This window comes from Mytilus galloprovincialis, chromosome 13, assembly GCF_965363235.1.
Source record: "Mytilus galloprovincialis chromosome 13, xbMytGall1.hap1.1, whole genome shotgun sequence".
Classification (NCBI taxonomy): domain Eukaryota; kingdom Metazoa; phylum Mollusca; class Bivalvia; order Mytilida; family Mytilidae; genus Mytilus; species Mytilus galloprovincialis.
In genome coordinates this window covers 8,768,199-8,840,287 of record NC_134850.1, presented here as the reverse complement: position 1 = coordinate 8,840,287, position 72,089 = coordinate 8,768,199, and the positions used below count along the sequence as shown (strand labels likewise).

At 33.7% G+C, this 72,089-nt stretch overlaps 1 protein-coding gene across 1 annotated transcript; it reads left to right on the top strand.

Annotated features, from left to right (window-relative positions):
- Positions 1–28,578: 28,578 nt before the first annotated feature.
- LOC143057390 (E3 ubiquitin-protein ligase MIB1-like) lies at positions 28,579–70,346 on the top strand. Its single transcript, XM_076230695.1, has 17 exons — positions 28,579–28,780; positions 43,387–43,561; positions 43,959–44,065; positions 45,389–45,586; positions 48,514–48,701; positions 49,969–50,073; positions 51,199–51,303; positions 51,658–51,835; positions 54,672–54,841; positions 59,298–59,446; positions 59,755–59,911; positions 60,543–60,697; positions 62,107–62,233; positions 63,415–63,517; positions 65,880–65,965; positions 68,854–68,979; positions 70,116–70,346. Exons 1-17 carry the CDS (start codon positions 28,579–28,581, stop codon positions 70,344–70,346), a joined length of 2,562 nt encoding a protein of 853 aa, XP_076086810.1.
- Positions 70,347–72,089: the final 1,743 nt, after the last annotated feature.

Sequence of the window (72,089 nt, the reverse complement as noted above, 5' to 3'; positions counted from 1 at the left end):
CGAAAAAAGCTTAGCAATTTTTGTTTCTTGTGTCATTTTTTTTCAGGTAAAATTCGAACACGTCTTATGCCAAAGGTGTGCTCAGCTTTCGAAATCTTTAAATGAATGCATGTAACATTGTTTGAGTTGAATGTTGTCTTTTTAGAGTCGACATATTTATCGTGTTTAACATAATGTTAATTTCTCATTTGACGTTGTACACTTAAAATATAGTATTCCAGAAAAGTTTCTGTAAATCACATCAGGCACTATACAAATTGCTACCACATACATAAAGAGTACACCGTATCCGAGCAAGATCCGCTTGATTATCATGAAAAATAAAATGGAACATTCCTGTGAAGCTTCTAACGTATCAAGCAGCCAATGAAATAACAGCTTCAGAAACGGAATGCTCCTCCAACGTATCCGATGCATCAATAACATTAACTGTTTACCACAAGTCAACCAATCAAAATGTGTGCATGGCACGTGGAGTAAAATTAAAATATTCCAAGAACGTAACTGACGTATAACTAAATCTTTAAAATGTGTGTTGCTGTATTATAAAATCAATCATTTCCGCTTTGCATAGGAATTCCACCTTTTGACGCTGAATTTAGATAATTTTTGTTACAGGGAAAAAATCACATTGATTTTTCACGTGAAGCATAAAAAAGAAGATTGAATGAAATTGAATTTCATTCAATGGATAGTTAAAATAAAGTATTCCAGAGAGATTACTGAAAACCAGTATACATTTATTGGTGAATCCAGAAATTGTCGTAAGGGGAGGGAAAACCGACTGCCAAAGATTGACCCGCTCCAGTCATGTTTCAGTTATTCCCTATATGATAAACAAGATGTTTTCCATAAAGGGTGGTCGGGCACCCTTGGGAATTGAACCGCCTCTGTACATATGAGTTAGATGAGTACACCGAAGCCGATTAAGGTCAATGATTAGCATGACAAAAAAATTGAACCTTCCAGTGAAGCTTCTGTACCTTTTGAACAGCCAATGAAATAACAGTATCATGAATGGAATGTTCCCCCAACGTATCCGATGTATCCAAAAGGTTTACTTTTGAGCTCAACCAATCGAATTTTGTACTGCCACGTCAACTTTTGTCGAAGTACCTATTGAAGGGAGCTGTTTAAATTTATATGGACCACTTTCATGGAAGGGCAATATTTTGAAAATATTTATAAAAAAAAAACGAAAAAAAAAACAATTCAATAGGTAGATCTTAAGAGGTAGGGAATGGGATACAAATATTGTTAAACTTTTGAATTGTAGAGCCCAAAATAAAATCTGTTGACGGTTTTGCCTTGTAGAATACACGTAAACAAGTCATGGGAAATGTATGTTTCATTCGAATAGCGGCTTACGTATTTCATCTACATTCATAAAATACTAGTATATGAAACAATGGTAGAGACTCTCAGATCTATACTTTGTGTCTTTTTTTAATTTTTATGTACCTAGCTACGTCTACTCTGTGCAGTGGCGGATACAGAAATTTGCATTTGAGGGGCCCCACTGACTACTTAAAGGGGCACTAGCTATCAAATTCATGTTCACCGATTTTAATCAAATTCTCATATTTGATTTATCACAATGTACAACATTTATCCAAACTATTAAAGTCTAAATTAAACAATTGACAGGGTACGTGAATAAGAATACGTAGCTTCGTTTCGTTTGTATTTGAGTCTAGACGCCATCTAATTAATTATCGAGCTGACCTCTGTAGTCATGCGATGTAAACATAAATATAGATATAAATAGGTTAAGCAATCTCGTGCTATTGAATTATTCTATGTCTATTTAATTTCATATTTTAGATGAAAAATAAGTGTTAATCATCGTTATTACTTGTATAAGAATGTTTTTTATGGATCGAATCAGTCAATCAAACGATTTACCTTTGTTTCACTTTCAATGTTGACATTCTTTTCCTTTAAATAACTTTACACATACAATTCACGTGTTATCCATCTCAAGCTAAGGGGTTAAATTGGAGTTCACATAAATACGGATTCAATGAGGTCGAATTATTCACTTGCAATGGTTTTTTGTTTGCTTTTTTTGGCAAAATTGAACCATATTGGCTTCTATAAGCGAATTATTATTTCACTATTTGCATTTCAGTAATGATTGAACCAAAACCAATCAACATTTTAGATTTTTCATATATCTCGTAGCTAGTGCCCCTTTAAGAGGGAGCCCACGCCAGTCATGCTTCAGTGAATCACTATATAATCATCCAAAATTTCCCCTCTTAAGGGGGTGTGTTTTGTTAAATCAAGTGTTTGTATAAAAATATACTATCATACAACTCCTGGAGCTACCATTTGAATTTTATGGAAAAAAGTGGGGAGGGGATAGGATAAAGATTTTGTCCTGCATTTTTTTTAATTGTAATCTCTGTTCTTTCTTTTTTAAATTTTCACTCTAATTGGTCTTGCCTTTTTTATTAGTTTATCCTGACTACTTTGACATGAATTTTCATCCTGTCTTTGGTGGTTTTTTTGGTTTTTTTACGCGAAAAGTGTCCTGTAGTGATTTTTTTCAATGTTCATCATAGCCCCCTACTGGTATACTCGTAGTTTAAAAAGAAATAAACTATCTGCATAAAAAACAGAAGAAGGAATGGACGTCCAACTTTTTTTAAGCAAATTTTCAGGAATAGTATGATAAAATGTCAAACTCTTTTTTTATTAAACAATTGGTCAAATAGATTAAATTCATTACGAGTGAGAAGTTCAAAAATTTAGCCAAAGGCTATTTCTAAAATCAAACACAGCTATCATATTATGATGACTCATTACAAAGGTATTTCACTTGACCCATATCTTTTGCTGTCTTTTAAGATGAAATTTGAATGTAAATATATAAACATCTAGCTTTAAAATATAACCAGAGGCTCAAAAGAGACTGTGTGGCTCACCTTGGTCTATGCGGATCTCATAAACGAAGACATAGATGGATTCATGACAAAATTGTGTTTTGGTGATGGTGATGTGTTTGTAGATACCTTACTGAACATTCTTGCTGCTTACAATTATCTCTATCTAATGAACCTATGAATCTAGCCCAGTAGTTAAAATCTTTTGTAAAAATTTACAAAATTTATAAAAATTGTTAAATATTGACTATAACGGGCAATAACTACTTATTTAAGAGGTCAATTGACCATTTTGATTATGTTGATTTATTTGTAGGTTTTACTTTGCTGTGCATTATTGTTGTTTACAGTTTATCTCTATTTATAATAATATTCAAGATAATAACCAAAAATGGCAAAATTTCCTTAAAATAACCAATTAAGGGGCAGCAACCCACCAATGGGGTCTCTGATTCATCTGAAAATTCAGGACAGATAGATCTTGACCTGATTAACAATTTTACCCCATGTCAGATTTGCTCTAAATGCTTTGGTTTCAAAGATATAAGCCAAAATCTACTTTTTACCCCTATGTTCTATTTTTAGCCATGGCGGCCATCTTGGTTGGTTGTCCGGGTCACTAGACACATTTTTTAAACTGAAAACCTCAATGATGATTGTGGCTAAGTTTGGTTTAATTTGGCCCAGTTGTTTTTAAGAGGAGAAGATTTTTGTAAAAGTTAACGACGACGGACGATGACGACGACGGACTACGGACGCAAAGTGATGAGGAAAGTTCACTTAGCCCTTTGAGCTAGAATTTGAAGCGAGATGATATCCTTTTAGTTTCTGCATTTAATATTTAAAGGACAAAAAAATCGCCCCAAACACGCTTTAAATATATGTGCCTGACTTTACACTCGAATCTCGAAGTTATATTTTGTTTTGAATAATGTCTTTAAAAATCATTCTTTGGTACTTTAATGGTCTGTACATTAATTAGGCATATAGAAAAAAAAACCAAGCATACATGACAGAATTCTCCTTTTTGATTTAATCAATACATAGATAGATTCGCCAGGTAAGAACAACAGATACTCATTTTAACTGTATCGCATGTATATGAATACTTTGATACGTATCTAAATACTTCAGTTCTGCAACACCTCTATTGTACGGTTCCTGACGATTTTATGATAATATATATACATATGTATTAATATACATATTTACAGATCATTATCACGCAGGAGTACTGTTATTTTATTATTTTTGTTTTCTCTTTTTAAATAAAATCGGTGCTGTAATTGTAAAATATTTTTACAAAAAGTCAAGGTTTGGGAATTTGTTTTTTGTGGAATTTCATAAGCGACTCGACTTTCAATTCACTTATATTGAGATGGATATTCACAAATAAGTGTCACTATATCACAGTAACTTTTTGTCGAGCAATACATAGGGCAAAGAAAAGAGATACATCATCTATGGCACATTTTGGTAACTTTTCCAACAATATTGTATATATCCTTCTTGACAAGCTGTGAAAATAGGGGAAGCGCCATTTTTGGTTCATTTAGTTATGTTTGCTATGTTGTCCACCAATAGCTTTTACCATAACCGTTAATCCATTGTGACATGCCATGTCCAATAGAGATGATTCATCATTCCTACATTTATCTATGTCTGCATTGTCTTCTAGGGACGACCCAGTATCAGTACACTTATTTCAATATAATTATTGAATAATAGATTATTTGTAAACTGCAATAATGTTCAGCAAAGTAATTATAAGATCTACAGATAAGTCTGCATGACCTTATTAGTCAATTGACCTCTTAAGGAGTTATTGCCCTTTAAAGTAAATTTTTAATAATTTTTTCTAATTTTTTGTTATCTTTTACAAAAATCTTCTCCTCTGCAACTACTGAAACAAATTCGACCAAGCTTGTCCACAATCAATATTAGAGTAGCTAGTTTTAAAAATGTGTCCGATAATTCCAACCGCGAACTAAGATAGCTGCCATGGCTAAACATAGAACATATGGTAAAATGCAGTTTTTGGCTCATACTCTAAAACCAAAGCATTTAGAGCAAATCTGACAGGATTAAATTGTTTATAAGGTCAATATTTATCTGCCCTGAAATTTTTCGACCAATTAGGCAACCATGAAGTGGTAATTTTTAGAACATTTTGCAGCTTTTGGTTATTATCTTAAATAATATTATAGATAGAGATAAACTGTAAACAGCATTAAACCATTGTGGTGACGTCTGCCTATTCATTTACCGTGGATTCTTTTTCTAGAATCAACGCTTCCTAAATCTGTCACTGAAATGGACTCACGATATAATATTGTTTTGTTTCCTTTGTGTGACTACTTTCATTAAGTTTGAATATACTAATATACTGATTTCTGTTCACTAACGGAATTGATTTAAAAACTTACCTTTTATTTTTTGTAATTTCTATATACCTTCACTAAGAGTCGAACCCGTCCATGAATTCTGTTACGTGTTACTGACATCAACATGTGATGTTATTTGTCTCTTTGGATTAAACGTGCCATGGCAATATATGTGTTTAGTTGCTCTTACGCAAATATAACTTTAGCGGCACGTATATGTCCCCCCATGTACGTTACATATATACAATTTCTCGATAAAGTCCAAATTAAGTAAATTATAAATATAATTGTATGCAAAATGAAAGCAACACCATACAAACTTTGTGCGTGCGAATCCTACCCCAGGACCTATCCGCAACAAGAACTTTCACAGTCAAAAATCCGAGAGCTGGGTGTACTCTAAAAGTCAGAAACGACCAAAAGGCACATTACTGTAAAAAAAAAATGGGAGAAAACTGTTTAAAATTAAATAAAATGATATCACCTTGAATATATAACCCAAGACTATCTTGAATTATTTGTGAAGTAGACAATGAAGATTTCTCTTAACGGAATTGAAAGAAAAAACAACGGTGTTTATATTTATAAAAATTAATAAAACTTATTCTAAAAGGTAACCAATTTAACATTGTAATTATATCATTGAATATTGTTTTTATTGGTATTATTATTGATTTTGCTATCAGTAAATCAAAAACAAACTAAATATTATAGTCATGTTTTTCTCTGACTGGTGGCTAGTATGACGGCTTTACACTAAATTAATTGGATGTCGGATGTGTACGGATTGATAATTTAGTCTAGAAGAGGGACGAAAGATACCAAAGGGACAGTCAAACTCATAAATCAAAAACAAACTGACAACGCCATGGCTAAAAATGAAAAAGACAAACAGAAAAACAATAGTACACATGACACAACATAGAAAACTAAAGAATAAACAACACGAACCCCACCAAAAACTAGGGGTGATCTCAGGTGCTCCGGAAGGGTAAGCAGATCCTGCTCCACATGTGGCACCCGTCGTGTTGCTTATGTGATTACAAATCCGGTAAATAGTCTAATTCGGTAAGTCACATTCATGAAAGGGAAGGGGATTGTAGTTACGACGTAAGGAACATATCCGATATCATTTGTGAAACGGTTATTCCATAACGGTCAAGATACATGTTTAATTATTTGTTAGTGGCTCTGAACTAGCCATTAGTTACTGTGAGTACTCTCAAATCTGTGCTTAGTGTCTTTTTGTTGTTGGAATATACAAGTACTCGGCCACGTTCACTCTGTGTAGTATTACTGTTTGTATCCATCTGAAGAGTTAAGCCTTTTAAACTGAATTTTATAGTTCGTTCTTATGTTGTACTGTTACACAACTGTCCCAGGTTAGCGGATCTCAGCCCCCGTTTACATGTTTAACCCCACCACATTCTGCATGTATGTGCCTCTCCCTAGTCAAGCGCCTGTAATTCAGTGGTTGTCGTTTGTTGATGTGCTACATATTAGTTTTTCGTTCATTTTTTTTCATATATTTGGCCGTTAATTTTCTCGTTAGAATTGTTTTACATTTGTCATTTCGTGGCCTTTTATAGCTGACTATGCGATATGGGATTTGCTCATTATTGAAACCCGTACAGTGACCTATAGTTGTTAATTTCTGTGTCATTTGGTATCTTGTGAAGCATTTTCTAATTGGAAATCATACCACATCTTCTTTTTTATAACCAGACGTTATAATGTTGGAATAATAACATGATAATATATATGGTATAAACATTGATAAAGTTTTATCTAAGAGCAGAATTATCAGCATTTTGAAAAATAAACAATACATGAAACTCATCACCTCTTCCCTCATTACAATCGTAGTCGACTTACAAGGTGATGTTTTAAGAACCGTATAAGACCGTTTGTCTGTTCGTCTGTCCAGATGGCGTTTTGATTTATTTGAATAAGACCTGGTTCAATTGCAAATTAATAACTTACAGCACATTTCAATGGTTGCTCCTTGAATTCTTTTCGACGACCATAAAAAGTATACGCCTTAGGACTTGAACATCGCTCTGTTTACAACACTATTGGAACCGAAGTTTTTCTTAATCTTTTGATATTGATTTAACTATGTGCATCACATTAAGATGAAAGATTTTGAATACAGTCTAGACTTTTGCAGTGATTTTTCTCTTCAGTCCGTAATACCTAAGGGCAGACTTATAATTTCTTACCTCTACATTTAGAAATATTCTTCCCTGAAATTTATATCTATAATTAGAGTAAATAATCATATCACCACAGTCATGGGTCTTTCTTTCAAATTTGAAACATTGTTTCACCAATTGTTGCGCAATTTTCACATTCCTTGATTGAAAGGTGTGAGAAAAATATTTCTCCTTACTAGTGAAATATGATTGGTGGAAATTTGATTATGACGGCGAATTTTCTTGGTTTCTGTTGAATGTTCCCATTGTGACGTCATGAAAAAAGGCGACAATGTCTGACAACGTCACATATAAAAAACACAACCTTCTATAAAACTATGAAAAGGAAGGATACAAATCATTAGAGAAACACGTTCGAACACCACAACTCGTGTTTTAAGATATGTCTCCACTTCGAAAGTTAAATTTTAATTATTGAAAAAGCTCGGCATTCCTCGCGCTTCAAATGTTTTTAAAAAATTTAACTGTCTCGAGTGGAAAAATATCGTGACACACTTGTTAAGTAGTGGAATCTATATATATATATATATATATATATATAACAGATTTCGTTTAACTTAACGGAGTTCTCCCTGATAAATTCATGCATCATGTTCAAACTAAGTCAAATGTTACAGTTTTGGTGTGTCGAGTCCTTTTTGAGGTTGCGATAACTGATAATTCGGTATTACCAAAATGGAATTCAACATCAAAATTAACGATTTCTTCGGATGGATTCGGTATTTTAATCTCGACAGTTCCAATGTACATACAACCTGGTTCATTAACATACTTTGGATCTTCTTTGTTAGATACATACACAGGAGATAGTAGACGTTGAAATTTTTCAATGGTGACAACTGGCTTTATTATTTTTGATCCAATTGGAGTTGCTTCGTTCAACTTTTTAGCAATATAGAAAAAATCTTTACATCTCTCTCTTCCTTCTGTTAATACTAATTTTGCCTCATCGTGACAATTGTGTTTAAAAATTGTTTGAATCGCTATGCCATATGTATATCGCGTGATCCTATCAAATCTGGATTTTGATAAAAAAAAAAAAAAAAAGGCTCCTTTTAATACGGACAATCCTGCTTCTTCCGGAATAATGATTCGTTTATCAGAAAATGCCTTCCGTATGGCATGCTGAAGCATTTCTTATCCCGAAAACCCTCCTACCAGAACAAGTATAGATACACTTTCACATTGTTCGATTATTATTTGAATACATGGCTTACAATATCTACGGCTGATTTTGAATATAAGGCTTTCAGCGTATCTGCTTCGATCCTCATTTTATCGCCACGAAGAGAAATTTTATCGCTCAGGGAACAAGACGATACTGTGCTAGGTTAATCTTCCCCAAAATTTGTCATGCACAAAGTATCTAAAGCAACGAACGGAATGGTAAAATTTATATTCCTGATTTTTTAGGGTTAATTGTTCTTTTCACTATTTCGAATTCTCTGAAAAGATCAAGATAGGCTGATGGATCTCTCTCTGACAAACAATTCAACGGGGCGCCAAAAATCTTCACCATCAACTGAAAAAACTCATTATCGATCAACGTTCCACTGCATGCATCACCGGTTGCTTTGCATAATTTAGTTTTCCATCTTGTTGTTTTTCATGAGTAGTGATGTCTACGGTACACCCTGAAATATTAGAGATTTGAAAATTTGAACACATTGCATTATAATTTAATTTTGAATGTAACACGTCTTCTGATTGGCTGACGTTGTTTTGTTTATCAGCTTATAGATATAATTTACATTTACATAAACATTTTTTTCATGGTTTACTCCGGTTTAAAATGGAATTAAAAACTAAGTTATACGAAATAACTGTAATATTTTGTTTCTGTCTATTCGAAATAACATACGCGGATACACTTTCCCAATTTATTTCTTGATATTTAATGCATGAAATATTAAGTAAGGGAATAAAACTACATGTTAAAAAAATTGGGGTGCTTAATCTTTATGTTAAGTAGTGATTTGGTCTTGTTAAAAAAGGTAAAAAATTAGTACGTCGGTAGTTGTTAAACTGAATTTTGGACCACCTTAGCACAGAATTGTCAGTATTTTGAGTTAGAGATTGTAGAAGTTTTTATACTTTTGATATTATGTGTCCAAGTAGTAACATACTACACTGTAAAAATCTTTTTGAGATAGAACAGGTTTGATTTTTTTTATTTTAATTTATAGTCTTGAAGAAATGTACTACGAAATAACTGAGATATGGTCAAGAATGGCATCCTTTTGTGTGAATTTATGTGTGTATCATGTCACGTGCGGACAAAATTTGATGTTAAATAAAGTGTCTTTGTAGAGATAGTGTCACATTTTCTCATTTTTAATGGACCTGCCCAATAGTTCTTTGTATGGTTAGTAAGGGGTCTGTTGAAGGTAAATACTTGATGTTCTCATTAAATTTATCCTTTTAGCTATTTATCCAGTAGTCAATCAACATTTGCCTAACTTCATCTCACACTATGCAGAGCCTATTTATTTGATTTAACCTCAAATGGTTCTTGTCCTGAATATGCATGAACTATATGACACTAGATTTTTAATAAACACCAATCAATCAATCCTATACAGTAAGTCGTCTTAAACTTTCGAATCTATTTATGAATATGAAAATTAGATGTAGTGATAGTGATCTACGTGTAAGTATTCAACTCCAACATCAATAATCATATATTGTGGACCAACTCCAGCCATTGTGAATCCTTCGTCTGCACCATTTAGTTTCTCAGTTGGAAGATATTGACAATATATAGAAGCAGCTTCAGGTTCCAAAGCAATCAGTAAATTTTCTCCCTGTATTCCAGCCTAAGAGGATAAAAGAATCATTATCAAAATACTTTAGAAAAAGCTATAAGTGTTTTACGTGTTTAGCCCCGCCTAAAATTTGCGCCTTTCCCAAGTCGGGAACCTCTAGTTTTGTTAAGTCTTGTTTTTTATATCTTGGTTCATTTCTATGTTTTCGCTGAAATAGTAAATATTATTGTTTAGGAGCCAGCTGATACCAGTCTGTGAGAGCAGGATTTTCTTTCTGCGTTGAAGAACCATTTGTGAATTTTCGTTTCTGCAATCGGTCTACGATTTATCTTATTCAAATTTTAAATCTCATGCACAATGCCAAAAACCACTACAAGCAGACACAATTTGAATTAACTTGGGCAGTGATTCGTATACCGTTTTAGTGTTATGCCCATTTTTTGTTAAACAACGGATATAATCACTGCTAATATTCAAATATATCAATTAAACAAATGATAGAAGTTACATAAACTTGAATAACAGAAGTTTTGTTTCCTTTTTACAGACGGCATTTTGAATAAAGTAGTGGCAACTACAAGAAATCCAATGACTGAAGTGATTTCAGGAATTGATCATGGTTCTCCAGTTACAATTACATGACTTCGTTCATTTTTTACCTCTCACTTTACAAAACAAGGTTAACAATGTACCAAAGCCATCATTACTCCAAACAAAGTCGCTTCTAGGTTATGATTTAAAGAAACAGATCAAGATAACTGTGCCGAATGGGACACCCTACGAGCAGTTTGATATTAGACAACAATTGATGTAACTGGTGACAAATGAAAGAAGAAGACTAGTTCAGATAAGAACTGAAAGAATTACTTGGACACTATTTGAAATGTATCAGGTACCCAAATATGACCCACCGAATTAGACTTATTACCGGGTTAACTTTGTACAAACATGAGCAACACGACGGATGTCACATATGTAGCAAGACCTGCTTACCTATCGGGAGCACCTGAGATCATCCCCAGTTTTTGGTGGGGTTCGTGTCTTTGGTTTTCTGTTGGTTTTTTCTTGTACTGTTATTTGTCTTTTTTTTTAAGCCATGGTGAAGTCAGTTTATTTTCAACTTATGAGTTTGAATGTCTCTTTAGTATCCTTCGACTCTTTTTGTACCAAGGGGTCGATCAAAAGTAAACAGTGAAAAAACCATACAACTCCATTGCACAAAGACAGACAGGAATAAACTAAACTTCATCACAGACGACTCAGTATTTAGAAAAATGAACCCTACAAAACCAGCTTCAAATCTGGCACTCTAGAAGGGTCAGTTGGAACTGTTTCTGTTCCACTTCTCTACATATGAGGGCATACTAATTTACATTTGTCCGTCCGTCCGAAACATAACTCGGGTGTTGTAGAAGGGTAGGTAGTATCTGTTTCTGTTCCACGGTTCTTAAGTAGAGGACCTACTAATTTCATATGTCTGTCCGTCCTTCCGTAACACAATTCAAGTGCTCGAGAAGGTAAAACAGAAACCGTTTCTGTTTAACATTTCTAAAGTAGAGGACACACTAATTTACACATATAAAGTAGAGTATACTTTTTGTTTAATCTGTCTGTCCGTCCGTCTGTAATATAACTCGATCTCTTTAGAAGGGTTAACAGTAATTATTCCTGTTTCATTGTTCTGTAGTATTGGTCATACTAATGTTTATCTGGCCGTCCGTTTGCCTAAAATTTCTGTTGTATGTATTCGGCAAAAAACAAAGAGAAAACGCTTGCCTTGCAACTGATCTACAGACCCCTCAAAAAGTTTTTGCCAGATGTATTAACCAACAGAGAGCATGCCAATCTGTTTATATCAGAGTTAACGTCCCCATTCTAACCGGACGCATCTGCTTGAACATTCCCAACAACCATGCAAACGGACACTCAAAGTTGGCAAGGGTTGCTCTGAAGAATCATTATGTTACTTTCGGACATACAAGAAAGGCAAAAGAGACCAAAGGGTCATTCAATCGTTGTAAATATAACGGAATTTGATGCGACTGTCATACAAGTGAGAGGTTTAGCGCTATAAAACCAGGTTCAATCCACAATTTTCTACATTTGAAAATGCCTGTACCAAGTCAGGAATATGACAGTTGTTGTCCATTCGTTTGATGTGTTTTATCATTTTATTTTGCCGTTTGGTTGGGGACTTTCCATTTTGAATTTTCCTCTGAGTGCAGTATTTTTGTGATTTTATTTTTTTCACTTTTTATAAGTATCAGAGAACACAACATAGTACATCTACACTAACAAACATGGAACGTATACGGAACTATTAATTTCTTCTTTATAAACCTGATTTTTCTTAAATTTCTAGAAAAGGATTTAAAGAGATGGATCTCTCCATTTTTATAAGTTGTTATGATTAATTACTTTATTAAGTACACATTTCACCCATAAGGGGGTCAAATGCATAATGTGAAGCACTATTAAAAAAAAAGAGATGTGGTATGATTGTCAATGAGCCAACTCTTCACCAAAGTTCAAAAAAAGTGGATATAAGCAGTTATAGACAACCGTTATGCCTTCAACAATAAGAAAAACTCATACCGTATAGTCGGCATTAAACGGCCTCGACATGAAAAATATGAAATAATTCAAATGAGAAATCTAACGGCATAATATACGAATGTCGTACAAGTGAGAGGTTAAGTTAGATATAAACAGGTACAATCCACCATTTTCTACATCAGGAAATGCCTGTACCAAGTCACGAATATTAGTTTGATGTTTTTTATCTTTTGATTATGCCATTTGATAGGGGACTTTCCTATTTTAAATACTCTTTGAGTTCGGTATTTTGTTGACTTTTGAGCTCACCTCCCTTTAACATGTTTTTTCTCCGCTGCTAGTCGAAAGACCCGCGGCCGATCGTTAGAACGTGAGCTTTTCTCATCACTTGGCGTCCGTCGTCCGTTAACTTTTACAACAATCTTCTCCTCTGAAACTACTAGGCCAAATAAAATCAAACTTGGCCTAAATCATCCGTAGGGTATCAAAAAATAGAACATGGGGGTAAAATGCAGTTTTTGACTTGTTTTTGGTACTAGCTGCATAAAGAGATCATGATTTGTCCGGCTATTTTCTCCTACAGTTTGTGAGATACAGCTTTAATAATTTGTATCTCTGAAACTAAAGCATTTAGGGCAAATATGACATGGAAAAAAATGTCTAAGATCTATCTGCCTTGAAATTTTCAGACGCATCAGACAACCCGTTGTTGGTTTGCTGCCCCTGAATTGGCAATTTTAAGGAAGTTTTGCAGTTGTTGGTTATTATCTTGAATATTATAATAGATAGAGATACACTGTAAACAGAAAAATTGTTCAGCTAAGTAAGATTTACAAATAAGTCAACATGACCAAAATTGTCAATTTATCCCATATGCCCTTTAAAGTAAATTTTTCACAATTTTACGTTAATTTTTGCTATCTTTTACAAAAATCCTCACCTCTGAAACAACCGGGCCAAATTGAACCAAACTTGGCCTAAATCATCCTTAGGGTATTTTGTTTGAAAGGCCAAGTGAGCTTTTCTCATCACTTGGCGTCCGTCGTCGTCGTCGTTAACTTTTACAAAAATCTTCTCCTCTGAAACTACTGGGCCAAATTAAATCAAACTTGGCCACCATCATCATTGGGTTATTTAGTTTTATAAAAAGGGGCGACGATCTCGCCTGCTAACATATAGCGGACATGGCTTTAAATAGAACACAGGGGTTAAATTGGCTAATATCTCTGAAAGTAAAGCACTTAGAGCAAATCTTACATGGGGTAAAAATAATAATCAAGTTGAGATCTGTCCTCTCTAACACTTTGCAGACGAATCGGACAACCCGGCGCGTCTGGCGTAAATACAAAATGTAATCCTGGTATCTATGATGAGTTTATTTGTAAGGTTGCTGCCCTGAATTGGTAATTTTAAGAATTTTCCAGTTTTTTGGTATTATTTTGAATATTGTTATAGATAAAAATGAACTGTAAACAGTAATAATTTTTAGCAAAGTAAGATCTACAAATAAGTCAGCATGCTCAAAATTGTCAATTGACCCCTTAAGGAGTTATTGCTCTTTATAGTCATTTTTTAACAAATTTTCGTAAACTTTTGTAACCTTTTACAAAAATTGCCTCTGAAACTACTGAGACAAATTTTACCAAACTTGGCCATAATCACCATTACATGTAGGGTATCTTGTTTACAAAATGTGTCGGATGACCACGCCTACCAACCAACATGGCCGACAAGGCTAAAAATAAAACATAGTGGTAAAATGCAGTTTTTGTCTTATATCTCTGACACTATAGCATTTAGAGCAAATCTGACGTGGGTAAACATGTTCATCAGGTTTAGATCTGCCTGCCCTGAACAGGTAATTTTAAGGAAATTTTGAAGCTTTTGATTATTGTCTTAAATATCATTATAGATAGAGATAAACAGTAAACAGCAATAATAGTCAGCAAAGTACTATCGACAAATAAGTCAATATGACCAAAATTGCCAATTGGCCCCAATTGTCGATTGACCCCATAAGGAGTTATTGCCCTTTATAGTCTTTTTTCTTAAATTTTTGTAATCTTTTACAAAAATCTTCTCCGCTTAATTTACTGGGCCAAATAAAATTAAAGTTAGCTACAATTTTAAATAGGGTATCTTGATTGAAAAATGTATCCGATGATCCTGTCATCCGAACAACATGGCCGCCATGGCTAAAAATAGAACATTGGGGTTTACTATAGAAGTCGAAGGGAAAATTGTCAAGAAACAATTTCAAATGGTCACAAGTTAAAAACTAATTTAAATAATGATAAGGGGTCTTCAGTAATTATTGTAGTACTTAAATAGGATGACCTGCTTTTAATTTAACTACTTGGCCAAATTAAACCAAGTTTGGCCTCAATCATTATTAGGGTATCTAATACTATTTGTTATGATTTTAACCTTATTTTACATGACTTCCAAAAAAAACAAACAGTAGATACAGGTGAGCCACACAGGCTCTTAAGAGCCTCTAGTTTTTATATAACACAATAATTTAAGAACAAGTATGACATACATGAACCAACTACATCCACTTACTTCAGGCAACTGACTTGGGACTGTGGTGACGTTCAACCTGTTTGAAGGCGCCGAACATAAAACTATAAATTTAAAATGAGGTTAATATTGATACAGGATGAAGAGTGTCAAAAGAGAATAGTAGAAATAAATCGGCAGCAATAGTGGAAATACCCATCGATATATCAATTGATCAAAATGTTAACAAGTAAGGTTTGCACAATGGAATGTCAAAAATGTGCATATAATTATCGTGTCAATAGGTTGTTTTCTCATTGAGATTTACCTCAATATTCTTTATATTTAATTACAAAAACAATATAATTGATATTTAAAATATGTGAAAACCGTTACAAACCCGTCCCACCGCTTTCAAATTAAAATTGTAGACAAACGTCTGTATTCCATACAAATCTATCAAAACAAACAATGTATCTATTAAAACGCGTAGTCATAACAAAGCGATAATTTTTGGCTCAAGGGTAATAAACAGATAAACTTCCTCAATAGTTTTGGTTTTCCAAATTGTGCCTACGTTTTTGAATGATAAATTAATGCTGGATTAAGTTTATTGAAACTTTTTAAAGAAAGGTAAATAAAAATTGAATTTAAATATATCAATTGTATTTTTATAAATTATGAAAAAAATAATTAGCGTATTTTACATAAAATCAAACAATATCATACTTTTCATATTTTTGCCTCTGTAACATATTGAACAAGAATGTTTCCATAGTACACTGACGCCTCACATGCACTATAATTTGTTATGTTCAGTGGTCCGTGAAATTGGGGTCAAAACTCTAATTTGACATACAAATTAGAAAGATCATATCATAGGGTATTCAAGTTGATTGAACTTCATTAAAAACTACCGTGACCAAAAAGCTTAAACTGAAACGGGACAGACGAACGGATGCACATACCGGAAAACATAATGCCCCCAGGTGGGGCATCAAAAAGGCAAATGTTAAGTAAATACTATGGGATAGTAATGCATATACGTAACATACAATAAACGTGTATACAGCAAACAAAGTTAGCAGCTATTGTCTAACATGTTTATACGTTATGTTTTGGAAGGTGCTTTATTGTCATTTACATTGCACGTTACTGAGCTAATTTTTGGCGCATATGTTATATGTTATGACCAGTATTTAAAAAGTGATCTTTGAGCTGCAGGTATTGAGTGTGGGGAGGGGGGTACATTTACTATATAACGAGTGGTAGGGTGTATTAAGACACTGTTTCAAGCTTCACGATATATGATAAGGTAAAAGAAAATTAAGAACAATGTATGATAAAGTTGCTCATTGAAGCATTTTTACAAGACATAGCGTAATTATGATAACTATAGGTATTATTTTTTGCATTCCAAATAAATAATAAAGGTGGGTACTGGATATATCAGCTGCTCACTCCTACCACAAATGATTGAAATGCCATTCCCTCCCTTCCCCCCCCAGTGGTCGAGTCTTTACGAAGTTAATCCTACCCTTTTTAATATAGACCTTATTTGTACTTGTGAATCTGTGATACTTGACCTGAGAATTTTCGACCATCAAACAGCATCTCCTTTTTTTTTTTTTTACTATAAAGTACTCTGTTAAAGATATTCACAATTCATCAGTGTATAGAGCTGAATATGGCATTAAGTACAAACAATCAATCAATAACTCACTACAAAATATATACTGTCTTGTTAGCAATATAATAACTGTTAGTCAATATCAAAAGTGTAAGTCTCCCGAATTAAAATCAATGTCTGTTGTACGACTAAAACTTACCTGTTAAAATTTGACAGGGAAATTTGTGGAAGAAAATTAATTTCAGTTTGTTTGTATTGTCCTGATCATTAAATTTAAGACGTACTTGACTTGTATTTTATCATGTAGTTTAAATTGTTCTATAGATTATTTTGTGTAATTTTAAAATGTTATTTTACAGAAAATTAACTGAATCTTTACTTAATTATCTTCCGTAAAAAATGTTTCCACCACCATGACGTTTCCATACGTGATCATTAAATTACATCCTTTTATATTAGCAGTTTAGACAACAACTACTAGAACGATATATTTTCTAACATAACATGTATCGGTTAAATAAAATGTCGAAAGACAAAATTAACAATATGAAAATAACTACAATGTTTTTTAACTTAGAATTAGTGTGTAAGTACTACACGTATTTATAGTAAGATAATCAGTCTTGCATTGGTAATAAGAGTATGAATACTTTATCGGCACTAGGTCATGGTATTAGTCTAAGAGCCGAAAAACAAAAAAGCCACTTATTCTACAATCATTACTTCAATAAATAAGGCTTGGAGAAAATTGAGATAAAAGGTGTCATCATTATCAGTATGTTTCCAATCAAAGAAGTTCGATCAAATGTTATACACGCAGGCGCGGATCCAGCCATTCTGAAAGGGGAGGGGATAGTTTCAACACATGCAAGTCATATAGAAGTAAGGTTTAGACCCCTCCCCCCTTTTTGATACACCACTGTCCATGTACAGATTTAGATAATGAAATGGAGAGGGACAATTCTAAAACGGCATGTCCAGGCAATAAACTATTTGCCAGTAACGTATTTAACGATGCAATAAGAAAGCCAGGTTTGATTTGGGTGGAGGAGGAAAAGGGGGGGGTTCCAGAGAATGGACAAACATTATTTTTACCTGATAAACTATTAAAAGAGGAAAATTGATGTGTGCGTAATGTGTCAATTTTTTTTTCAAATCACTTATCTACTTTTGTTAAGCATGGTTTTTTATATCAATAAATATTTGTAATTGATAAAATTGATAAAAGCCTATATTACACTATCAAATTGTCATGTTTTGCATGGGTAGCAGTCCATTTTGTCCGGTTTAGTACAAGCTTATCTTAAAACATTGTAATACATAGATCATATCGGTTGCTAATACCCCAGTCCCACTAGGCCACGATCGCAGTACGATCGTGTAGATCGCAGTAAGGTCGTATCACGGTCGTGGTGAGGTCTTCAAGATCGTGATGAGCGTGGCCAACTTTGAACATGTTCAAAACAATCGTGGTGCGGTCGTGGCCAAATCAGGTCGTAGTAGAAGCGTAGTGAGAGCGCACTAAGATCGTAGTAAGATCGCAAAGGTCGCTGTACCATCGAAGTGAGAGCGTAGCAAAAGCGTGATTCTATTCGGAGAAACTGCGCTACGATATCATTGCGACGTCATTACGACCTCACTACGATCATCACGTTCTCACCGCGACCAAACTACGCTTCCACTACGACTATACCACGCTGTTCACGACCATAGTACGATTCTAGCACGCCCTTGCCGTCCTCACCACGCTCTTACGACCTGACTACGTTCATACTACGACCATTATTCTCGTTGTCATTTTCCCATAATATATATTAATTCTCTCCAGGTTTTGTTTGTCTATATGTAATTGGGACTTCTTGTCCATTTTATCTAACGGCTCAACCATGCTTCTTATTTTCATATAGACTAGACCGTTGGTTTTCCCGTTTGAATGGTTTTACACTAGTAATTTTTGGGGCCTTTTATATCTTGCTGTTCGGTGTAAGCCAAGGCTCCGTGTTGAAGGCCGTATCTTGGCCTATAATTGTTACTTTTAAAAATTGTTACTTGGATTGAGAGTTGTCTCATTGGCACTCATACCACATCTTCCTATATCTATTGACACATCTGTTTCATATCTGCTATCGTTCACTTAAATATCGTCATTTCAGCTTTATGGACCACCAATAGGTTGTAATTTAGGTCGGATTAATCGGTCCGACATCTCTACTTGATCAAGATTCGTTACTATCAGAGCTCTATCTGCCTCGACATCAACCATAACACCACGACCACGTGTTCTAGTAGATTTTGGTGGCTTGATTGTATTTTTTTTTCGAGAAATCTACGTATTAATTAGAAATAGAACTGAAGGAATGATACTGTATTGATATGGAACACGATGTTGACGTTATTGCTGAGAGCGTAGTAAGATCGCTTTGAGCGTAGTGTAATCGTGGTAAGAACGTGCTATAATCGCAGTAGAAGCGTGGTAAGATCGTGTTGCAATCGGATAACTCGTGGTATGGTCGTAGTGAGAACGTGACGAGCGTAGAAAGATCTTGATAAGCGTATTAAGGTCGCAGAATAAGCGCGGTGAGAACGTGTTATAGTCGTAGCGGGATCGTTGTAGAAGCGTAATGAGGACGTAGCATCGTGAAAGCAACGAAAATAAATTTACATTTTCATGCCGCTCATACCGCGACCTCACCACGATCTGAATTTAATTTAGATCGCGGTGAGCGTGGTGCGATCGTGGTCTAGTGGGACTGGGGCTTTACACATTATAATTGAACTATTAAAATTCCTCGCCGATAAATTATTTTGGATACGTCTTAAAATTCCAGCCTATGTAAATTTGACCAAATTCCACGAAAATATGTCTGTGTAGTTGTGGTATAATTATTTACAGTACTTTATCAAACGGTGTGACAGACGTAAATGAAGCTATTATTTACGTTCACCGAGTACAGGAAACGATCTCGCAAAGCAACTGTTCGCTTTTTACCAACATAACTGCCCTATTTTTTCGCGTTAGCTAGAAAGAGTCTGCCAAAAATTTTGTAATTCCTTTTTGTCACAGACTCGAATTTTGAATAACCATTTATCGTGTTAGAATATTTTCAAGCTTTTTAAATGCTTATGTTTGGTACATGTACTTAAACATATTCGTTCATTCAAACTGGACTATATTTTGTAACGGTTTTTGATATTAATAATATTACAACATAATATGTCTGATTTAAATTATCAATACGGTAAAAGATTTACAGATACTTCAAAAGATAGATGGTCAATTATAAATAATTTTAATTTTAAAAATATTTCGGCTTCGAGGTCACTGAACAGACATTATTTAAATGTCAAAAAAAAGCATCTGATTCAGTAAAGTTGGCATCGTTTATGTAAATCTGCACGCCATTTGTAAACAGTCAGATTCATATCATGTGTTATGGTTACTAGATCACACCCGCGAAATCGCGGGCATTTAGAGCGTGGTCGAAACAATATTAATGTAAACTGTTGTAGAATGAATTTTTGTAAAAGATTTTATGACTGGAGAATTTCCGGATAGGTATCAAAAGTTATAGGTACTTGGAGACATGACATTTTTTTAGCCCTCCCCCTTTTTTCCAAAGTTTGTTATTTTTTGTTTTCTGTTAATTTTAAATTATTTTCTTTATACTATGAACATACATATATACTATAAATAAAGTGTGTTTGCTATTTACTATCATTGTATCAATTCAAAGTTTACTATCCACGGCGTAGTCCAAATATTAAATAATGACGTCTTGAAATGCTATTTTAATTTTTTTTTTCTGTGATGCGTAGGAAGGCGTCACAGGAAAAAATAATTAAAACATCCTTTCAAAACGTCATAATTATTTGAACTTTACACGGCGGTCACTGATGATATTATATAGAGACTCTCTATATAATATATCAGAGACCGCTGTGGATAGTAACCTTGAAATTGATAGTAAATAGCAAATACACTTTACTTATAGTATATGAATGATCATAGTAAAACACAGAAAAACGCGAAAATAATTGTCCTGTCACCAAGTATTTTAAAAACAGTCCTAAACGGAAGTCTTGTCTATGACTTAAAAGTTCGTCCGCTGACGGAAACAATATCCGGACGCCTTTATTTTTGTTTGTCTCCCAAAATTACCCAAACTGAATAATCATAAGCGAGGATGACAAATGCGACTATGCATGGTACCTATAGGACACAGAGGCATAATGATTAATTTATTGAGGAAGGAAGAGAATCGACACATAAAATGAGATCTTCTCATTTAAAAAATAGTATAGAATAAGTTTCCTTTGTTTTGATTTTTGCTGGAAATAAAGAATCTATGTATTTGCCCTATTGTTTATAACTTGTCTACAAATTGCAGCACCGATTCACATATAATTATTTAATGCTTGTAAATAAAAGATTGTTTAAAAATCATTACGTAAGTAGTGTAGACTGACTATGCGGTATGGGCTTTGCTCATTGTTGAAGGCCGTACAGTGACCTATAGTTATTAATGTCTGTGTCATTTTGGTCTTTTGTGGATAGTTGTCTCATTGGCAATCATACCATATCTTCTTTTTTATGGATACTTGCATATTAAAATTCCAGTAGGTTTCGTAAATTTTAGAATTTTGAAATCCAGATTAAAGTAACCATACCTTATATTCAAGAGAATTTAGAACTAAAAGAGCCCTCATTATACAATGGATAACTTATCTCCTGTAAAAAAAAATTCAAAACACAAGTTAGCAAAATACACGCAAATATGTAGCTGGTCACAAAGACGAAAGTCATAACCTATTTAAAGGGGCACTCATAAATAGCTCGCGAAAACGTGTAATTGGATTTTCTTGGTCTGTTTGATTTCATATAATAGGTTTAAAATATATGTTAATCATCGAGATCCTTGTGTATGAGGGCTGTAGCCAGACTCCTTACTGTTAGAAAAAATTTCCGAACGGACGAGACTATAGTTCAATACGCTGCTTTGGCTCCAATATCACTTAAACGTGAGGTAGTGTCGACCCGGTACGATCAATCGTCTGGCCCTTTTGTCAATTCCTAACAATAAACTTTGTAACAATGTTTATTCTATACACATGTATTTAAATTAAGCTATTCATATTTAGGATAACTGAAAAAGATGATGGCTCATAGGTCAATCAAGTGGTACGCTTTCTATTGAGCTTGATGGACGCTTGTAATCAAGCCATAGATGACCGCAAAAAATCAACATCCTATGACGGAAAATTTAAGTAAGGTCCGTATTTTTTGCGGAAAGACAGACGTCTTGGAAAAACAATTGTCTCAGGGATAACATCTCGCACTCCGATGACAAAAGCATGGAACATGATACAAAACATAAAACTAAGGTAAACTATATTCCTGAGGTAAAAAAGCCTTGAATTATAATAAACTCTTTTCTCTTGAAGAATTTAGAGGAAAAATCGTGGTCAAATGATACAGCCTGTGGGCCTGATAATATCCACTACCAACTTTTTAAAGACTTGCCACATACTTCGCTGGAAGCTCTTTTGCAGTTCATGAATAACATCTGGGAATCTGAAGATTTGCAATCAATCTGGAAGCTTGCGAGCGTCGTGCCTATTTCAAAACCAAGTAAAGATTACATGAATCCTTTAAACTATCGACCAACTGCTCTTACCAGTTTTGTCTGTAAAACACTAGAACGGATGGTCAGTGATCGCTTTGTTTGGTTCCTGGAATCAAAATGACTGGTGTGGATTCCGACAAGGCCGCAGTACTCTTGATCATCTTGTTCGATTTGAATCATTTGTCCGTAATGGTTTTGGGAAAAATGAACACGTGGAGTCAGTTTTTTTTTCGATATTGAAAAGGCATATGACACTACGTGGAAGTATGGTATTAAAAAGATAATTTTAATATGGGGTTGAAAGGCAATATGCCAAATTTTATTTCGAATTTTCTGTCTAATAGACAATTCAATGTTAGAGTAAATTCAACCATGTCTGATTTGTATGATCAAGAGATCGGTATGCCTCAGGGGAGTATTTTATCTGTTACATTATTTAGTCTTAAAATCAACAGCCTTGTTGAAGTTTTGAAAAGTAATATTGAAGGTTCATTGTACGTTGATGCTTTTTATGTCCCACTTAGGGGCGTTATGTTTTTCGGTCTGTGCGTCGGTTTTTCCGTTCGTCCGCTCGTCCGGTCATTTATCCGTCTGTCCCGCTTCAGGTATACGATGATTTGTTTGAAACTGGAAGATCATTCGAAAGCTATCTGTTTAGCTTCTGGGTAACTGATGTTTGTTTCTGTTTAGATTTTAATTATTTTTTTGGTTTAAGGTAAACCTAGATGAAAAATGGGATTCACCAAAGTTTACACATTTAGAAGATTCAGAATTCTGGCAACTCTGATTCCGAAACATCACAATTTAATAGTTGTAGGAGGAGTTGGAGTTCTTAGGGTTACAAGATAAGTGTTTAGTTCGATTATATTTCCATTCTTTTTGGTTTGAATTATCACATCAGTTACACCCTGGTTTGAAAGTTCTTCACAAATTTCTTCTACTGTAAGGTCAGCCAGATATTGACTTCTGTCTGGAATGATTCCTTTACAACTGTTCAAACTATTGTTGAGAGAAGCAGAAAAGGTAAAATTGGTAATGAATTTTATTGTCAGCAGATTTCTTGATTGGCTTTTGTTTGAATATGCAACCAACACATTTTCAGTGCCAGCGATGCTTTGGATTTGTTTGTGAATCACAAAAGAAGATATCTTTTGAAATAGGTTTTTGTCTGTACCTGTAATTACTATAAATTGGGGCCAACTATCATCTTCCGGACAGGGTGCTAAGTCATCACATTTCCTTTTTCATTTATTATAGCTGTTTTAGAGGGTTGGTTTGGGTGTGCAATAGGAAACGAGAGAGGTTCACCATTCTTGTCATCCATCAACCTCAGAGTGCCTACAAGGGCGATGCAAAGTTTCCGTGGCGAGCCAGGATCAAGTGCTAGTGCCGAAATCGAGTTTCAAGTATAATGTAGCTCGTCCCAAAAATTAGCACACAAGATCCACTGCAGAAAGCACCAGATGTTTCAATGATAGTATACTCAAGCAGGCGTATCCATCGAGCGAAATAGAAAGCGTACCACTTGATTGACCCATGAGCCATCATCTTCTTCAGTTAATTTATCCTAAATATAAATAGCTTAATTTAAATATATGTGTATAAAATGAACATTGTTACAAAGTTTATTGTTAAGAATTGACAAAAGGGCCAGACGATTGATCGGACCGGGTCGACACTACCTCACGTTTAAGTGATATTGGAGCCAAAGCAGCGTATTGAACTATAGTCTCGTCCGTTCGGAATTTTTTTATGACAGTAAGTCTGGCTTCAGCCCTCATACACAAGGATCTCGTCAACCACCGACACGGGTAGCAACCAACGGCTTAATGGTTGGAATGCCTATTTTATTCAAAACATCGGACAACTCGTACGATGTTCGGATCATTTGAGTCTGGCCTCTACTCTTCGAACTGTCCAGCATGGGTGACCGTATCAGGAGACAATGCTACAGCTGGAATAGCTCTTGAAGTCACTCAGAGACGCGTGCCCCCGACCACGGCAATGATAACGATCCAAAAGTTTAAAATAAACAATTTACAATGCATGGGGTCGATAATATGTAGCACCATTTCGTGTGTGTTTTAGTCTAGACGCTATCTTATTACCCATCGAGGTGACCTCCGAAGACTGCCGGTCGGAAAAAGACTATATTTATTTTTTTACAAGCATTAAATAATATGTGAATCGGTGCTGCATTTTGCTGTCGTAGACAAGTTTTAAACAATAGGGCAAATACAGATATTCTTTATATTAGCAAAAATCAAAATAAAAGGACACTTATAACTATAAAACTTGATATGAATCTGAAAAAAAAAAACAATATATAGCATGACTGTTTACAAATGGCGTGTAGATTTACATTAACGATGCAAACTTTACCTAATCAGATGCTCTTTTTGACATTTAAATTATGTCTGTTCAGTGATCTCGAAGCCGAAATATTCTTCAAATTAAAAATATTTATAATCAACCATCTATCTTTTGATTTGAAATACCTAAAGATCTTTTACCGTATTGATAATTTAAATCAGACGTATTATGTTGTACTGTTAATTATATCAATAACCGTTACACAATATAATCCAGTTTGAATGAACAAAAGATATGCATTGTTAAGTACATGTACCAAACATAAGCATTTTAAAGGCTTGAAAATAATCTGACAAAATGAATGGTTATTAAAATTCGAGTCTGTGACGAAAAGGAATTACAAGATTATTGGCAGACTCTTTCTAGCTAACGCGAAAAAATAGGACAATTATGTTGGTAAAAAGCGAACAGTTGATTTGCGTGATCGTTTTTTGTACTCGGTGAACGTAAATAATAGCTTCATTTCTGTAAGACCGTTTGATAAAGTACTGTAAATATTTTTACCACAAATGTACAGACATATTTTCGTGAGATTTGGTCCAATTTACATAGGCTGGAATTTTGAGACGTATCCAGAATACTTTATCTGCGAGGAGTTTTAATAGTTCAATTAGAATGTATTAGCAAATTGCCGATATGATCTATGTATTACACTGTTTTAAAACAGGCTGGTACTAAACCGGACGAAATGGAATGCTACCCATGCAAAACATGACAATTTGATAGTGTAATATAGGCTTTTAACCATATTTCAATCACAAATATTTATTGATATAAAAAACCATGCTTAACAAGAGTAGATAAAAGTGATTTGAAAAAAAACCTTAACGTTACACACACATACATTTTCCTCTTTTAATAGTTTTTCAGGTAAAGATAATGCATGTCCCTTCTCTTGAAAACCCACATAAAACTTGGCTTTTTAATTGCATCGTCAATTACGTTACTGGCAAATAGTCTATTGCATGGACATGTCGTTTTATCATTGTCCCTCTCCATTTCATTATCTAAATCTGTACATTGACAGTGGTGTATCAAAAGGGGGGGGGGGGGGCTTCTACACCTTACTTCTATATGACTTGCATGTGTTGAAACTATCCCCCCCCTTTCAGAATGGCTGGATCCGCGCCTGCGTGTATAACATTTGATCTAACTTCTTTGGTTGGAAACATACTGATAATGATGACACCTTTTATCTCAATTTTCTCCAAGCCTTATTTATAGAAGTAATGATTGTAGAATAAGTAGCTTTTTTGTTTTTCGGCTCTTAAACTAATACCATGACCTAGTGCCGATAAAGTATTCATACTCTTATTACCAATGCAAGACTGATTATCTTACTATAAATACGTGTAGTACTTACACACTAATTCTAAGTTAAAACACATTGTAGTTATTTTCATATTGTTAATTTTGTCTTTCGACATTTTATTTAATCGATACATGTTATGTTAGAAAATATATCGTTCTAGTAGTTGTTGTCTAAACTGCTAATATAAAAGGATGTAATTTAATGATCACGTATGGAAACGTCATGGTTGGAAGACAATTTAGTAAAGATTCAGTTAATTACCTGTAAAACAACATTTTTAAATTACACACAATAATCTATAGAACAATTTAAACGACATGATAAAATACACAAGTACTTCTTAAATTTTAATGATCAGGACAATACAAACAAACTGAAATTAATTTTCTTCCACAAATTTCCCTGTCAAATTTTAACAAGTAAGTTTTAGTCGTACAACAGACATTGGTTTTAATTCGGGAGACTTACACTTTTGATATTGACTAACAGTTATTATATTGCTAACAAGACAGTATATATTTTGTAGTGAGTTATTGATTGATTGTTTGTGCTTAATGCCATATTCAGCTCTATACACTGATGAATTGTGAATATCTTTAACAGAGTACTTTATAATAAAAAAAATAAGGAGATGCTGTTTGATTGTCGAAAATTCTCAGGTCAAGTATCACAGATTCACAAATACAAATAAGGTCTATATTAAAAAGGGAAGGATTAACTTCGTAAAGACTCGACCACTTGGGGGGAGGGGGTGGCATTTCAATCATTTGTGGTAGGAGTGAGCAGCTGATATATCAAGTACCCACCTTTATTATTTATTTGGAATGCAAAAAATAATACCAATAGTTATCATAATTACTCTATGTCTTGTAAAAATGCTTCAATGAGCAACTTTATCATACATTGTTCTTAATTTTAGTTTTACCTTATCATATATCGTGAAGCTTAAAACAGTGCCTTAAAACAACCTACCACTCGTTATATAGTAAATGTGCCCCCCCCCCCCCCCAACTCAATGCCTGCAGCTCGATGATCACCTTTTAAATATTGGTCATTACATTACATATGCGCCGAAAATTAGCTCAGTAACGTGCAATGTAAATGACAATAAAGCACCTTCCAAAACATAACGTATAAACATGTTAGACAATAGCTACTAGCTTTATTTTCTGTTACACGTATATTGTATGTTACGTATATGCATTGCTATCCCATAGTATTTACTTAACATTTGCCTTTTTGATGCCCCACCTGGGGGCATTATGTCTTCCGGTATGTGCGTCCGTTCTTCCGTCAATTCGTTCGTCGTCTCGTTCAGTTTAAAGTTTTGGTCAAGGTTGTTTTTTATGAAGTTCAAGTCCAATCAACTTGAAACTTAGAACACATACTCCCTATGATATGATCTTTCTAATTTTTATGTCAAATTAGAGTTTTCACCCTAATTTCACGGTCCACTGAACATAAAAAAATATAGTGCGTGTGGGGCATCCGTGTACTGTTTAATATGTTACAGAGTAAAAAATATGAACAACATAGAACGACCATTACAACTGTGTCTTAGAAAGAATTCAAAAATGGGACTTTGAAAATAGTTTCTAATTTTCTACATCAAAAACGGTTGGGATGCATTTTTGTAACAAAAGGAAATTCAATCTTGATCCAGAACTCACCTTATACGGAAACCCAATTAAAATGGCTGATGAAAATAAATTCCTGAGTTAGATTTTTATAAAAAAAAGTTAACCTTTCTACCTCATATCAAAATATTAAAATCAAGATGTTTAAAATCATTAAATATTTGAAAAGTTGTCGGCAGCACTGACTGGGGTACTGATCTCGACATTTTACTTAATTTATACAGATCTTTGGTTAGATCTCAACTAGATTATGGCTCAATAGTGTATGGCTCTGCAAAAAAGTCCTACAATCAGATTATCGATGCTTTTCATCACCAGGGATTGCGTCTCTCTAATGGCGCCTTTTAAACCTCGCCAGTTAAAAGTCTGTATGATAAAGCTGATGAGCAGACCATTAGATTTCCTTTAGGAATTCGTTTAAAACCACTTTTAACCGCTTTTGATTAAATCTGTTGCGTTTTAGTACGTTATAAATCAAATATGTGAATTTGAGTCAAATCAGCGAACATGACATTGACAGCTTATGCCTCTTTAAGTTTAATGGTTAGAATAGCGTGGGAATTAGTGAACATGTCGAAATGATTTTCCGTATTATAAGTATATCTATTAACAGGTTTTTAAATTAGATTTTTCAAATCGATAATTCCGTTTATACTGCTATTGATAATCAACAGGTCTGTCTATGTGAACTATGTCGGTCGGCATTAGAGTTGTTCGTGGTCCAGACTGGAATTATGGAGACAAAGATGGAGGAGAAGGTCACGTGGGCTCAATCATCGCTGTCAGTCAAGATGATTCCTGCGATGTAGTATGGGACAATGGCCGTGAAATGAAATGTAACATCGGAAAAGCAGGAAAACGTGATCTGAGAGTCGTGGACAACGCACCAGCAGGTAATATAAAAGAGTATATTAAGTATACAAAATGAGACAGCAACAACCCAAGAGCAAGAACAAAAACAAGTAACTTGGTATTACAATTCTAATTATTAACGCTTTTTTTCCTCTATGCTAAGAGGATACATATGTACACGAGCAAACAAAACAGTTAAAGGCTTTCTCAGAACTATTTAAAAGCAAACAAGTGATTAAAGGAATTAAACGGTGTCAGGTTTTGGTAACATCTATTGTTTTAATTCAATGCGAATAATGTAAACGATTTTAAAAAAAATGTGATGACCAGATAAATTAAGTTACACAATTATGCTATTTATTTTATTAATTAAGGAGGAGGTGCTGCAAGTGGTGATGACAATCATGATGCATTGCTATTTTACGTGCAGTGGCAAATATAACATGTAATCAAGTCAAAAATTTGTTAATGTGATATGAATATGAAACAAACCTGATTATGATATAATAGTTAACAGAAAGACTTGGCCCCCTTTACCGATATAATGTTCTCACCCCCAGGCGATCTCTTACAATGTACTTCGAAATGTTACTTGCGTAGCGGAGAAGCAACAACTACACAAAATTGCAAGTCTTAGAGTCTTCTGCTATTGCGTATAGCCATCTTTGTGACCAAGACCAGAGACTCTGCCCAGATAAAGCCAAAGTTTTTTTAAGCAGATTCCTGGTCTTTCATTCTAAAACTTCTATATATGTTTTCTACTGCAAAACATTAATTGAAACAGCTGAAAAACATTAGTGGGGTTGAGAGATGTTTCGACATAAGGGGAAGACCGTTGACTATCAAAGAACATAGAAGTCCGAGTGAAAAAGTGCATTTTTACACCTGCGATTTTAATCTTGAGATGTTTCAACAAAATATCACCCCTAAAATATTGAATCATATCAGTTGATTTAATATTGAAAATTTGACTGAATTATCTCTGATTTTCGAGCCTGCGACTTTGTGACTTTTGTCGCAGAAAGCTCGACATAGGAATAGTGATCCGGTGGCGGCGGCGTTAGCTAACTTCTTAAAAGCTTTATATTTTAGAAGGTGGTAGACCTGGATGCTTCATACTTTGTATATATATATATATACCTTGTCTGTCATATGTTCATTGTCCTTGACCTCATTTTCATGGTTCAGTGACTACTTAAAAAGTTAAGGTTTTTTTGTAATGTTTATTTCTGTCTTATTATGAGAAATAGGATAACTATATTTAGTACTAGAACACACCCGTGATATCGCAGGTCCGTGACTGAATTAAAGTATATAACTATGCGCAAGCATTATTTTAGTATTAGTATTTTCCTCTGATAAAGTCATGCCGATTATAAAAGAGGGACGAAAGATACCAAATGGACAGTCAAACTCATAAATCTAAAACAAACTGACAACGCCATGGCTAAAAATGAAAAAGACAAACAGAAAAACAATAGTACACATGACACAACATAGAAAACTAAAGAATAAACAACACGAACCCCACCAAAAACTAGGGGTGATCTCAGGTGCTCCGGAAGGGTAGGCAGATCCTGCTCCACATGTGGCACCCGTCGTGTTGCTTATGTGATTACAAATCCGGTAAATAGTCTAATTCGGTAGGTCACATTCATGAAAGGGAAGGGGATTGTAGTTACGACGTAAGGAACATATCCGATATCATTTGTGAAACGGTTATTCCATAACGGTCAACCAACTCGTGATGGCGTCCGTAAAATTTACGAAGGGATGATTTCAACTTCACCATTTGGAACTCTTGGTTTAATAGCTTCCTTGTGAGCAGTAACCCTCTATCAAGAAAATCATGATAGGAAATGCAAGCACGGGAATATCGTATCAATTGGGAGATATATACACCCTATAAGATACAGAGTTTTCTCTGCTTTCAAATCGTTCTGTTTGAACCTGTCGAACTGGAACTTATCAATTATTGGTAATATTAATTATTTGGAAACAAAAGGTTCTGGAATGGAGTATTTTTTAATCAACAGCATTGCCCTATATTAGTTATAAATAAAGTTGAATTCTTTGATTCGCTGTTTTACGTCATGCCCGCTAACAAATTGAAAACGGTACCTATACGCCTTATTTTTAGTCCAGATTTTTAGTATTCGTATTGTTATCTTAGAAAGTCTTACTAAATAAAATACAACAATGGGTTACAATTTGACAATGATTGAATTTAGTAGTGTCAACCCTGTGATTCTGACCCGTGTATATAGCATAATCCTAAATACACCGTTTGGTGGTGCGACTGTCAGATGCGGAACGTACATATAAGGTAATAGGTAACAGGTGATATACTATTGGTATCGGTAACGGACTCGACCCGGAACTTTTTAATCATTGGCAATATTAGTTAAGTGGAAAACAAAAGGGCCTGGAGTGGTGTAATTTTTAATCTACACCTTTGTACTATATTAGTTATATATAAAGTTGTATTCTTTGATTCGTCGTTTTTACGTGATGACGGCTGACAAATTGGACCTCGTTATTTTAGTATTATAGATGTGCGTACCTTGCAAGGTCATCATGCCCGTCAGAGAGTTTTCATCTGACCTCCACCTCATTTCATGCATCAGTGAAAAAGGTTAAGTGTTCGTGGTCAAGTCTATATATCAGATACTACAAGCGTTAGCCTTTCAAAATGGGCTATAGTCAACTCTTAGCTGATAAAAATGGAAAGTGCTCTCGCTTTGTAGATTAATTTATTTACTAGAATAGCCACGTGCATCAATCAACAAATTTTACCACACACGTGAGGTCACACGTTATGAAGTAGTATCGTTTAACGTTGTTGTTTACTCCAGAAGATTCGACTATTTATAGATAAAAGTTACCTGTGTAAAATCTAATTGCTAAAATGGAGAGGACAAATCCGATACTCTACGGGATTGAAGGACATTTTCTAGGTTTGGATTGTCCTAACCAATCAATAAATTTTGATTATTCACGTCTTGTAATATCTTCCAATCAGGTAGCAAGAAAAATTCACGCACTAACTGTCCATCGTTCAATTCTTAATATCGACTCCTAGGAGTCGATAATAATCAATAGGTCTAAAATATTTGGTGTATGGAATGATTTTAAGGTGTACATGTCCAACTGGTAGGTGTCATCTGACCTTGACCTCATTTTCATGGTTCAGTGGTCAATGTGAAGTTTTTGAGTTTTGGTCTTGTTTTCTAATACTTTATGCAATAGGTCAACTATATTTGGTGTATGGAAACATTTTATGATGTACATTTTGTACATGTCAGTCTCGCAGGTTTTATTTGACCTTGACCTCATTTTTACGGTTCATTGCTCAGTGTTAAGTTTTTGTGTTTTGGTCTGTTTTTCTTAAACTATAAACAATAGGTCAACTATATTTGTTGTATGGAAGGATTGTAAAGTGTATGTCTGTCTGGCAGGTATCATCTGACTTTGACCTCATTTTCATGATTAATTGGTCAATGTTAAGTTTGCATGGTTAAGTTTGTTTCTTAGGTACTATAAGCAATAGGTCAACTATATTTAATGCATAGATTGATTGTAAGGTGTACATGTCTGTATGGCATTGTTCATCTGACCTTGACTACATTTTCATGGTTCAATAGTCAATGTTTAGTTGTCTTGGTTAAGTCTGTTTCTTAGAATCTATTAAGCAATAGGTCAACTATATTTGGTTTATTGAATGATTGTAATGTAATGTGTACATGTATTTCTTGTTTGGTTTATCTGACCTTGACCACATTTTCTTGGATCATGTTCAGTTTATGTGATACTTGTAGTAAAGCTATATATTCAGGACTAGCAACATAAAATCAATGATAAGTAAAGAAGGCGAGACATTTCAGCGTGTGCACTCTTGTATGGTTTTATGTTGTTTAATTCTCGTTGCTCTTGTTCATTCATAAAATTATCGTAAAATCACTACACACGTTATAGTAATGTAATCCTATCTCGCATTATAATATAAATAGCACAGTTTACGCGTTCTAATTATTTTACCATGTTTTAATACTGCCACGAAATAACGGGCCCTGTTATTTATCAAAGCTTTCCTGAATTGCTTTTGATACTGATAGACTCCACTCTGTAAACAAATGATATAATGACATTGTCAAATATCATAATAACCCTAATAATTACCTGCTTGTTAACGTATCTGAAAATAGACAAACATAACTGACCTTGTAATTTTGTTTGATAATTTTGGGGAACGAAACCTGTTAGTACGGTGACCGAGTAAGGAAAAGTCGCTTATTTAAGGAGTTTAATTGCCATTCGGACTATACGGCTATAAATCACAGTATTGGTAGTTCAAAGGTTAAACTTAACATTTTGACTTGTCGTCAAAAAATCGTACGGTGCAATTTTCGTAAAATGGGCTTTGAAGTACGTTAATTAACTTGAACGAAAAATCGAATAAGAAAAGTTTTGAGGTCAACATTGTAAAATAACATCCGTGATATGATTTCTGTTATTATTTACATTGTTGTTACACCTTATTCATATTATTTTAACGATTTTAAAGAAAGTTTAGCAAAATTAATTCGTTATTAAAGAGTTTTTGTAAAAGTTTAACACAACGAATACTTTGCATTTAATGGAGTACGTTCCAATGTAATTTCATGATTTTTTAAAGGCAAAATGTAAAATAATTAACATTTATATGTTATTTCATACATTTGTACCTTTATTAATCAATAATATCAAATTCACTTGTCTCAGAAGCACTATTTCAGCAATTCAAGCCAGACAAAATTCATAACGCTCATATGACGGAGCTATTCGAAGCTCATATACAGCCTCTTATAGATACATATATGCTATTGGGATGTGATGTATTACTTATATTTACATACTGAGATATGTTCCCTGAAGCAGTAGACATTTAGCTGTCAAATGTTAGAGCAGAACGAGAGGGAAATTGGTCTCTTCCTTGAGATCGTCATCTCAAATGTAAAATTATATTTTTGTAACCAACCGTACTCCACGAAGGTGGATGCCATTTTACATACTCGATATGCTTCAATTTTCTGTGAACATTTGATCACCTTTTATAGATGGCTACTTTGCTTTTTAGACAGATTCCTGGACATTTCAAAAGTACTATGACATGGCAACAGAAAAGACCGTTATAAAAGCCTCAAGGGGATTAGGTGGCACTGTAGGCATTACAATTCGAAAGTCTGCGCTTGTTAGATGGGCCCTTAATAGACATTTCATAGAATGCATTAGTCGTGTAATACTGAAAAGGGATGGAAATGCTGAAAATTATGCAAATTCACAGTAAGAAACAAAGCTAACAGCAATGAACAGAGATGAAGAACATATTATTGCCATTGTGAACCATCTAAATGATCCATGACTGATCCCTTTGGTGTGGAATCCCATCCTCAATGTCTTATCAATATCTCTTCTTAAATGCATGCTTCAAGACATATTCGAGGTTCTTTGCTCACAGTTGTCGAGGAAGGCTTGAAAATGTCTAAACATTTTATCATTAGTGCTCTTTCTTAAGATCACAAGGAGTTTTTATAGTCCAATATCAAAGTCAAACACAAACCTGAAAAATAAATCGGGGGAAATACTTTCAGGTCGCATAAATCCATAACTTGTAATTAGACGTGCACTAATTTTGGCAAAATGTAGAGATTATGTTATCATAGAACATGTGTTGTCGCACCCATTCCATTATCCCCTTTTTCAAAATGACGGCACCATGAGAAAATCATGCAAGTCGGATTTTGTGAAGCAATTCGAATCTTAAGTCTCTGGTGCACTTTCCCTACCTTCCTTTATACCATCACTCACAACTTACATAAGAGATGGTATGGCATTGGTTCAATTTATTAATGCTAAGAAAGGTAAAACATGCGGCGACCTTGCAGCTTACTATTAAAAAAATATGTCCCAATGAATTTCTATGGCGCACATAGTAGCACATGTTTTTGACCGCTACAACACGAACAACTCTATAAAGTCTGCCGAAAGGGAACGCCGCACAGAGACTACAGCTTCCATCTAAGTGTATCAGATTATAGAGCGGAGAAGTATTCCTGACTGGAAAACCTTGACAAATTCGATAAGATTCCACCTTAAGTGAGCTTTACATAGTCAGAACGTTTGAAACTTAGTTATTTATACCAACACTGTTCATGGCGGTCGTAACTTGTTCAGCACTTAAGAGAAGGCCTATACCCCATGCCTTAAAATTTGACACGGAGTTAAGGGAAATGTGAAAGAGTGGAGGAACAATCATACAGACCTCTTATACAATTGTAATTGTTTTGTGTGTTCGCTACTATAAAAATAGGACACATACAAGCGAGTTGTGGTTGCAGATGTGGAACATTAGCAGTGTAAATGATGGGCGGAGATTTTCACCAATTCAATAACTATGTGTCTGTAATTCCCCAACAATTTGTAAACTATTGCCTGCTGCACATGTACTTACCGGATGCGACGCAACTTCGTCTCTGTTTGGAGTAGGTATGCAAACTGTCTACAAGACTTCGAAGGACACGCACGACTATTTCAGTTGTGTTTAGAGTTTCGGTAATATTGACAATGATGAAGCTCTTGTTTTGGCATGAACGATAATTTCAAAGGTTTATGATCAGAATTATCTCTTTACAACCACTCCATCATAATAATTATTCAAGTTTACCACAAGTAAGATGTAAGTTTAGTCAGGTTACCTTCCTGCGAGACGGCACTGAAACAGTATGTTTTACGTACTTCGTTTCAAACTAAAAATTTGAAACGCATTACACATTGCTAAACCCCTATCCGGTCACCTTTAGAATACGGTTGGCGAGAGTAAAATGATTTATTACACTCCGTGTATTTTAAAAGGCATATTTCAGCAGAATTCTTGCAGGATCTTGTGTCTTCATTGAAGGAAAATATGCATGTGAAAGAGTCATGTTTTTGTTCACTACAAAACCTTACATGTCCGGGGCTTTGGTCCTGTAAACATGGTAAAGGGTCAGAATTATGTAGAAATTTCAAATCATGTTCCTTGACAATTAACCAGAAGATATAATTCTGTTGTGTGGATCTCTTTGATTGGAATGTTGAATTGTAACTATTTTCGAATAATTGAGTGCTTTTTAGTTTTAATGAATTTCATGAATGGTCTTATGCAAAATATGCCTTCATGACAGAAGGATGCAGGTAAAAATAATATTCATCATTTATTGATGAGGTTGGATGTTAGCCGGCAAGGTAACTACAGTAAATTTAACAGAATATGTGTTGATCTTGTGTAAAAGAACAAATATTTGAAAAACGCCAATTTTCAGAATAAATCGATTTCTTTTTCATTTTTTTTTTAACATTTTCGAGATGATTCATTGAAAATTGATACAAGAAAATGTATTTATCTAGAATTTAACCTAAATTGTTGTATATTTCTTCAAATTTTGAAAGTATAGAAGAAGAAGAAATAAAAACAGAATTTGATCTTTGACCTCATTTTAGGCAAAACTGTTACCACATTTTTTTTTGACGACATCGATATTTCAATAGTACTAATTTTTCCGAATCCAATGATATATAATATAGCCATATAGTATGTTTGACGATTAAATCTAAAGAATATTGGGTCTGGTCACCGTACTATGTGTTAAAACACATAACAAAACAGGGCCGTAAATTACATAGAGGTATAAAGGCAGTTGCCTCCTATTGCGGGCTGACAAAAAAAAAAGAAAAAAAACACTGAAAAGAAAAAAATGGTTAAAATCATGCATTATTTTGATAGCACTGGTTGTAAGTTAAAACAAACAAGGTGGTTAATCATAATGGCATGCAGGTGTGTTCAATATTTGGATCTGAACGGTCGTTACCCAACTCAACTCCTTTGCACACATAACATTTTCCCACCAAATACTATTGCATCTTCATACAATAGAAGTGACAATGTTGGCAATATTGAATGCATAACAGTGCTAAAAAGATGGGATCCGTCCAGTCAGAAAAAATCACCTTAGCATTTGACAAAGCCAGAATAAAACTTTTTGGTGTATACAAACATTGTTACGTTTTAATAATTTGAACTTGATAGATAAAATTATGAGTTATTGAGTATGCATTTTCATTTTAAGGTTTAAGAATTGTGTCTTTGAAACGAAGTCAAAATTAGTTCGATTTGGACAGCCAAATAATCCGGATAAACCACAAAAAAATGACCAACTTCATGGGGCTTTCATTTTAAGTCTTTGCAAAATTTTCCATAAACTTAAGTAAAAATAGCTTGTAAAGAGTCATGAAGCTGGATAAAGCGAAACAAATCTTACTCTACTGGGACACGTAATCTAACTCTGATGTATAACTATTTTTAATATATTCCAGGCCCGTATTTATTGAAATGTAACAAAAAATTAACAAGTCGTGTATTCTTGGGACGTACATTGCATACAAGGAAAAGGCCCGAAAAAATATCCTTTTCTGCATGGAATGGGTCCAAACATTTTTTGCCTCGCTCCACTCGGCGATAATAAACTGCCTCCCCTTTCAGGGCAGGCAATTTACGGCCCTGCAAAAGTTGTTTTCTTTTTTGTCATATACCGTAATATTTATCGATAGATAGATGTAATGGACCCGTCCAAACGTGAAAGACGCCAAGTTAATAGTATGAGATATATTCCCAAACAGTTTGGAATTTTCTTGTTTCATAGATTAAAAAAAAAGTTCGTCCGTTTTGGATATCAAAATTTGGAATGCGTGACAAATGATGAACCGATATCCTCGTCTTTCCAGTGGACGAGTCTACTTCGTTTTTGACACGGATCTGGTAAAGTCGACGTGTTTGCAAATTTATGTCACATTTTTTCGAGCATGAAGATCATTATTGACCACGTTTCCTGAAAGTTGATAAAAAGCTATGTCGAGCTGTTTTTTTTCTAGTTCGTGAAATGACGATTTAATTTCATGTTTGTCCGTGATACATCTCTTTCGACATTATATGTCGATTGCACATTTTGTATGTATAAAACAACTTAGCAATAATGTCTGGGACTAAGATTAAAGAAATGATGACAAAGAAGCTTTACAAAAATAGTGTTAGTAAGCTGAACTATAAATTTAGTTTTACATGATTATGAATTGTAAGATATAATTTTTTTCTTTTTTTTTCCGGCCGACCGATCGGACTTTTTCATGTGAAAAATCCGTAAACCAAAAAAAAAAAAGAGACACTGGCCTTAGTGTGAAAGGGGTAAAGCGTAAGCCAGTTCCCAGATTAATCCACAGTTAACGTGCATTTCATGAAAATTTCAGAAGCTGGTCCCATCTTCAAACTCTTTAATAAATATGTTTAATTGAATGATTCTTATTATTAAAAAAACTCAGTTTCGGTAGAACATTCGCGTCACGAAAGTTGATAACATCAACTGAATCATTGGCGGATCCAGGGAGTCTAGGAAATGCCCCCTCCCCTTTTGACGATCAATGCATTTGAATGGGGACATATAGTTGTAAAATGGTTGGATCCGCCCTTGTGAATGGTTAAATTTAACCCAATCATGATACAATTGAAACTAAGGCAATGAAGACAATGAAGCCTGAATGTTGCGTGGATTGTCATGTCAATTATTGATCAGTAATAAACACTCTACAAGGAGATAAAATTGAGAATGGAAATGGGGAATGTGTCAAAGAGACAACAACCCGACCATATAACAGACAACAGTAGAAGGTCACAAAAAAGTCTTTAATGTAACGAGAAATTCCCGCACCCGGAGGCTTCCTTCAGCTGGCCCCTAAATAAATATATATACTTGTTCAGTGATAATAAACACCAAACTAAACTCCAAATTATACACAAGAAACTAAAGTTAAATTAATGCAAGACTAACAAAAGCCAGAGGCTCCTGACTTGGGACAGGCGCAAAACTGGCGGGGTTAAACATGTTTAAGAGATCTCAACCCTCCCCCTTCTACCTCTAGCCAATGTAGGAAAGTAAATGCATAACAATACGCACATTAAAATTCAGTTCAAGAGACATCCGAGACTGATGTCAGAAGATGTAACAAAAGAAACTAAACAAAATGACAATAATACATAAATAAAAACAGACTACTAGCAGTTAACTCATGACATGCCAGCTCCAGACTTCAATTACACTGATTGAAAGATTATGTCTTCATCATATGAATATCAGGCACAATCCCTCCCATTAGGGGTTTGGTATCATACTATCATAACATATTTGAGAAGAACACAGCTCGTGTCATGCCAACAACTGGTTTATAAATAAATGTGTTTAGTTCCAATGCAAAGACCCTATAAATGAATCAATATTAAAGCATAAATATGTAATCTTTAATGACCTGACAACAGTATCGTAACTATATCCATATCCCTTCTTAATATGTCTTTTGTTTTGTTAGCTTCTGAGGTGAATACTGACATTTTTGTGCTTTATAAAGAATATTACCATAAAAGATTGGATGTGAAATACCTGAACGTATAAGAAGTCTGCATGTAGAGTTATATTTACGAATGATGTCCTTGTACCGATGATAAAATTTAGTAAATGTTTTGACTAGTTTGTGATATCGAAAACCCTGGTGTAATATTTTTTCAGTAATACATAAATTTCTCTCATTAAAATCTAAAACGTTGTTACATACACGAGCGAATCGTACACGTTGGGATATATAAGCACCGTAAGATGGTGACAAGGGAACGTCACCATCTAAAAATGGATAATTTACGATAGGAAATGAAAAAATAATCTCTTTTATCATAATTTTTAGTATTAAGCTTCCCGTTAATGATATAGATATCAAGATCGAGGAAAGGGCAGTGGTCATTGTTAGTATTAGCTTTATTTAAAGTAAGTTCAACAGGATAAATTTCTTTTGTATACATACTGAAGTCGTCTTTATTGAGATCAAATATATCATCCAAATATCTAAAAGTATTATTAATTTTTTGTATCAGATGTTGTTTCGATGGGTCTTTGCTGGTTTTTGTCATAAATTGTAACTCATAGCAATACAAAAACAGGTCCGCAATAAGTGGTGCATAGTTAGTCCACATTGGAATTCCGATAACCTGACGATATACGGAATCTCCAAAGCGAACAAAAATGTTATCTAGTAAAAATTCAAGGGCAGATATAGTATAAAAGCATGTCCAATTGACATAGTTCTTTTGTTTATTGCTACTAAAAAATGACCTAAAAGAGTTTGAACATATATATTTACATTCTGACATTTTAAATGCCCATTTAATTTGGTGTGTGAATTTTTTTCTTAATAAGAATGTGAGACAATTTGATATATAGGGTAGAAAAATCAAAACTTTGAACAGATTAAAAATACCAATATAAGCATGCAATTTATCAAGTGCTTCCAACGAGTTTTTGACACTCCAAAAGTAATTAATTCCACTATTTTCAAAGGCCTTATTTGAACAATTTATTATCAGGTTTTTGATTGTACCAAGTGTAATGATAGTAGTCGAACAATGGCTTGGAGGCGAAATAAATCTATATTTGTAAGGTGCTTTGTGTATCTTCGGAAGCCAATACATAGTTGGGACTTTCATTGTACATTTGTATTTGGTTCTGCTTGTAAAGAGGTAGCTAAAAGTTTATGTTTGTTACAGATGTCGTTTTCTGAAAATGGAATCAGTTTGAATGTTGGTGAATTGGTGATTTCTTTTTTCAGAACCTCAATGTAAAATTTACGTCAAACAATAATAATATTATTAGCAGCTTTATCGGTCGGGACAAAAACAAATTCCTTGGCTAGTTTTTTTAGTTTATGTTTGATACGAGATATAGGTTTATTGTGGTTGTTGTTAAGAGTAAAATGTTCCTTAAAATGTTGAATACGTATATAAACTATGTTCATTACTGAATTAAAAAAAAAGAGTTCAAAAAGTTTTTGTCAGCTTTTTCCCGTTTTATCCATTTCAAACAGTAAGTACGGAGTGAGTCGTGGATGATATTACGACACTCATTCCAATTAATAATTGACGGGGGACGATATTTATGTCCTTTACTGAGGAATGATTTTAACTCTCGGTCTTGAATGATGTTAAGATCTCCTGTTATAACATGGGAAATTGGTCCATACATGTATTCGGAATTACTGCAATTACATGAAGTATGTATATTTTCACTGATATTAACATCTGTACACAATTGGCTATAATTAAACACATATTTCCGGGTAGATTTCTTGTAAATATAACAAATAAGAGGGAGCTCAGTATTATCAAAATATTCCGGAATTTGTTCTTTAACAGAATGGTCGTTAAAAATACCAGCAAAATTTACAAAATCAAAACCTTTATTGACATATTTTATTTTAATTAAATGATTTTTGTGATCTTCAGGGCGATCAATTTTGGGAAATAGTTTAGAATAACAATATGCCATTATAATTTGAGCGATTTCATACTAAGGACTGCTATATGAAATTGTGTTGCAATAGTTCTCAAAAATACCAGGATTATAATTTTATACGCCAGACGCGCGTTTCGTCTACATAAGACTCATCAGTGACGCTCAGATCAAAATAGTTAAAAAGCCAAATAAATGCAAAGTTGAAGAGCATTGAGGATCAAAAATTCCTAAAAGTTGTGCCAAATACGGCTAAGGTAATCTACTCCTGGGGTAAGAAAATCCTTAGTTTTTCGAAAAATTCAAAGTTTTGTAAACAGAAAATTTATAAAATGACCATACAATTGATATTCATGTCAACACCGAAGTGCTGACTACTGGGCTGGTGATACCCTCGGGGACGAAACGTCCACCAGCAGTGGCATCGACCCAGTGGTGTAAATAGTTCTAAGGACTGCTATATGAAATTGTGTTGCAATAGTTCTCAAAAATACCAGGATTATAATTTTATACGCCAGACGCGCGTTTCGTACCCTCTAATATTTTATTTTACTTATTAATCGGTAATGAACAGAGCTTTGTTGACAGATAATGTCTGCCGTTGTTTTTTTTTTGAAATAGAAATTAAGTCCGAAACATTGGTATGATTGGTCCGAAATTTTCTTAGATTGAGATTTTTTCTACGACCATAAGAACGGATTTTACGAACAGTTTTAGAAACTATATCCAAAATGTTAACAGAATCGGTTCTTGATATATTACCAATTCCCATGATATTATCATTAAGACCGAGAGGGTAGACTGTCTGTAATTTTTTAATCCAATTTAATTCAATTTTTTTCCGTGATCGTACAAACTTTGAATGAGATACGCCAGGCTGCTTATTTACTACTTCTAAAGGTTGAACTGTTAAATATTTAAGATAATCTTTTATGGTTTCTTCGTGAGTTATATGTTTCCACACACATTTACCTCCACCGTTAGCCTGGTAAACGTGTCGTTGTAAATGTAAAATAATGTAAAAATGACTTTCTACTGGATACGTATTATTAAATAAAAATATAATAACTCATGTCAGGTTTAATTCTTTTACATTTGTATGTGTATGAAAAGTCACAAAAACATTGACCTGCCACAAATTGCTTTAACAGCATTTAAGTTAAGACCATTATCTTAATGGATAGGGGCTCACATTGTATCTAATGAAAGGTCACCCACAGATCTTTCTTATAGCTAATGCTAGGGTTCAGTAATGTGTAGACACCGTGGGAATTCCTCTTTGCATGGAATAAATGTCCTCATTTCGTCCCGATTTTTTTTATCTATCCTGCATAGTGAAACGGACAATCATGATAATCTTTACCAAAGACCCTACTGCCGAATGAAAACCGTCAAAGTGATGACAATAGTTGTATACCACAGTCAACTCTGGGAATGCCTGCCTCGGGCATTGCTCTCATGAAGTCCAAGAAGAAATATTCAGGATCCATGGGGTTGGTTCCGGGTTTTTGACCCCCTTTTCAAATTAAAATGGCTTGATCCGCACCTGAGAATATTTAGATGTATAATTAATATATTTGTATCAGGTATTCTTATAGGTATCGGACTTATTTCAAATACGTAAAATGTGTTATTAATGAGTTATAGGCATCTGAGTTATTTATTCAGGTTAAGGGCGTATCCACCATACGTTTCTTGTAAGTATTTTTAGTGATGGAATATTTATAGTGATCGATCAAAGATAGCTCATTGGTATCACAAAAATTAGGAATACTATGAGTTGGTATATTTTCTTCTTGAGATTATGAGAGCACCGAGAGTGGCGCATAATTGAAAGGTTCAGAAACTGTGAAAGTTTCCTGGCATACTTTAACGTTTGTCTTTTTCATTTTTGGCCATGGCGTTGTCAGTTTGTTTTAGATTTATGAGTTTGACTGTCCCTTTGGTATCTTTCGTCCCTCTTTTTAACTCTGAGACCTTTCGAAAAAACGAGCATTTTTCCGCAATTACACTGTCAAATTAAATTTATAACATTCTTCATCACAAAATGTGTTTGTGTTATAGATCGCAAAAAAGATTTTTTTAATTACTGCTATGTTGGATATTTATGGTTATGTCCACTCATCAACGTTTGTTTAAGGTTTTCGATTTTAGATATTTACTGAGGAGACATAACTTGTCATAATGCGCATCTGGTGCATTTATTCACAGTTAATGTTATTATAAGATCAATATATGTAACATTTCAGGTGTAAAGCACTTAGGTGTACGATGTCACGAATGTAAACAGAGCAATGTCATTATAGGAACGCGTTGGAAGTGTTCCGAATGTCATGATTGTGATTTGTGTACTATTTGTTATTATGGTGACAAACACAATCTGAGTCATCAGTTTCTGAGAATTAATAAGCAGTCGAGTAAACCGTAAGCATTAAACATATATTCCATATTCTAGTAGTCATTGTGTAGACATAATCGGTCATGTTCATCGAAGATTGTATGATATGGTAATCGTATTGGTTTCATGAATATTAAAAATCAAAATCAAAAAGTATTTTTTCAAATAGTCTTTCAAAAAATATGTTGATATCCATAAGGCATGATTTTAGACATCTTTACAACTATAGTTAGTTTCTGTCTAGCATATTTGCTTTATGCTTTCACAATTTACACAAAAAAAACTTGCAGGAGGATATTCTCACGGTTAGATTTGACGAGAAATTGTTTTTTGGGTTTTATTCTATTGTACTTTGTTTGCCTCTGGTTTTTCACCTGTAACATTATATCTCGACATATTCTACATGTTTATTTTGATATTTAGAATAAAGCTCCCAAAGAGAGCAACATCACAGAGGATGAGAGCCTTGGGGATATTTCCGGGAGCTGTAGTTTTGCGGGGTAAAGATTGGTCATACGGAACACAAGATGGTTAGTTTTTTCAACTCTTTATTAACCAGTGCGACAACTGTGCATCGGTGACCAAATGACATATTATGTCCCAGATCTTGTATATTAACATCTTTTTGAATTATCATGTATTGCATATATGTCAGTTGTACTCACTAGAATATTCGACATCTCACATGTTGCGCTAATAAGACACGCTGACCACTGTACAAAGTAGACGACAGAATAACCTCTCCGCCCTAAACATATACAAAGTATTTTTGTGCGTTGATTATATGGAAAGATACTGTTTTCACTTAAATCTGCATACAATATTCGTAAGGTGTTGTTATTTGGTTTGTGTGGACATTGATTGCAGTCGTTCTTGTAAACGATATTTAAGTAATTCGCCTAAATGAGCTTTAAAGAATTTGCATTTGCCTATAATACAACGCTTGGTTGCTCTAATGCTTTTTCTGAAAAAAAGTTAACTCTCACAAAATATCTATGATTTAAAAGAAGTATGGGCAAAAAATGTACAGCACATGAGGCATCAGTAAAATGACATAAAATCCAAAACGTCCGAAGGTTATATATTTCTAACATCAGGAATATGATGAATAGAACTGACAGGAGATATTGTTTCAAAATATAGAAGCAATCAAACTCGTTACATATTGTACCTCTCATAATTCTATTGGAGAACATGTTTGTATGACTAGAACACAAAGTAAAGGAAATAACCATACATAACAGCATATCAAAATATTCACAATGTGTAGTTAGTCAGTAAATATAGAATACTTTGCATAAAGACTATTCTTATTGTAAAGTAAACTACACGCCTGTAATACGCATGCGTTGAACGCACAAAATATACTTTCTACTCACATGTTGTCCTTTGTGCCAAACATGCGTGGCACTTTTTCCTGTGTAGTACAGGGTCAACATGTCAAAATCTAAATAGCCCTTATGTAAAAACGTTATGTACAAATACTACCATTCCCCCATAGTTCCCCACTTGTTTAAAAAACCGCTAAGACGCTAATGATGACTTACCTGTCATTGGACAGGTACATTGTACATACAAAATAAAAGGATTCCAAAGGCAAAAGACAACACAAAATTCCACTCAAATACTAACTAACAATCTGCTCAAACCGGTGCTAGGGGCTGTCTTAAACTTGCAATAGTGTGAAAATATTTACTCCGTGTTGACGGCATGACTGTGACTTTGAGATGAAGAACGCATAGCGCTGTTCCTTAACTGTTTTTTTTTATTTTGCTGTGTATGTACTGGTTTTTCTGTCATGGATGGATACCCCATATTTTTGTTCTATTATAACATGTACATTTTTACCCTAGGCGGTCAAGGTTCGGAAGGCAAAGTAACTGAAATAAGAACATATGGTGGCGACACTGGTGCAAGGAATGCCGTCAAGGTCACATGGGAAAATGGAGAAGGCAATGTTTATAAATTGGGAGCTGGTGGAAAAATGGATCTTAAGTTTATGGTACCAGCAGTGGGAACAGAATATTACAGGGATCATTTGGATATCCCTGGTAAGTTCTCCATAAAAAATAATGATTTTCCTATTTTCCAAACCAAGTTGTTTTTAATTTTTATTAATATTGTAGACACAATTTTCTATTCATCTTTTTTTTGTTTAAATATTTTTATCCTCTGATATTATCTGAAGTTTTTGAAAAAGATAACTCATAACTTTTTGCTGCGTTTCATTTTCAGTAAAGATGTCAACCCGAATCTGGCATCTGTCTTAAGAAATTTAGAAATGGTCACTGTAACCACGGAAAGACCAACGGAAAGACAAGAAATGTCCAAACACTTTTAAATGCTCCAAACCTAATTGAACTCTAACGAAATGTTTACTGTAATATGAAGATGAGCCATATGACTTTGACATTTCAAAATGGGTACTGCTCCCATGGAATTGCAAAAACGTGTTTTTCCCTCAAAATTCTTAATATGTTTGATAAACAAAGACAACAGTAGAAATACCGCTGTTCAAACGTCACAAATCGATTGAAAGAAAACAAATCCGGGGCACAAACCAAAACCGAGGAACACATCAACCGCAAAGGGGAAAACAACGGAACAACAGAAACACTGAAATGCAACAAAAGCAAACGACAACATACATAGACACTGACGATATGATAACAACTGCGATATTCCTGACTTGGTACAGGACATTATGCGAAGATGTAAAGACAGTTTTTATAAATTCCAAAATTGAGGCCAATGCCGAGGAAACAGGGGAGAAGTTTACCATTTTACCAAAAGGAAAATTCTTTAAGTAGAATTTTCTTACATTCCATCGTAGGTAAAACCCAGTGAAACTTTAGTGTATGTTGCCTGTCATGTCCCACTTTGGTATATGTTTTTCGAAGTTTGGAAATGGTCACCGTTACAATTGAAACATGAAACCTTTTAAAAGTTCTAAATGCTCCAAACTAGTTTAAACTTTACAGAAATGGTAACTAACATGTATAAAGTTAATATTCGACTTTTTAATTTTGAAAATGACCGCCGTAAGCATGGAATCAGCAAAATGCTTCAAACTGACTCAAAATTGCTAGAAATACATGTCATACATAATTAGGTCTTTCCACTTTTCGTGGAAAGACCTTTTGTTTTTCTTCTGATTATTATTTTTTTTCTTCTGCCGTCTGAGATGCTTTTTTGTCTGACAACATATCGAATGAATTTTTAGCCAATGACAGTAATGGGGGTTTCAATACTCACCCTGGGTGACCGAACACTTATTCTTGTAGGAGTTATCCCCCTGCATCCCCTTTTTCTTGTTATCGCTATATCTCTAAAACCGTAAAAGATTTTAACAAATTGTTTTCGCCAAATTGTTCGTCTACTCTTAAGAATGATTTGGTTAATTTTTGACTGGAGTGATCGGAAGACATCTTATGGGAGTTATTTCCCTTTAAAAATTTAAGATAGGCGATATGTTGGATCAATTCATACGTTATAAGTCGGAGAGGTCTACAGCCTTTTGATATGCTTGTTATCGTTATTCAAAAGAAACTGTTACAGTAAATGATATAATGTGTTTGCCAAATAACTGTTTACAATAAAGCGCAACTTCAACTTATTTAAGTCGAAGAGTTTTGGTTAACCCTTATAGGAGTTTTCTCCCCTTATGTATTTGAAATCAATATTTCTCCACAACCATACAAGTGAGTGACCAGGGGTCTTTTGATTTGAGATCACTGACCTATGACCTCAACATTGAGGTCAAGGTCAAAGGGCAATTTGACGTTCTAGATTTTGACCGTTGCTAAAAATTCTTTCTAGTTCATTATAAAACAATTAAGTCTACTGCATAAACTTATTAATCTTATTTTTTTTATATCAGTTTGATTTACCACACTACATCAACACGGAGTGACATTTTCTAACTACGTTTTCTAAATTTCATTCTTATTATAGAGGTGGAAAGACCTTCAATTGTTCTCTGAAGAATTGGTTTAAATTATATACAATATTCAAAATGACCATAACCATTACAGTTGCAGTTAAGTTGCAGTTGGTGAACCAGGGTCACATCTGCTAATGCTTGCAATGGCAATTATATAGTTTGCACTGTTTACATGTCAAGATTATGACGACCTCTGAAACACCATTGCCATATGACTCACATCTACTTTTTAAAAAAAATATTGGTTTCGAACATGTTTATTATGTTAATATAAATCCAATATTAAGAAAAATAGACACAGTAGCCAAACAACACAAATAACTAAACACGACATATTAAATAACATTTTCTGTATTTTGCAAAACATTTTAAATTTTGGGTTCTGAATGTTTTTTCTTCGTTCTTAATTACTTTTTTGATTCGAGCAATACGGTGAATCATGTGTAGACGAAACACGCGTCTGGCGTACAATTTTATTCCTGATATCAACGATAATTTTATATAATTATAATAACCATTATCGTTCTTCCCTACGTCCTCGTATCACACTGATCAGTTGCTCCGTAAATCTCATATCACGGCCCTGCGACTTAAGCAAGCATTATCAGCGACGTCATAATATCTGATCATTACGATACCAATGCGTAAAGAAACTGATAATCTATGCTAATCAAAAATTAAAGAAATGATTAATTCGGTAAACTTTTTAGACAACTGTTCCTTTTACGTCCTCTTTTTCCTTTACATCTGCAATCTTTACATTTTATTATTCTAAAAGAAAGATATGATTTTGCCTGATATTCTTTAGAGTAGTAACATTTAATGCTTTGAAGGCAAATCACAATATAAAAAGCATTTTCTCTAAATATTGTAATCACCTAACTTTCAACAAAGTTCAACAATTAAATAGTTCAAACTCCTAGAAAAAACTGTTTGTTACAATTTTGTAGCAGAAATTTAGTTCAGAGTCAATACTACATTTTTTTTTCGAACTTCACAATAAAATAGTACAAACTTAGTAAACTTACATCACAGATTCCTCCGCCAGAATTACAAGACAGACAAGTACCCTTGACGGGAATGAGAGTAGCACTGAAGAATCAGAAACATCCTCTGTAGACACGTTGTTACACGTAGGAGATCGGGTGTGTGTTTTCATACCTGCTGATGACTTAAAGCAGGTGCAGCGTGGACGTGGTGGATGGAGCATGCGTATGGCTGAGGTAGGTAACATCATCTTCTTTATAAACAAGAAACACAAAGTGCAATTCAATTAAATTACAAACGATACATAACAACCAACACTGCTTCAAATTTATTCGATGTACTCTTAGAGAATAAGGATTAATTGACAATTAAATGAAAGGCTCTCTGTACGGAATTTAACCCGGTGGCATTCACCGAACAAACTTTGTATTACACATACAAACATATAATTTTTTAAATATCCATATAAAGAAGAAGATGTGGTATGATTGTCAATAAAACTCTCCACCGGGGACCAAAGGACGTCGAATTGAGCAAATATTGGTCACCATACTGCATTCAACAATAAGCAAAACCTATACCACACAGCAAACTTTAAAAGGTCTGACCATTGTGAAATAGTCCAAACGAAATAAGAAACGGCCTGATTCATGTACAATACAACAAATGAAAAAAAACAAATATGCTATAAAGCAACGAACCGACAACCACTGAATTACAGGCGCCTGTACATGTTTGTTTTAATGTTGTTGTTTTTTTTTTAATGGGGGTCAGAAGAAATCAGTATGTGCATATAAAACTTCAATCGGTCGATCGTTTTAATAAATAAAAGGTGTAGTTCGATTGTCTATGCGACAGCTATCAACCTGGAACCAAATACTTAGTAACGTAGATTAAGCAACTATAGGTCATTATTCGACCTTTCACAACGAACAAAATATGTTTGTATAATTTCTATTATGCGGGACATTAATAGAAGTCAACACTTTGAGAGAATAAAGATAACCCCATATGAAGATATTGTAATCTCATAACAATAAATTGACACAAAGCCACATCTTGATACATGTACATTATTTCAAGACAATCTACTTCAACCCAACTCGTCGATGATAGTACCATACAATAATATCAGCGGAAAATGGAATGAAACGATAAAACAATCTAGTAACACAGTATAAAAATATAGTCATTTTGCCACATTAAAAATTAGGAGTACTCTAACGGTACCAAGACCATAAGAGACAATTGTTCAGTTTAAAAAAAAATATCCTTTTTTACAAATGTAGCCTTGATCAGATGAAACTTTTTTTCAAGTGTTTGCATTTCCACGTTTTTCAAGTGGTTGCATTTCCTATAATGATTTCCTTGGTAGAGGGTTGCTGCTCACAAGGAACTTATGGAAGCAAAATCAACGTGGTGAAGTTGAAACCATTCCATCGTAAATTGTACGGACGCCATCACGTTGAGTGTTGCATAAATATAGTATCAATTTATTTGTAGTGTATCGGACGGATAGGAAAAGTGAAGAACATAGAATCAGACGAAATCATTGAAGTTGAATATGAAAGCAACACATGGCAGTTTTACCAAGGAGTACTTAGAAAAGTGAGTAAGATAGTAACCCATGGTAATTTTACTAATGGGCACTAAGACAAGTGAGTAAGGTAGCAACCCGTGAAAACTCTACTACATGTGTACTAACAGAAGTGGGTAAGATAGCAACCCATTGAAATTCTAAAAATGTGCACTTCGAAAAGGGAGTAAGATAGCAACCCATGAACATTCTCCTAATCGGCACTAAGAAAAGTGGATAAAAAGTAAAATAACAAAACTATCAAACGCCGAGGAGAATTCTAAACAGAAAGTTTCTAAGCAAATGGCAAAATCAAAAGCTGGAAAACATCAAACGAATGGATAACAACTGCCATATTCTTGACTTGGTACAGGCATTTTCTTACGTAGCAAATGGTGGATTAAAACCTCTCACTTGTATGACAGTCGCATAAATTGTATTATATTGACAACGATTTGTGAACAAAAAAAAAGAGACATAATTGGTAAAAATGTCAAAAATAAGGGTACAACGGTCAACATTGTGTAATAATCTTAATCAATATATATCAAAAGCAACCCATTAAAATTCTACTTGTGGGCACTAAGACAAGTGAGTATGATAGCAAACCATGAAAATTCTACTACATCGGCACTTCGAAAAGTGAGTAAGATATCAACTCATGAAAATTCTACTGTAGGGCACTAAAAAAGTGGGTAAGATATCAACCCATGGCAATTTCACTGTAGGGTACTAGGAAAGTGTGTAAGATTTCAACCCATAGGACAGCACTTCATAGCAGTTCTACCAAGAATCATTTAAACCTCAGAGTGTGATGGTGACTTATTGTTATACTACCAAGGCCCACTAATAAGTTTACTAGATTAGAATACATATCAATTCTACCAAGATAATTTGCGTATTGGCAGAACATGGCAACTCTATATCTAGCTATCATAAAATAATTACTTATGCAAGTTATACAGTGTATCAGTTATCACCTATTAATTGACCGATCTAATGCGACTATGGTTGTTATCAGTATGTACAACTATTATTAAACTCAAAAGTAAAAATATACAATGAACATTACGTGTTTTCATGTTTTACAGGTAACGAACTAGAAAAAAAAACGATAAGATTGTTAATCATATGTCAATATATGTAAATTTTTGTAGGTTTATGACATAAATCTTGGAGACACGGTACAGATCCTTAGTGACCCAAATACTGTAGAATTGTTACAGAAAGGTCATGGTGGTTGGGAAGATGCAATGATTAAGGTAAGGCCATTATTTCTTCGCAAAATGATTAATCTTCTACCAATAAAAAGAATTTTGATAGCTATATTTTGTTTCGTGTATTATTTTTCACTTTAAATCACAATTATATTCGAACTTTAAACCTAAGATAAACGAGTAAAAATCAAGTTCGTAGAATCCAAAGCCGTGTATATATAGAAAATCCTAAATAAGAAAACATGTGTAACCAATCTGCTGGATAGTTTTTTCAAATAGAGTTTTATTATTTCTGCATACTATCAATCTCCTTCGTACCATTAAAGGTATTCATTTGTATTTTATTTGTTCTAATTACACGTAAAGTGGTGTCATATTGTTTACTATATTTATAATTAGACATGTGGAAAGATAGGAAAAGTTGAGAAGATAGATCGTGATGGTGACGTTGTTGTACAGTTTGATCAGCAAGTCTGGATCTATAGTCCTGCTTCTATGATACCTGCTCCGGGAAAGATCGTCGATATACTTGAAGACAAGCAGGATATATCCTTCTCAACCTCAAGAAGTGGTGGTGGTATGATAACAATTATATTACAAAGAAGTGATAAGACGCAACCAGTCTTTACTAGATAATATTGATTAATATATAATTCTGATTACTAAAAAGCAGATCCGTCATTCAGTGTTTCTTGAAAATTGCTATGTAGAAATCGTGTTTTCTGATAAAAACCTCACATATCTACAGCAAAAATAATACTAAGTATGCTTTCATGAATAATATAAGCTTGATATACAAATAAGGATCTGTATTATGATTGTCAATGAGACGCATATTCAAAGGACAAAAGATAGAGAAACGATTAATTACAAATCATTTTATGGTCTGCAATAATAAGCATAACGCTCAATATATACTAGTATACAAGTGAGTAAGGTAGTATATATAAAAATGTGTACCATTAAGTTATAAGAATACACAAAGCAAGATAATAAACAAAATATGGGGGAATCGTTTAATCCAAAATCAAACTAGACGAGATTTGTTTTAGTGTTACATTATCTCGTTATCAAATCACCACCCGCTATGAGTATAAGTGTATCAGAAAAACGTGTAAAAATTATCAAAAAACTATATATCTACATCTACATAATACTTCTTTACTTTTTTTCTTTCTTAAATTTTGTATATAGATAAAAACATGATTTTGATCTAGCAATATACATGTTGTTTTGCACCAGACTTAAATGCTTCTAAGTCTGGGCTACAGGCTACTTGGTATGGTAATGAATTACACAACCTTATTGTTCTAGGAAAAAATGAATATAAATGGTAATTTGTGGGAGAAAATGGCTGTACAAATTTATGTTCTTTTGATGGTACTAAATTTTGTACGTTTGAGATTGATACTAATTGGTGTTGAATTTTGTATAGCATGGTGACTGATGCGAGATTTCTTCTTTGTTGTAATGTGGGCCAGCTTAGATGTTCAAGCATGGATGTAACACTGCTTTGGTAGCTGTATTGATTTAGTGTATACCTGGCAGCTCTTCTCTGGATCATTTCAATTTCATGTATTTGTTGTTTCTGCCAGGGGTCCCAGACAACACTACAATATTCTATTTTTGGTCTGACATATGTTTTGTAGGCAAGTTATTTTGTTTTATGCTGTTGGTTTTTACATTTCTTTTAATAAATCTCAATGATGCATTTGCTTTATTTGTGATGTTATTTATATGTGAATTCCATGTCAGATCGTTTGTGATGGTAACGCCGAGATATTTTGCTTTGTTGATTTTAATATATGATCATGTAGTGTGTATTTAAAGATGATTGGTTTATGCTTTCTTGTTATGTAGATGATTTCACACTTGTCTGTTTTAAAAGAGCCATTTTTGCTCACATTGTTCCAATTGATGTAAGTCTGATTGAAGGATATGACAGTCAGTAAGTGATGATATTGTTAAATACAAAATGGTGTCATCTGCAAAGAAGCGAACATTACTTTTGAGGTTGAAAGACATGGGCCACGAACAGAGCCTTTAGGAACGCTAAACAGTACAGGACAGCTGTTTGATGTGTGACTGTCAACTACCACTTTTTAAATCTGTAAGATAACCATGCCTCTATCCAGTCTGATGTTTTATTGTTTATTCCCATGCGTTTCAATTTATGATAAGTCTTTGGTGGTTAATTTTATCGAACGCTTTTGAAAAATCCATTACAACTACGTCAGTTTGTTTACCGTTTGCAATATAATCGAGTATTTGTTGTGTGGATGTTATTAGTTGTGTTTCACAACTAACTTTTGATCTGAACCCATGCTGCAGTGGTTATAGTAAGTCATGATTATCAATTTGTTTCATTATAGGTGACACAATTATATGTTCTAATGATTTACTAGGAATTCAGGTGAGGGAGATGGGCTTATAATTTTCAGGTTTAGATTTTGCTCCTTTTTTTGGAATACTGGTGTAACCATGGCCTCTCTCCAGTAGTTTGGTACTGTGTCTGTATTTACTGACGAATTAAACAAGTCAGATATTGTAGGTAAAATTTCATGATGTACTTCTTTTGAAAAGGAGGTGATATTTTGTCTTGACCAATTGCTTTAGATGGGTTTAATTTTGTTTTAGTAATTTTGATGTTCCTTCTGGGGTGATATTGATTTGCTTCATTTCAGATTTGTTTGTTGTTGATTTTAATGATTTTAATTCACAAATGTGTGATAATTTTAAAGGTTAAGGTGTGTTAAATGTTCAGTGAAACTGATTGTTTTGTGCTTTAGCCTGATCTTGAGGGTTTGTTTTGATACACCATTTACCTTCAGTGGTGATACACCTATGTTTTCACTTTTCTGGGTTTTTTTTAAATTTCTTGCTGGGTTAACTTTTTTTCAGTTTTCTGTCTTTAATTATAATATTGTCTATATAGTTCCAATATGATGTTCTTAGCTTTTGTTGCAATTGGTGTTTTAAAGATCTGGGCTTTTTATTAATATCTGATGTATTCTCTGTTTGTGTTGACTTTCTTAGTAGTCTGTCTCTTTTTCTTAGTAGTCTCTTTATTTCTAGTGTTAGCAAAGGAATATTTTGCATATATGTATATAAGTGTCAAAATCGAAAGGTTTAAAAACGAACAGCGAAACTTTCATCGGTCAATTGCAGTTTGTGAAAGCTTTTTGTGTTATTAAATCAATGCTAGTTCCAACCTACCATTTGGTCCATCAATAACTCCGTCAACCCCCCTCCCCCCCAAATATAATAAAAAAAAACATCAAATATCTTCAGTAGAAATATCGTGGTCTATTATGGCTAGAGTTGCCCTGAATTCCCGACATTCCTTAATAAAGCCCTTTTTAGTAACGAAACTGTAGTCAACACTTCACACAGATGCTTTTGTTTTTATTTAGAGAATGTCCAAGATGACCTTGCAGATAGCCTCGCTCGGTTGGTAGCAAACTTGGTAGTTTTAGGTCATCAACAAAGGCTCCAAACAATTGGCCCAGAGCAAATGCTACAGGCTTGTGCTAAAGGCGATATTGCATCAGTACAACAACTTTTGAAAATGAAAAAAGAATTGGTAAACACTTAAATGAGTATATACATAAAAGTCCGGGAGGTTGCCACAAAGAATATAATTATTTGTGGCAACTGAATTGGATATCAGGCATTACTATACATAACACGCAACAATGGATTACATATATGGAACGCCATGTCTGTCTTCTGATGTTGATTGTGTAAAATGTTCGATGCTTTATACATTATGTTCAATAGTATATATATTATGTTTAGTAGTTTCCATATTATGTTCAGTAGTTTTTACATTATGTTCAGTAGTTGTGACATGCTGTTCGGTGATTTGGTTATTATGTTCAGTAGTTTCATTATTATATGCAGTGGTATTTCAATTATGTTCGGTATTTCTGGCGTTATATTCAGTGCATTGTTCATTATATTCAGTACTTTCGACATTATGTTTAGTAGATTCAATATTATTTGCAGTATATTATGTATTACCTTCAGTGGTCCCGGTTTCTTTATATTCGGTGGATTATTCATCATGTTCAGTAAAAGCATCGGTATAATACTCGGTTCAATGAACTATATGTTCAGTGGTTGTATCATTATGATAATGCAGTAAAAATCTGGAAATCAATAATGGAATTTGTTGAAGAAAAAAACCGAACGCGGATATTTTTAACTGACGTTTTCTTCAACATTTTTTACGGGATGGAATGAAAATGGAAGAAGTATTAAATCAATTTGGTTTAAACTCCTACGCTTGCAATTTTCACAAGGAAATCATAACTCCGCAATTTTTAAGATGTCAAGATTGATTGATTGTTGTTTTATGAACGTACAGTGGCAAATATTTCAGGCATCTTTATGACTGAGAGAAGAATTTTCAAACAAGAAATAAGCAATAGCGTGCGTTGTCGTTGATACACCATTACGGTTGAGAGACGACAAAAAGACAAACAGCAAAATACAAAATATAAAAACATTTTCTATAGCTTTTATATTCTTGGCAGGCAACCTTTTTGTTGATTGATTGTACATATATCAACAGCACCTTGTGCAAATATTCTTTTTGAAGACAAATACAGTTAAATATATTAAGCAAAACTATCCGTCACAATGATAACTGAGGGTTTCAACTGTTGGTTACGGAAAGGGGTCTTTATTTCTTTGTTCTGTAATTCTTTGGCCATTCTTATCTATTCAGTGAAAAATGTGCTTATTCTTTAAATTATGTGTCCCATGTAATCTCGGATCTGATAGAATCAAAATTGATCACAAGAATCAGCTTTTATCAATGATAGCCCAACTGTCCAACAAAATATAAAAAAATGCCTATTAATCATTTGTTTTGGAGAATATATATCTAACATTTATAAGTAGTAAAAAAGTTGTTTTACCACATTGTACCAACAACAAAAAAAATCAAAAACAATGTCATCCGTCCTCGAGCATTCGTCTTCCAGACCTTAACAATAAATTGTTGTTTTAAATTGTAATGGATTATGGATCTTACAAATATGAAACTGAAGACGGATGAATCATGCCGGCGAAAGAGACTTTTTGATTCTACAATTCCCTTCAGGCGTCCATAAATTTTGAACTTATAAAGATACTAAGGTTTCAGCTCCATCAGACAAAGTTGACCTTCGACTGATTTGGTTATTTTTTAATGTCGTTTTTGGTCAGATAGCTCTTCAACTGTTTCTGTTTGTTTGCATCCTTGGTTCCAAATATTAGGCTCTAAGTGTAAGTGATAAATCGAAAATACTAACACAAAGGTTCCTGGTTCGATTCCCGTTTCGGGATGAAATTTCAGGGACTGACTTGTCGGCTCTCCCTTGACACCAATTGCGAGTATGGTCTTGACATAACGATGATAGTCCGTCGGAAGGGGATGATAAATGGCTGACCCCTGTTAAAGGAGAGTCATATCTCGTGCACGTAAAATACACCCTTGTAGATTTAAAAAAAAAAGCAGAATAATGCCGCTACAAGGCAACACTCGAACCCGCAAAGTGAAAAGGGATTTATATAAATTGCAAAACTTGTTTCCTAACCCAATATAAGTAAACACCCTTGTAGATTTAAAAAAAGAGCAGAATAATGCCGCTACAAGGCAACACTCGAACCAGAAAAGTGAAAAGGGATTTATATAAATTGCAAAACTTGTTTCCTAACCCAATATAAGTAAATATGTTCAAACTAAACTAATCTAGAACAGCTCTTTGCTTGTATGAAATTTTTGACTAGTTGTTTTCTGTTTTTTTCTGCTATTGCTGAGATTTTTGTTGTCAATGGTTATTTTGGTCTGAACTCTATCACGAACTGTTTAATCATAGCTGTTATAATTTCTGACACAATGCAGGAGAAGTATGTAAGGATAACTTTTTCTGCAATTGTGGACAAACTGGTACGTCAAGAGTTGTCAACTCTCAAAGATCGTGATTTTGGAGGAAAATACAGATACTTACGAATGAACATAATTTGCATGGCTAACATCAGTGAACCAGTTCTGATTAAGACCAGTTCAACATTTCATCCCAAATGATAAACTTATATTAATAATAATAAAATTAACGGTACCAATTTTCTTGCACCAGATGCGCATTTCGACAAAACATGTCTCTTCAGTGATGCTCGTGACCAAAATATTTGAAATCCAAAGCTTATATGAAAGATGAAGAGCTATAATCCAAAAGGTCCAAAAAGTATAGCCAAATTCGCGAAAGGAAAATTTGGTATGCAGAAAACGCAGAGATTAGTTATTTGGTTAATGTTTAATTCTGTAAAACACTTTTTTTTCTTTTTCTTTTTTTTTTTTTTTACTTTTTGCTTTTTTTCTTCATTTTTAGCAATCCTTTATTCTGTATTCTTTATTTTTTTCCTATTTTTTTTTTTAATTCTCTTTTATGGTGGGGGAAGGGCATTGCTCTCTATAGTTCTGTAAACCTCATCAACAATTTCATATATCTTTGGGTTATTTCAAATAAATATCTGAAACTCAAACGCTTATTAGCGGGATAGGATGCGTAATACTGTAACAGAATATACAAGGAAATTTTTTGTGGTCTCTTTAAAAGTAAAAGCATGAGATTAATATGCTACAACCAACCAACGAAAAGGGTTGCCTGCTAAGAAAATAAAAGCTATAGAATAGGTTTTTACATTTTGTATTTTGCTCTTTAGTCTTATTGTCGTCTCTCTACGGTAATGGCGGTATGGGCTCTGCTCATTGTTGAAGGCTGTACGGTGACCTATAGTTGTTAATGCCTGTGTCATTTTGTTCTTTTATGGATAGTTGTCTCATTGGCAATCACACCACATCTTTTTTTATATTTTAACGACAACGCACGCAACTGTTTATTTCTTTGCAGTGGCGGATCCAGAAAATTTCATAAGTGGGTCCCACTGACTACCTAAGAGGGTGGCCGCTCCGGTCATGTTTCAGTGATTCCCTATATAATCAACAAAACATTTCTCAGAAAAGGGGGCGGGGACCCTGCCCCCCCCCCTAAATCCGCCCTTGCTTTGTGAAAATTGCCAACGTGGGACCGTAAACCAAACCAATTTAATACTGATTCCATTTCTTCTATTGTTTCTTCTACGTATAAAAGGTCAATAAAGGATCGAAAAGTCAGTCAAAAACATCCGCGTTTGTTTTATTTTCTCAACAAATTCCGTTATTGATTTCCCGACTTTTACTACATCAACATAATGATACAACCACTGAACATATAGTTCATTGAACCGAGTATTATACCGATGCTTTTACTGAACATAATGAATAATCCACCGAATATAAAGAAACCGGGAACACTGAGGGTAATACATAATGTACTGCAAATAATATTGAATCTACTGAACATCAAGTCGAAAGTACTGAACATAATGTCGAAAGTACTGAACATAATGAAACATGAACTGAATATAACGCCAGAAGTACCGAACATAATGGAAATACCACTGCATATAATAATGAAACTACTGAACATAATAACCGAAGCACAGAACATAATGTCAAAACTACTGAACATAATGTCAAAACTACTGAACATAATGTCAAAACTACTGAACATAATATGAAAACTGCTATACTACTGAACATAATGCATAAAGCACCGAACATATTAAACAATTAACACCAGAAGACAGTCATGCCGTCCATATGTACATGTCGTTTATACATTTATATGTGCATCTGAAAAATTGAGGGAATCGTTCAATCCAAAATCAAACTAGACGAGATTTGTTAAGAAGTTAGCTTCTCTCGCTTTCAAAGCATTACCTGCTAAGCATCAGAAAAACGTGAATTAATGTTCAATTTCATACATTCCATTGAAAAATTAAAGAAAAATATTTCCATCTTTTAAGCACCTGCAAATATGTATAACCGTATATTTACATCGATGAAAAAAGAGAAGACAAAAACATACTTTTAGACGGAATAAATACATTAGTTAAATAGCTAATTGTTTATGTTATCCTTAATATATGTGATTTTCCAATCAAAGGTTAATTGTAAGTCAAAAGATCTGACGCCATTAATGATAGCAAGTCATGAAGGACATATGGATATTGCTAAATTATTACTAGACAGTGGTGCTAACATCAATACAAAGACAAGTGAAAATAGTACAGCACTACTTACAGCTGCTGCAGGGTGAGTACCTTTTAAAAAATAATAACAAGCCGATTTTTCAAAGTCAGCGGTCCGATGGACACTTCCAGAGTAAATTCAATCAGCCTTATTGCAAAGGACAAAATCCAAGAAACACTGGCAATGTTTCGCGACAATCTTATGTAATATTCGTTTAACTAGGAAAAGCTACACAATACAGGTCACGAAAAAAAAAACATTTGCATACAAAAAAATGTAAGTCTTGTATATGAGAAATATTTGAGTATCCGATGATTCAGTTTGTGACATTCTTATACTGAAAACTGAAATTCAAAAATTACATCTTGCAGTAAACAAGAAACGCTTGCATTGTTTTTGGTTTCCCAAGGAGCAACTGTTAAAGAAATTGCTAAATTCGGAAGAAGTCTCGCTCATCACGCCAGTTATTGTGGAATGTTTGCGCTTTTAAAAGCTGTTTTAGAGAAAGGATGTGATCCGAACGTGCAGGTCAGTAAACTATCTGATTCAGTAATTTTTTGTTCTTGAATTTGTTGAAATGTATCATTACTTTAAAAGTTTGACGAAAGAAAAAAAATTGACATAGTTTTTATCAGAACAGAAAGTTGTGTGTAGCATTCCAAGATCCTTGTACATGCAACATGGACAAATGATCACTATTTGAATTAGATTTGAAAGTACAAAATATTTTTGGTTTAACGTTTTTCTATGTGTCATGTAAAACTCAATAAGAACAATAGGAAGAAAAATGAAAGGGCCATAGAAAGAGAATAATGACGAATAGCTACAAAAAAAGGGAGGCAGAACAAACCGAAAGTATAGCTATAGTTATACCACGAAAATTAATTGACATTGTCATGACAAAGAAACGAAAACAACAGTCTACAAAACATAACACAGAGAACAGAACTGAAGACTAGCTAAACGATCCAACCAAGCTTAGGAGTGATATCAGGTCGTGTGGCTTTTCAGTACAAACCCGGTGATAAGTCCAATTTAAAAGGTCAAGTTAAAGAGGATGGGATTGTGATTACGGCAATTTGAACATATCGATCTTTAAACGTTCATTAGTTTATAAGGAATTTGCGTGTAATGATGTTGCTAGTGTATTATATTTAAGGATATTGAGGGTGATACAGCTCTCCACGACGCCATTGCTAAAGGACACGATAGAGCAGTCAACATTCTACTTAGTCATCCGAATATTAACATAACTCTTGTCAACAAGAAAGGTTTCCATCCACTTCTGTTTGCAGCTTTTAAGGAAAATGAATTGTAAGTTGATTTACCATTGGTAATTCGCCCACTCCCTACTCAAACGTTGTTTTTGAATGATAAATCAACTGCACCTAAATGAGTTTTAATTCAACTAGTAGTAGTAGTAGAAGTAAATACTAAAACTACTTGATTGTTTTACAATTTGTCAATGGCTTTGTACATGTTGTACTAGCTTTCAGTAACTTTGAATACTCACAGATGTGTGCTTTGTGTCTATTGTACTTCTGTATCGATCTCATGCGTGTTGTGACGGTGAATTTTCTACATATCCGTGATTACGCAATACAGTGTTGACGTTGTTTACCGTATTTTGACCTTGTGTGATAGTGACATGAGAGGAAAGAGATGTTTTAGATGGTAGCGTTTACGAGTGAAATGGTGTGAACTGTCGGAATGTATGCCATATGTTTTGTATTTTATATAAAGATTGTAGCATCTAGATGCGAGATGCAAATACATCGTGTTATTTTACGCAAAGATGGTGTTTATTTATAAATATGAACACTTGAAAATATACGTTTACAACAATGGGTAAAGCTCGTTTTGATGTTTGCTGCTTTTGTGGAAAATTATTTGTAAGTTGATTTACCATTGCATATGAAAAAGATTAAACAAAAATAGCACTTTAGATATGTTTATAAAAAACTAATTAGTTCATATTGGTAATTCGCCTACTCCCGCATCAAACGTTGTTTTTGAATGATAAATCAACTGTACCTAAATGAGTTTTAATTCAATTAGTAGTAGTAATGGTAGTAGTAGAAGTAAATACTAGTACTTGATTGTTTTACAATTCGTCAATGGCTTTGTACTATCTTTCAGTAACTGTAAATACTCTCAGATGTGTGCGTTGTGTCTATTGTACTTCTATATCGATCTCATGCGTGTTGTGACTGTGAATTTTCTACATATCCGTGATTACGCAATACAGTGTTGGCGTTGTTTACAGTATTTTGACGTTGTGTGATAGTGACATGAGAGGAAAGAGATGTTTTGGATGGGACTGTTTACGAGTGAAATGGTATGAACTGCCGGAATGTATGCCAGGTGTTTTGTATTTTATATGAAGAGATTGTAGCATCTGGATGCGAAATGTGAATAAATCGTATTATTTTCTGCAAAAATGGTTTTTATTTATAAATATGAACACTTGAAATTATACGTTTTCAACAATTGATAAAGCCCTTTTTGATATTTTTTTCTAGTTTGTTCTTATGTTGTTATCCCTTAATTCATTTCTGAGTTGTAATTCCATTGCTGTTACGTTTGTTGTAGTTTCACAGTAGTCATAACGTATCGATTTTTTTGTTATTTTACTTTTTATTCTCCATCGAAAAATTTTGTCATAACTTATTTCAGTTTTATACATATATTTGTCTATAACTTACTATAACTTGTATCGACAGTGCTGTAGAAAAACTTCTGAACAAATCACAGAGTTTAATGAAGATGGCAAAGTCAGACGGGTCATCAGCACTGCATATTGCTGCCATCAACGATCATCGCCAGGTTGCATCCATTCTAATATTGAAGGTTTGTTTTCTTTTTGTACAGCTCTTAAAATACTGAACAGTTTATCATTATGTTATGTCTAGTCCCTCAGTCAATTTTCAGATTTATGACAGACAATTAGCTTGTAAATCTTTTAAGATCAATTCATACTATATTCTGATTGTGCATTAAACCTTTATTAAATATAACGTTTCGATATTTCTGGTTAATTAGCTCGCCATATTCTTATTAAGCTTTTGATTTTCAAATCATTTGGTTCTGAACATGACTGAAGAGATGTTTATGGTCTAAATGCGCATTTCGCGCAGCAAAATTGGTACCGTTAATATTATAACTACCAATGGGTCGATTCTTCTGCTGATAGACTGTTAGTCAACGAGGGTATCACCACACAGCCCAAGATTGGTACAGTTAATGTTATTAAACAACAGCACAGTTAATGTCTGAAAAGCTGAATGTCCAGAAATGTCTGAACTTTACTAAATTTGTACAGGAAACTATTTGAAACATGACTTTTAGACATCACATTTTTTAAGGTCTCAGACGTTTAACATATTAAAGACGAACATGCATTTTACAAGTGGTAGTAAAAGCAAAGGTTAAAGTCAGATTAATGTGTCCGCATAAACTAACAAATTAAAAATCCGGCATAGTGTGACTGTTTAATAAAGGCATGCTTCATATCACATTAACATATTCTCGTCGTGAATATTGATATTTTCTTTGTATTTTTCGCCTTTTTTTTTTTGCATTGGTCCATACTGGCTTTCCCGCAAAAATAATTTACTGCTATCAAATGTTAATATCTTAAATCTAAAATAAAAACAAAACAAATGTCTAAAAGGAATACAAGTATACAATTTATCAACAATTTCTAAATTAATCAATGGATGATTTATAAAAGGTATGTCATATATAAGGTAAGAGAAAGACGAATTTATTCACACTCATAAGTGGAAAATAAACATACAACACCATTGCGAATAAAGAAAAAGACCGAAGACAAACGGCAGTACACAATACACAACATGGAAAACTAAAGACTGTATTACTGAAGCCCTTCACTAGCGGTTTCGGACCAATGCTAAAAAAAGGGAAAGCACACTAAGGTGCGTTCTTATTTAATTCAAAAACGCTAACACAGGGAAATACAGATACTTGAAAACCTAAAAAATGTCTTTAATCAATGTGAAAACTTTCAGGGAAAAGCAAATATAAACTTAAAAGACAAACAAGGATTGACACCTTTGCATTTAGCTTGCCATGAAGCTTACTTTGATATGGTCAAGTTGTTGATACAGAACGGTAAGTCAGTCAATTTTAATGGATTTTATTTAAATCATTGGAATTTAATAACTAATTGATTACTTTATATTGTAATCGATAAAAAGGTGTATATGTCTGATAAAAAAAATTAAATATATATGTAGGACTCTAAAAGTGCGAAAGGGACGATTAAGGTGGTACCCAACACCTTGACTAAAATTAATTTGGCTCGCTTAATTTTCATAATATTTTGACAAAATATTTACTATGACCCTTTAAAAAAAATATAAAAATTTCAAAAAACTTGAATCAATCACTTTCTCGAAAAAAATTGGTTGAATATATAGCATTTTGACAAACACTCATTTTCATCATTGAGAAGCTCAATATTTCTTTAACAATACAACGTGATTATAACGTTTAGCTGAATTTACAGAGTTATCTCCCTGTAGTGTTAGGTACCACCTTAAAACGCGATGGTCACGTTAAAGTGCGATGGTCTACGCTAAAGTGCGATGGTCTACGCTAAAGTGCGATGGTTTGGGCCATTCAATGGAATATGTTAAAGGACAATGCTGTAATACGAAGAAGTGCATTATACAACAAATGAGCGTTTGGTAGCGAATGTATAGACGTTAGCAACGTCACATGCCGTTTGTACAAACAGAAATGGAAATGCCGTTAAACGAGAATGTTTGTCGAAATGAATGGTTTAATAGACAGGAAAAAAGAAACAAACAAATGATGTCAATCCGGATTATTTTTTGTCGGCGCTCGAAAAGGTTAACTGGATCAGTAAAATGAAATTTGATCAAAATTGCTACAGTGCCAAAAAAACATTTCATTTAGAAACTCCTCTATGTGTGTAATCCAATGTCATTTATGTTAAAGAGTTGAATATTCGTCAACTAGACAGTTACATTACGACAAAAGGTTTTGTATCATAATATAATTGCCAATGAGACAACTCTCCATCCAGGACCAAATGTCATTCATGTGAACAATAGGTTAACGTATAGCATTCGCTAAAACCGCATAGTATTCTATCAAGACCAAATGGCCTCAAAATGACCAATGACAAATTTTTCAAACGAGAAAAAAACAGACCGATTTCTATACAAAACAATGAAAGAAAAACAAATATGAAATACAGCAACAAACGACTACCACTGAATTACATAAAGTATATACTAGCTGCTGCATTATGTAGCCATAACACTATTTGAATAACTAACGTACTTTAAATAAAAATAAGAGTATTGTCAATTGGTGTATGCAACTAATAACCGTACGACCTTCAACGAGGTATATAAGGCACAGTGCTTAGTGTAAAACAATTAAAATAAGAATAACGACGGTTTGATTTGTAAAGAAAACATTAAACGGAAAAACTAATCGGAACTCGATTCCGGTTACCCCATCGCACTTTTTCGTATTATACCATCGGACATTGGCGTGTAATACCATTGCTCTTTATCGTCTCATATAATCGCGCTTTAAAAACAAAGAACGATCGCACGTTAGCTTTTAACACCATCGCACTTTAGCGTAGATCATCGCACTTTAGAGGGACCATCGCACTTTAGCGTGACAATCGCTCTTAAGAGTTATATCGCACTACTTAAGAGTCCTACATATCTGTTTATATGAGCAAAAAAGATCTAAAGTGAACCAATTAATTGTAAAGTTAACGAACTTTAGCATAGACATTCCGAGATTATTCTAATTGATGTGTCAGAAATTTATCTATTATGAATTAACGCTTACAGTGGAAATAAATTCAACAGTGATATGCCGCAGTTCAAAAATGACAAGTGATAATTCAATTAAGCAAAATCAAATCCGGATAACAAACTAAAACCGAGGGAAACACATCAACTATAAGAGGAAAACAAAGGAACACACAGCAACACTGAGCTACAACAAAAGCAAACGCCAACTTACATAAAAACGAACTATAGATAACCAATGCCATATTTCTGACTTACTGGACATTTAAAAAAAATGATGGGTTCAACCTGGTTTTATAACTAGCGAAGCCTCTCGCTTATATGACAATTTTGGGGGGAAAAAACCTACGTAACAGAAAAACAGTACAAACAAACGCAAGAACACTCATCACATGTAAAAATACACAAATAAATAATGTAATAGTACATTACAACATGAATAAATAAAGGCAACAGTAGTATACCGCTGTTCAAAACTCATAAATTCATCGACAAAAAACAAAATCGGGGTAACAAACTAAAACCGAGGGAAACGCATTAAATATAAGAGGAGAACAAAGACACAACACTAAAATGTAACACACACAGAAACATAGAAACCGCAGAAAAAGAGCGTCTCCCATGAATTTACAAAGTTAAATTAAAAGAAGGAAATATCAAATATCTTACAGGAGCTGATGTAAATATAAAGGACAATCATGGTAATACACCTTTACATCTTATTCTTGGTATTCAAAATAGACCACCAGTGGCGGGGGTATGTTACACATACACAAATGTATATGTATTTTCAAAAGGAATATATGATCATATATATATATGATCAGATCTGGTTCAGACGTACTTATAAATATAATTATTTGTGTGACTGTATCTTACATTCATTTGTAGGATCCTTTAATATAGATAATTTAGCTGATCTGTAAAAATAACATATTCATGCCTTATATATCATGTTCTTTAGTACGACGCTAGATTCAAACTAAGAAGCCCATGTGGTCGTGTGGTCTAGCGCGCTGGTTACAGTGCAGGCGATTTGGTGTCACGATATCTCAGTAGCATGGGTTCGAATCCGGGCTAGGGAAGAAAAAAAAATTTCGCAAATTTTGTATAGGTCTATTAAAAGGACCAACCAGCAAATCTACTATGTACCGGATTGTCTACAATAGACGGTACTATGCAGATAAGGAAAAACATTATATAAGTCTAAAGATTTGCACAACGGTACTAATATAAGATGTTATAATACGAAGATGTTGTTATTAAATCGTGTAGACAAATATTTCGGCTGAACAAGTAGCCTTCTTCGGTGTCAATGGTTTTAACAATACTGATATTAGGTGTAAAAATAAATCAGTAATACAGGTACATTTTTGGTCTATTGATTTTAATTCAAAATCTTGAACATCATAATATAAACAAAACACCTAATATCAGTATTGTTAAAACGATTTAATAACAACATCTTCGTATTATAACATCTTATATTAGTACCGTTGTGCAAATGTTTAGACTTATACGTCTGAGTCAGTGACAACTCTACAATAGATTTATCCATCGGATCACCAGCAATGATGGTGATATATATATATATATATAAACGCCTAAAAAAGTGTACACAACAACACCAAATACAAAAAAGGTAACTATAAATGTAATTATATATAAATATTTCGGATAACAGATATCCTTCCTCAATAAGATTCCGATGTTAAATGAATCATCTTTTAGTCTTCTTAGATTAAACTATAACAATCTTGAAATTTATACAATTAAAAAGTCAAACCGAACATCAGTTAAGACGCTTGCACCATTTTAAAAATTTGTTAAACATGACATAGGTTGTATGGCTAATTACAACAGAGAGTTCAAATATATGCTTTAAATAAAAATAATATTGTGCGATATGAACTAGCACAATTCTAAAGCTTTAACGGAAACAATAGGACAAATCATACCAGTAATTTATCTTTCTCCTGCAGGGCGTTTTTCTGCTTAGTCATAAATATTTGATCATATTTGAATAATATTTGTTGGTGTCCAGATTTAAATGAATGGAATAAACACGGCTGCTTTAAATGACTTTACTAGTCAAAACTGATGTCTGCAGACAAACAATTCACCAAACACGAGGCAATAAAGCAATTTTCATTACTTTTCATGGCAATCAGAATGCTATCCTAAGATTCAAAGTATAACAGTTTGAAGCACTGAAAGAAAATACTTCTTCAAAATCAGAGACTTGTACATGTATTAATACACAAGTATGACCAAAGTTTAACACCTACCCGACTGATAGTTGTGGGCATAAAAGTTAAGTTAATCACTGTTTTCTCTCATTGATTATGATCTATCCCTAAATGTTACACGAAAAAATTATTCTTTGTAAAAAGATGCCATTAGATATGACTTTCAATGGGAAATCTTCTTTGCAGATCCACAAAAAACATATTTTTTTTTTTTTTTTTACAGATATGACAAGATGAATATATAACGCCCATTTTCGTAAAAACGAGTTCGGGGACATATCAATTTTATTAGCCCATTATGATGCAAATAGTTAAATCCTTAATTTCACAGTTTTTTTACAAAAACGGTGGACACGGAAAAGGGAAATTTTGGCTTTTTGTTGCCAAAGCAACGGCTTTTTTAAAACCCAAAGATTAAAAAATCTTGTTTTTAGGCATTTATTTTTTTATGAACTTTCGAATTAAAATTTGTTATTAATGAACGTACCACAATTATTCATATATGTTTTATTCAGTTTTATTTTCTTATAGTCTCTTGCATACATAATTATTTCATACAAATTTCCCAAAAAAACGTTAAAAATCGTTATTTTGAGCTTTTCACCTTAAAAAAACGGGACGGGCGATGTTCGATTTCTTTTCATCAAATGATTGGGTACTCCTCCCTGAACAAAATGATGTATCATATTGGTATAATATCACTAGGAAAAAAATCCAGGTATCATGAAAACTTTACCTTAAACCCTGCTAACTGCCATTGGCGATTGCCAAATAAATTGATCACACGATGTAATATATGGATCTTATATTTTTTTACACCATATCTGGATTGCTTATGATATCATTTTGATTAACAATTAATGTCTCTTCGGTGATGTTAAGGATCGAAACAGTATTCGGAAGACCATATCATTTACCTCAATTTAGGATAGACTTTTGAATTTTAAAGAGTCGAAATGGGATGAACGAATTTTATAAACCGGATGGAAAATATAATACAAGCCCAAACGAAATAAATATAAACAAGTCTAAATTGGAAACAACGTTCAAACCTATGATAGCGTTGGATAAAAACTGCAATTTTATACTTGTGCATGAAAAACAAATTTAGTTGTAGAAGGGTTTAAATACAGCACAAACAACATTTTCCAAAAGACCAAAAGAGTAAAAAAGTATATTATATATGTATAGTTTTTTTTTGTTAACTAACATAAAAAATTTTAACAAAAAAGGCGTATCAATTGAACAATAGGAGTATATTGCTGTTTTGAAGTGAGAATGCTTATTGAAAAGTATCCATTTCCTTTTTTTCAAATTGACTATATGTTCATGATGTATAAAACTGGATGTATAATTACTTAGAAAGGAAATAACACTATTTTATATATAAATACAGCTTCTTGGTTTAATGTTGATGACTCAGCCTAATAAAGACAATGATCGTTTCAAAACAGCCTGTTTGTTGATGGAAAATGAAGCAAATATTCAAACAACCAACAACAACGGTAAAACACCTCTACAAGTTTGTAGAAGTCAGAGTGTAAAGAATGCAGTTGAAAACTACATACGACAAAAGTAATTCTTATAACTATAACTCAGATATTTTCAACCTTAATGGAAAATGAAAAAAAAACACTATAATACTCGTGCATCCAAAGATCTCTTCTCGATCTACATTATCAGTAACGCTCAGCTGAGTCTTAGTTTCATAATTATTTCTAAATATAACAACAATTATTATAAATACAGATTGATACATGTCCTTTTCCATATCGGCTCGAATATCATCTCGAGACCCACATATCAGCCCGAGACTTTTTTGTTGTACAAGTTTGAAGAGATCTATAATAGTTCTTCATCATTTCATTTTATATCATCTAGTCATTTCAGTCCACATCTAATATCCCTCATGTAATAAAATTTAAATTTATTTCAAGTATTGTCGTTAACAAATATACAGTTTAGATTCATAGACGTTTTATCTAAATTTGATGACGAAAAGATATATTTTTTATAAAATATTTGCTTTGTGTTGAGACTAACGGATATTTTCAGTTTTAGATAACCACCTGGTGTAGCCGTGGAGTAAAAATCAATAAACCAACAAACCGATGTACTCGTGGAGTAAACATCAATAAACCAACAAACCGATATACCCGATGAGAAACATCAATATACCGAAAACCGAATGTTCTCGTGGAGTAAATATCAATAAATCAACTAATCTATGTGCCCTTGGAGTAAACATCAATTAAAAAAACGGTGAACCCGGGGAGTAAACACCAATTAACCAACAAACTGCTGTTATCCTGGTGTAAACATCAATAAACTAACAACCCGATGTACCTGTCGAGTAAACATCAATAAACCAACATCCTGATGTACTCGTAGGGGTTAAAATAACAAAACCAACAACCTGGTGTACTCGTAGGGTAAACATCTCCATAACAGTCACCCGACCAAACAAAATAATAAGAATATTGATCAGATTAAATCATAAAATTACCAAGTATTGGAAACACACATTATTGACAAAAATATGAACTTTCAGATTCAAAGTCAAATTGTATGGGTCGTGTGTTGTAATATTTCAACTTATCTAAACTAACCAAAGCTTTTATTTCATTGTTATCACTTTTAAGGCAACCGAAACAACAGAATCAAGCGACAACACGGGTAGCCACGGGGGATCCATTTGTAGACTTTCTGGAGACATTGTTAGTCAAACCGTGTGCAAATTGTACAACGGATGTTGCTAATGCAAAGTTCGTACCATGCGGGCACAAACTTGTATGTGAGGAGTGCAGTTTGAGATTTAATATATGTCCACAGTGTACGTCGCCAGTACAAGCAAGACTTGATAATCGTAAGTGTTTGTCTTTCATTTGAGTATCTAGGTGCATTTACAATATATGTATGTTTTTTTACTAGACACCATTTGGCATTCAGGCTAACAAAAGTACCGATTGTCATGAGTTATGTAATTTATTTGAATTTTTCTTTCTGAGATTTGTTCATCTATGTGCACAAAAAAAAAATCAGCAGCTTCTCGATTGTGAACTTTCCATTCTATCTATGAACATTCTAGCATCGGCTGTATATGGAGTATATATATCCCACATTTGATACCATTTTCTAGAGCTTGCATTTTTTATCATTATTTTCTTAATAGAGGGTTGCTGCTAACAAGGAAGCTATTAAACTAAGAATGCTATGTGAAGAAGTTGCAAAAAGTAAAAAAACAAATACCGTTATCCAACGAAAATTCAAAACAGAAAGTCCCTTATCAAATGGCAATATCAAAAGCTCAAACACATCAAGCAAACGAAAAAGAACTGTCATATTCCTGACTTAGTACATGAGTAGAGAATGGTGGATTAACCCTGGTTTTTATAAGTAGCTTAACCTCTCACTTGTATGACAGTCACATACAATTTCAATATATTGACAACAGTGTGTGAAATAAACAAACAGATATAATAGATAAAAATGTCAAAAATAGGATAACAGCATTCAACATTGTGTTATAATCTTAATCACTTAAACACAATACAAAAATGTCAACAACAAAAGAATAGCACAAATAGAACGCACAAAAATACAAGAATGAAAGACAGGAATACAAAAAATGACTCTATAAAACAATGGCGGGACGTATAAGTACCGAACCGCACCAAAAGAATATTTATAAAAAAGGACTTAACAGTAACGGTTAATAAGCGACAAAGAACACTATAACACGTAATTAAGATGATAAACAACGCCAGTACCTAGAATCTATACTAGCTCTCGAAGTTATCACTTCGGGCATTTCACGGACACTATTAAGAGTTGACCTTTATGGAACACACATTTCTCATAGATAACGAAAAACATGTTCCAATTGCCGTAACCACAATACTGTACTATTTTTCACGAATTTCACCTACCGATTTATACTTTTCAACGGGTTTTTACTTAACATAAACAACACGACGGATTTCAAATTTGTTTGTTTGTTTTTGGTCGTTTTAAGTTTTTAGCCATCGTATTTTCAGTTCGTTTTATATGGTGGCCGGTTAAGGCCTTTCGCGTTTTTGCGTTTTCGCATTTCATATTCTATAGGGCGAAAACGCGAAAACGCGAAGTCGAAAACGCAAAAAGGCGAAATATTTTTTCTTTCCAATTTCACGTTTTCGACTTCGCGTTTTCACGTTTTCGACTTCTCGTTTACGCATTTTCGAGTTCGTGATTTCGACTTGCGATATACATGTTATAATAACATAACATTTTAAATATAATTGGAGACAAGACTACAAACAAGAAGTCATTCACATGATTGTCATATAGATTTCATATCTGTGACGTACTTTAAGTATTTTCATAAAGTAGACAATTCCTTTACTGAACAAATTCAAAAACAGATGCATTTGTATAAAATGCCTTTGAATATACATTTTGCTTGAAATCATATTTTGTACATTTTGAAATATTTGATTAATTGACCGGATTCAGTTTCTCAATTTAATTTGTTAATCTGATACGGGGGGATTGTTTTTATTGTCTACCGCATTCAACAGTATATCTCTTGTCCCTTGGTGTATCCTGTAGATGAACAAATTTCCATCTTTGAAAATTTGAAATTTTAATCAA

Bases quoted from the DNA above. Each gene is read 5' to 3' on its own strand.
- LOC143057390 (XM_076230695.1), top strand. From the start codon at position 28,579: ATGTCGGTCGGCATTAGAGTTGTTCGTGGTCCAGACTGGAATTATGGA. The intron at 44,066-45,388 runs GTTAGTTTTTTC...TTTTTACCCTAG, and splicing joins GTCATACGGAACACAAGATG to GCGGTCAAGGTTCGGAAGGC. The intron at 51,304-51,657 runs GTAAGGCCATTA...ATTTATAATTAG, and splicing joins GGGAAGATGCAATGATTAAG to ACATGTGGAAAGATAGGAAA.